Source organism: Rhipicephalus sanguineus, chromosome 1, assembly GCF_013339695.2.
Source record: "Rhipicephalus sanguineus isolate Rsan-2018 chromosome 1, BIME_Rsan_1.4, whole genome shotgun sequence".
Taxonomy (NCBI): domain Eukaryota; kingdom Metazoa; phylum Arthropoda; class Arachnida; order Ixodida; family Ixodidae; genus Rhipicephalus; species Rhipicephalus sanguineus.
The window spans coordinates 114,893,370-114,965,458 of NC_051176.1; the positions used below are offsets into that span (position 1 = coordinate 114,893,370).

The 72,089-nt window shown below is 47.0% G+C and overlaps 1 protein-coding gene across 1 annotated transcript; it reads right to left on the bottom strand.

Moving 5' to 3' along the window:
- Positions 1–3,897: 3,897 nt before the first annotated feature.
- On the bottom strand, positions 3,898–32,430 carry LOC119379005 (uncharacterized; the record flags this gene model as incomplete). Its single annotated transcript, XM_037648134.1, is given in 3 exon segments — positions 3,898–4,105; positions 19,789–20,252; positions 32,196–32,430. Coding segments are annotated over 3 exon segments (907 nt in total), but the record flags the coding sequence as incomplete, so codon positions are not given.
- Positions 32,431–72,089: the final 39,659 nt, after the last annotated feature.

Consider the following 72,089-nt stretch of genomic DNA (forward strand, 5'->3'; position numbering starts at 1 on the left):
GTCAGCTGCTTTCCTTCATTTGACAATTCTGTATAGCGATTCAACCTTTTTTTTAAAGGCTGAAGCTGTGTGAGACTATAGCTCGACCGGTTCAAAGAAGCTGAATAGAACAATTGCAATTGCTCGAACTGGGACCCCGTGCTCGTTTTCTTAAATTTTATTTCAAAGCATGGTTTAATTCCTATGTAAATAAAAATACAACCCCTACGTATAAAAACAAAATGGCCGCGCATGGTCTGATGTGTGTCCCCCTTGTGATTTTTCTGATTTACGCCACTTAGCGCAGAGGTTGGTTGGTTGGTAACACGGGAGAGGCCCTGCAGTGGGTATAGTCAGGCTGGTGATGACTTATGGTCACCGAGCACAGAAGGAGCAGCAGCGGCAGAAGGCTTGCATGCTGACTGTGGAATCCCGGCTCAGACCCACGCAGCCATCACTTGTCTGTACCCAAGTCCACAGGCAACCACCTGCTAGCGTCTTTTGCTCGGTACCTGCAGACTATGTAAAGGCCACGCTGGCGAAGAAGCTCCGTCATCGTCACCCAAGAGATAAGGGGTCACGCTCCATTAGGAAACAGACCGACAGTAGACGTTCCGTGAACAACAGAGGACCAACAGAGAGGACAGCGCCAGTCTATGTCGTTTGTGTGTCTTCTCTTGTCTTCGTACCATGCGCTGCACATACCAGTCATTTTCAAGACCAATTCCCAGGCAGCCGGTCCAATTGCTAATCGTAGCTAAGTAAGCAAGTAGGCAAAGGGGTGAATGAGGAGACGGAGGCTTTCTTAGTAACCACTCGTTTCATGTGGAATACATCAAAAGGAGGGAAAACGTTGGCGCTGATTTTCTTTATAGTTTTCTAAACGAGCAGGCATGGTGGACTGCTTACGGGCTATAAGATATAGAGTAAGTGTCATGTGCTGGGAAAGTTGCTTTTGTGAGAGCGTGCTTACACGGATATTGATGTTATGTGAACACTTGGTGAACTCAGTGTGACAGTTTCTGTTGGTGTGAGCAGTCTTTTTCATATAAAAGAACTCTTCAAAACAAGGGGGTGAGTAATCAAGAAGAGAAAAATACTCTGTTGGAGACACGTGATGAGAAAGAGACGGAAGTTGAACAAAGTGCGAGCATAGAAGGAGCAGCAGCGGCGGGAGGACGAACAGTGGACTTGGCTGACGTGAGCCAGGCGGGCGCTTCTCCAGCAATTCAATTGATTTTTATTCAAGTGTACAAAATTACACTTAGGAAGAGAGGACAAAAGGCATTAACGCATTTGTGACCTGGAGACATGCATGCTGATTGTGGAATCCCAGTTCAGACCACGCAGCCATCACCTGTCTGCACCCAAGTCCACGGGCAACCACCTGCTAGCGTCTTTTTGCTCAGTACGCTGCAGACTGCGTCAACTGCCACGCTGGCAAAGAAGCTTCGTCATCACCACGGAAGACACAGCTGACCACGTTGACACTGCAGTGACCGACCGTCTAATGCCATGTCGGGGGAACGAACACCGCAACAGTGGACAATCAAGACTTGACAATTTTCGTTTTTGAACAGTGCCTAACTAATATTCAGAATAGGCGTTAATGCTTGATAGTTATTCTTTGCGTGCATACAGGGTGCAGTGCCCATGGGTGCAGTGTTTCCGAGTGTTTTGTTGTTTGTTCAATTTTCGTTTTTTCTTCGAATCTCTTAGATAAATGGCTTGTGTCATTCAGAGTAGTCCTGCCTGTGACACACTCACAGCTTTCACTTCTCGTCAGTTGAAACCTTCAGTTACCATGGCAAAGTTGCCGCAAGGTGCTCAGAAAGTCAATTGGGGCCTGTTTTAGTACATGGTCAGTACTCAGCTCATTCAAAACTCACCAGCTAACTCAGTGCCTCGAGTCACTGATGTTTAATGAACAAGTTTTGAAGAGTACGATGAGAGCATAACATAATCAAGTATGCTCACACTTTACACGCCAATATGGTGTGTAACATGTTACTGAATTATCTTCAAATAACAGTGCAAATCTCTATGTGTTGTTTGATATCTGTTATAAACTGCAAGAGCTGTCACAGATATAGTTAGGCTTCAATTGGAGCTGTGCTTAGACTGCCCCATTTCAATGTATTGTCCTACTTGTGCCCTCTTTTGTTTAAGGTGCCCAGTTATCTTGATAGCACTGGTTCCTTCAAGTGCCGCTCTTGCCTCAGTAAATGCACCGCTGCTGAAAGGCCCTTAAGGCTATTTAGAGTGACTCTTCTAAACACTGATGCTACCCAACTGTTAATTCAACGAATAGACAGTCAATACAATGGCTTTGACAATAGGGATGTGGAGTCCTGCTTGTCAGAGCTGTCAAGGTCGAGGTTGCCGTGTGCTGTTGAGGTTAGAAAATTATCATCATCATGAATCGGCACACGTCACCTCTTCTGCTTCGCTACCAGAAGGCGTGCGCCAATTGGTCCGGCAGGGACGCAATAACTTGACGGACGAGAGAAGAGTACGGAGAGAGAGAGCAAGAGAGAACTTCCTGATGAAAAATATTTTTTGCCGAGGCGACATTCAAACTTTCGTACCCACTACCTGAATGCGAGAATCCTAACCACTCGGCTATCCAGGCACGCGGGCAGAGCAGAGGATAGCCTATAGTACAGCAAGGTGGTGGCAAATGAAAGTGAGGGAGAGGAGGAGGGCAGAACGAGTACAGAGAGAGAGAAAAAACACAAGTTGAAAGAGATAACAAATGGAAGATAAAAAAGTATGCTTCAAAATAATTAATTGATGGGCTAGTTGGTTCAACATATCTGGGTTGGAAGGAAGGACATCTGTGTGGTCTGTCCTTCCTTCCAAGCCTTCGCTCTCCCAACCCAGATAAAAAGTACAAGGCAAGAGAGAGAAACAAAGAGACAGAAAAAGAGAAGGAAGGAGAGAAAGAAATATAAAGCAACATACACAAAAAAAAGATAGGAAAAAAAAGAGATAAAACATAGCCGCAGTATAGCAAGTATATTCTTCGTGAACCGGCATGCACTCTCTTCTGCTGCTAGTCCACCAGCTTGAATGTGACCCAGCCTTGTGCGACTTCGTGCAAGCTGCGCTAGTTTTTTTTTAATACTGCCTCGGAGCATGTCTGCTACTTGTTCATGGACTCCCTAAAAGCTGCACTATAAAATTTGAACCCCTTGCTCTTATATTTCTATTGGCTCTGCAAATTTCTTACAGGTCACGCCTCCCCTAGAGAATCTGATGAACTTTCCAGCAAGTTAAGCTCACTTAACAAGGCACGACACCAACAGGCCCTAGCCCCCTGCCCCATGCAAATTTTGCCTTCAAGTGGTGCTTCACGGGAGCACACCTTTATGGAAGGACCCAAAACCAGCTTGGCTTTCCTGGGACGCACACGACACACGTTGCAGTAGGTCCTAGAATACAGTAAGTGTGGCCTGCAAAATGACCAAACCGCTACCACATTTGGTCTTGCCAATAGGCACCATGTGGTCATGGAAGCTGCTACCAGTGTCACGAATTGCCACTGTTCATCACGCAATACACGCTGCTAATGCATAGATGCTTCAGCTCTGTTCTCATTTCCAAAAATGGCGTTGTAAGGACATGGTCAAGTGTGCAAAATATCCCTTGCAGCCACTAACATGGACTGCCATCCAGATGCACATTTCATCACACCCGTGCATGGCAAACATGCACGGCACGAAAGAAAATGGGGCCACAATCACGATGAGCGTCACTCACAGTGGCAATCTGTAAAGACAGCATGTGGGTGACAGGTTTCCCGTAATCTAGGCCCACAGCAGATGCGGCCATAATCGACAAGACTCAGTCCTACAGCCTAGTTTAGACATCCTCACTAGAGAGTGCACAAAAGGGGTCAGCTCCCAGATCCCCCCCCCTGGGCAAGTGGTGCTGGAAGCGTCGGAGGCGGCGGAAGCTGCTGCAGTAAGTCCACGCCCGTCACCTGCACATCACTGGGGAACAGGCGCTTGTCGCGCGATGGTGGAGGTCGCAACAGGGGCACGCCACACACTGTGGCACTTTTGGTCGTTCCCATGGAGCTCGGTGGCAATCTGCTGTACAACGACACGTGCTTCGGGGAGACCTGCACAAAGGACAGTGGGGGGTTTGCCAAATGAGTTCCACAACACTACACAAAAAGGGGCTCTACTACTTTTGCACGTAGGCAGCATTAATACCAAAATGGCACATTCGCTGCAGCAATGCGAAAAAGTAATTTTTGCTGAGATCTGTTATCCTTATGGCAGAATGCCACTTCTCTTTCTTTTGTTTCTGTGTAGCCACGGCAGCAGACGGTCAAGTACTTCAAGCTCATTCCAGTACAAACAAGGAAGTACATAAAGAAATGCAAAGGTAAGGACCCCAACAAACACTTCTAAGCTGTGACACAAAGCTATGACAAAAGCTGAAGCCGCCGGTAGAATGCCACACCAATATGCGCCTTGCTGCTAACATCTGTATGTATCAAGTAAGGGTGTGTCCAGATGAGAACCAACACGAGATCCAGGTCACTGTTCCCGATTTTGATTATATTTACTCTAGGCAGAGGTTTTAGACCCAGAACAATGACAAGGAAGTTAGTTTCGTGAAAAAAAATTGTTCGCCTAAAATGTACAGTCAAACCTCACTAATTCGAACTCGGTTCATTCAAAATCCCACTTAATTCGAAGGATTTCTACGGCCCAGTATTTTTCAAAGTAAATTTGAGTGGATAATTTGAAGCACCGGACAGCACCAGCCCGGTTAATTCAAAAGCTTTGGGTGCCAGTGTGCCGAACTCCCAATCCGATTTCCCCGCAAATTCGCGGAAACAACGGCCCTTAGGAGCCACAGGGTAATGCAATGTAGTTCGGGGGGGGGGGGCTCACGTTGCAGCGCGACCTTCTCATTGAATTTTTCGAACGACTAAGTATATGAATAACATGTGTTACCGGTGACAATTGTATTGGATGCTGCAAATCACTTCTTGAATACTGCGCACTGTCAAGAACAAGTAAAAAATGTGTTTTTTTATAAAAATATTATGTTATCATGCACCGCAACAATATTTTCAGGAATAACTGTCTTCAATCTTTTTGAATTTTTCATTTTTTTGTGTGTAAGAGGTGCAGGAAATATCACGTAAACTTTGGAACTGCATCAGTTTTAAACTGAAGAAACACCTGATAACAAAAAAATGAAGTCCACAAAATAACCAGGACGAGATCAAATATTTTTAATGCAGATTGTTTACGCAAAATGCCTCATTTTTTTGGCACAAATGATGCGGCCAGGGAAAAACAAGAATGGGGAAGTACACCTCGAATACGGGCAAAACATAAGTCACCGGAAACAGTGACCAGTATGCTTACACAAACCATCACAAATGTACATTTAAATATGCAATAAAAATGCGGAACTAAGCAATGATCACTATGCATAATGCCCAAAATAAGGCAAAAGAACATGCTGCACGCACACTCACAGAAAACTGATATGTCCTTGGGCCAAGCTGCTCTCTCGGACGCACCATGTGGAGAGAACTATGAAGGAAGAGCGCAGAAATAACGAAGGAAACTATTTCAAAACTGTTTTAAAAGTGCGAACCACTATTGTGCACTGAATATAAAAGGAGGGTTGTCGCTTCTAGTTCAGAAAGCAATGAAGAACAATAACGACAAATGAAAGTAACAAACAATGCTGCTAGTACGGCTTCCCAATACCCGAGTTTGGTAACGGCCGCCTGTACCGACCTCTCAGTGAACAAGGTGAAGCTGTCGAATCGCTGTTAATGTCCACCTGATGCCCGAATTCGTATGTTTATATTAGGTCACGATGTTAACTGCTAAAAGGTACAAAATCCTCAAGCCTTTAAAAGTTGGTGAACAATAATATTACGTCACAATTACGGGCTCATTGACCTGACTCTGGAACAGCAGCGTCTTTTCCTTTCGTTTGCGCTGATTTTTGTCCTGCTCGGTATCAAGGACAAAGTTGACCCGGCGAGGAAGCTTAGCGAAGTGGTCAATGACTTCCGACACGCTGATATCGACATTTCTGAGGGCGTACAGAAGTACCAGGCCTACCATGCATTCCTCAGACATCGTGGAGCGTAAGTAGTTCTTAAGTAACCTCATGCTTGAAAACGTTCTCTCTGCGCTGGCAGTGGTTACTGGAAGGGTGGCTGGAATATGGAGTAGCTTGTACACATTTGGATAGAACCTGCTGTCGAGAGGGCATCGGTTTCTGTACTGGGGCGATGGTTTGCTGCTTTGTTCGCCCACTTTGTCCACCATAGTTGCAGTTCTCCCAAAACTAGCCCTCGTTTCGACGTCATGCGCAAAAACGGTCAGGAGATTTCTGCTCCTTTCTCCCATCATCTTGTATTGGTGGTAGTGAGGATGGTACAATTACTGAAAAGTACTTTAGAAGTGCCCTGTGCTTTTTCAAACCGTTGGTTTAACTGGGCTAGTACGTGGTACATGAACGTAATGAACAGGGTTCTGCGAAAATATTCTTCCGCGCTTTCGAATGCATTGCTCCCAAGGTTTTGCTTCCGGACACCGGCTCAACGGCTGGTGATCTCCACATTCCGTTTTTCTGCCAATACCTGCACTTGTGCAAATATTTTTGAGAAAGGAAGCATTCCGCGTTCTTGCGGTCATTTCAGTTGTATGCTGTACCGCTTCTATGTCCTCAATGGAAGCGCTCATGTCGATACTCCTCGTCTGCAGCTTCTTTGACAGTGGCAAAGTCAGTGCTAACACGTGTTCCCCCACATGCAGGCTTAAAGGAACGCTGATGACAAGAGTGCCAACATTAGACTGTTTGCCTGCACTGGTCTTTAGCCATTTCCGTTAAACTTAATCTCCTCTAGTGCTGCGATCAACGGCTCAAAGAGGCTCACAAATGAAAGCACTGCATCGTGCTTCTCGACCCAGCGCGTTTCGCATAGTCCCAAGAGGTGCTGCCTTGTAGACTCAGTACAGTGCAAGCTTGTCATTGTTGGCAAAAACGTGCGAGCGGCTAGAAGATTTACGGAAAAATACTGACGTCGCCTTTAGTGTCCCAGAACAGTTTCGGATGTCTGTGATGGAGCATGCCGCACACAGAAGTAGATTAAGGCAGTGACTAGTGCAGTGAGTGTACAGTGCGGCTAGATGTGTCCTCACGAACAGCAGCTTGAACACCTTCATTTTGTATTTAGTATTGCCACGTACGTTTCTGATCACTTTTGCTGCATTCGCCCACAAAGGCTGTCGGCAACGCTCAGCGCAACCCGCGCCTCATTCTTCGAGAAGCTTCACGATTGTTGTAGATGATTTTGTTAAGATTGCGCGCAAGACCGCGAAACGCTCGAGCTCATTCTAGAGATTGCGCAACCACCAGCGATATCGCTGGAAAGTTCGATAGCGCCTGTATATAAGCCGACGCGCTTGACCGCTTGTCAGTTGATCGACGGACGACGCCCTGTTCGCCGCTATCATTGTACAGCCTGTATTGCTGTAGTGCTAGTTCTGATTTTCCGGCCACAAGTTCGGCCAAATAAACAGTTTCATCCTGCAAACGCCGACTGCTGTCTTCGTCGACGTCACGACCACGTGACATCTGGTGGAGGTGCTGCTTCTTCAATGATCCGGACGCCCCCGCGAAGCGCTGACCCAAGCCCAAGCCGCGAAGAGGACGGCAGCAAAGAAAACCCGGATCGTCGAACAAGCCGCAGGCAGAAGGGACTGCAGCCAGAGCACGGGCTCCTTCCCGAACAAACCAGGCAGCCCCAGGTCACAACACCCACCGCAGCGACAATGACCGACCTCGTGCAGCCTGCGCCGATCCTGCTCCGGCAGCCCAAGGCGCCGCCAACCTTCCGCGGGTCGTCATTCGAAGACCCGGACACCTGGCTCGAGACTTTCGAAAGGGTCTCAACATTCAACAACTGGGACTCCGAGGACAAGCTGCGTCACGTTTACTTTTACCTTGAAGACGCAGCAAGGACCTGGTTCGAGAATCGGGAGTCCACTCTTCAAACTTGGGACGCCTTTCGAAGCGCTTTCCTGCAGACGTTTGCAAGCGTCGTTCGAAAGGAAAGGGCCGCAACCTTGCTGGAGACACGGGTTCAGCTCCCGAACGAAAGCGTGACCATCTTCGCGGAAGAAATGACCCGGCTGTTCCGCCACGCTGACCCCAATATGCCTGAAGAGAAGGTTCGTTTCCTCATGGCGAGGAAAAAAGGAACAGCTCTTCGCTGGACTTATGAGGAATCCACCGAATACCGTCCAGGAATTCGTCTCAGAAGCCACGACCATCGAGAAGACGCTCGAAATGCGCACCCGCCAATATAATCGCCGATCAATCCAAGACAGCCCGCTGTTCATGCGCTCGGCTCCGACGACCTGCGCGAAACAATCCGAGCGATCGTGCGAGAGGAACTGCGCAAGCTGTTGCCCTCACCCCAGCCTCAAGTGGACTCCATCGCAGACGTCGTTCGAGAAGAAATCCAGCAATCGCTGGGCACCCTTGAACCGCCACAGCCTCAGCCGCAAGCCTTGAGCTACGCCGCTGCCGCCCGACGCTACGCTCCCCCGCCGCGCCCGCGTCAAGACACCGCATCGACGCAGTTCCGTCGCCAGACAACCGCCGCAATCATCGACGCCCTACCGCCCACCTGGCGGCCAGCACTACACCCCGAGGAAGACCGACGTTTGGCGCGCCCCTGACAACCGCCCGCTCTGCTACCACTGCGGGGAGGCCGGCCACACGTACCGCCGCTGCCAGTACCGACAGATGGGACTACGCGGATTCGCTATCAACGCGCCGCGCCCGCAGCCAGGCGAACGGCCGCGCGACATCAACGACTACCTCACCGGAACACAGTGGCAAGAACGACGACCTTCCCGCTCGCCGTCGCCCGGCCGCTACATGTCACCGCACCGCCGGCAGTACACTGGCCCAAACCGGGGTCGGTCGCCTAGCCCGTATCCGGAAAACTAAGGGCAGCAACCGATGGAGGTGCGGTTGCTGAACGACGAAACGTTGAAGATCCTCCGCCGTCGACGACGACGCCGCGACGAAGTTCCGAGCCCCCGCCGCACGCCGAACGACGTCCTGACGAGGGAAACTTTGCGACCCGTGGAAGCAGACCTGACGACGCAACGCGGAAGCAGCGGTGCAAACCGACGTAGCCGTGACCCGACGCCGCGACGTACACGCAACGCAAGACGGCGGACTAGCGACCTCGACGTACTATTCGACGGACACAACGTTACCGCTCTCGTCGACACTGGGGCCGACTATTCCGTCGTCAGTGGGTCATTCGCCGCGAAGTTGAAGAAAGTTAGGACTGCTTGGAAGGTCCTGAAATCCGCACCGCTGGAGGTCATTTGATAACGCCGGCTGGAGTCTGCACAGCAAGAGTCAGCATCAGTGACCGAACCTATCCTGCGAGCTTTCTTATCCTGCAGCACTGTTCAGGGACGTGATACTTGGGATGGACTTCCTAAGTGAACACGGTGCCGTAATAGACCTGAGATCTGAGTCAATAACACTAACCTCAGAAAAAGCGCTGCCGCCACACACGACGCCAGGAAAGCCCGTATTGAATGTGATAGAAGAGCACGTCACCATTCCGCCTCTCTCCAGCGTCATTATTTCCGTCGGCACCGAAGAACACGCAGACCTTGAAGGTGTCATCGAGGGCGATCAGCACCTACTTCTCAACCGTCAGATTTGCGTCGCAAGAGGCATAGCCGAGCTGCGTGATGGCAAAGCAAAGGTAGTGCTGACAAATTTCAGCCACGAATATAGGCACCTCAACATTGGTACGACGGTCGCCTACATCCACGAATTCGTGGAATCCAGCAATGCTCTCGCCCTCTTCGATGCTACCGAACCTGCTTCGACGAATCGACGAAACCAACCAGATTTCGACGTCAACCCGAGCATCCCGAAGCACGAGCAAGACCAGCTAAAAACCCTGCTCCTGCAATTCAAGGACTGCTTCTCGTCGTCGTCAAGAATTCGACAGACCCCAGTCGCGAAACATCGCATCATAACAGAAGAAAGTGCCCGACCAATCCGTCAGAGCCCGTACCGAGTTTCGACGCGAGAACGCGAGGCCGTCAAGAAACAGGTCGACGAAATTGCTACGCGACGACATCATCCAGCCGTCCAAGAGTCCGTGGGCGTCACCTGTGGTGTTAGTGAGGAAGAAGGATGGAACCCTACGTTTTTGCGTCGACTATCGTCGCCTGAACAAGGTCACGAAGAAGGACGTGTACCCTCTCCACGAATAGACGACGCCCTAGATCGACTCCACAACGCCAAGTACTTTTCGTCGATGGACCTCAAGACCGGCTACTGGCAAATCGAAGTCGACGAGAGAGACCGAGAAAAGACTGCCTTCATCACACCAGACGGCCTGTTCGAGTTCAAGGTCATGCCCTTTGGTCTTTGCTCGGCGCCCGCGACTTTCCAACGCGTTATGGATACAGTACTGGCTGGCTTGAAGTGGCAGACGTGCCTTGTGTACTTGGACGACGTCGTTGTGTTTTCCTCAAATTTCGACGAACACCTTCGACGCCTTGAAGCTGTACTTCAAGCAATCAAGACCTCCGGACTCACCCTGAAGCCTGAAAAGTGCCGCTTCGCGTACGAGGAGCTCTTGTTTTGGGTCACGTGATCAGCAAGAATGGTGTTCGCCCGGACCCGCGGAAAACAGCTGCCATCGCTGCCTTCCCGCCACCCACCGATAAGAAGGCCGTACGCCGTTTTCTCGGCTTGTGCGCCTACTACAGACGCTTCGTCAAGGAATTTTCACGAATAGCCCAGCCACTAACGCACCTGACGAAGACCGACGTGCCATTCAAGTGGGAAACGGCGCAAATCGAGGCATTTGAAGAACTTAAACGACGCTTCAGATGCCCTCCAATACTAGCGCATTTCGACGAAGACGCCGATACGGAAATCCACACCGACGCAAGCAGCCTAGGACTCGGCGCCGTCCTCGTGCAGAAGACTGACGGGCTGGAGAGGGTCATCAAGTTATGCTAGCCGGTCGCTATCAAAGGCAGAAATCAACTATTCCACAACGGAAAAGGAGTGCCTGGCCATCATCTGGGCTACATCGAAGTTTCGCCCCTACCTCTACGGCCGGCCCTTCAAAGTTGTGAGCGACCACCACGCCTTGTGTTGGCTAGCTAACTTGAAGGACCCTTCCGGTCGCCTCGCACGGTGAAGCCTACGACTGCAAGAATTCGACATTCACGTCGTTTACAAGTCCGGAAGAAAACACTCTGACGCCGACTGCCTGTCTCGTTGCCCCCGTGGACCCGCCGCCGCAAGACGACCAGGATGATGACTGCTTCTTGGGAACCATAAGTGCCGACGACTTCGCTGAACAACAGCGATCCGACCCGGAACTCAGAGGCCTCATGGAATACCTCGAGGGCAAGAACGCCGTCGTTCCGAAAGTGTTCAAGCGAGCACTGGCGTCGTTTTTCTTACGCAACGGCGTTCTCCAAAAGAAGAACTTCTCGCCACGTCGAGCCAAGTACCTTCTCGTGGTGCCTCAAGAATTGCGACCAGAAGTCCTCGAGGCCCTGCACGACGACCCGACAGCAGGACACCTCGGTGTTTCCCGAACGCTGGCAAGAGTACAGGAAAAGTACTACTGGCCGCGCCTTGCCGCCGACGTCACTCGCTACGTAAGGACATGCCGAAACTGCCAGCGACGCAAGACACCGCCAACAAGACCAGCGGGCTTCCTTCAGCCGATCGAGCCACCTCGGCGGACCGTTCCAGCAGATCGGATGAACCTCCTGGGGCCGTTCCCAACGTCGACTAGCGGTAATAAGTGGATCGTCGTAGCTACCGACTACCTGACCCGCTACGCCGAAACAAGGGCCCTACCTAGAGGCAGTGCTGCCGAGGTAGCGAAGTTCTTTGTTGAAGATATCGTTCTGCGTCATGGCGCCCCAGAGGTCCTCATCACCGACAGAGGTACGGCGTTTACAGCGGAGCTAACTCAGGCGATCTTGAGGTACAGCCAGACAAGCCACCGCCGGACCACTTCCTACCACCCTCAAACCAATGGCCTCACCAAGCGGCTAAATAAGACCATCGCCGACATGCTGGCCATGTACGTTGACGTCGAGCACAAGACGTGGGATGCCATCCTTCCGTACGTGACCTTCGCATACAACATTCGCCTCATTCTTCGAGAAGCTTCACGATTGTTGTAGATGATTTTGTTAAGATTGCGCGCAAGACGCGAACGCTCGAGCTCATTCTAGAGATTGCGCAACCACCAGCGATATCGCTGAAAGTTCGATAGCGCCTGTATATAAGCCGACGCGCTTGACCGCTTGTCAGTGATCGACGGACGACGCCCTGTTCGCCGCTATCATTGTACAGCCTGTATTGCTGTAGTGCTAGTTCTGATTTTCCGGCCACAAGTTCGGCCAAATAAACAGTTTCATCCTGCAAACGCCGACTGCTGTCTTCGTCGACGTCACGACCACGTGACAGTATTTTGTATTTAGTTGTCGCATTGACAGCGAAAACAGTGAGGCACGGAACGCTAAATATTTTTTTGTCGTGTTCTTTTCCATGCAATTTTTTGTAACCACGGAAAACAACACGTGAAAAAAAGTATTCGCGCCTTGGGCTAAATAAATGTGAAAAATAATCCCTGGGGATTAACAGCTCATCTGAACTGGGGATAAAAAGATCATTCGCAATGCAGTGTGTGAGCGGACTGACTATTCGTCTGGTGAGGGATCTGTGAGGACCAAAAGCTGCCTTGTAGAAGTACTGCTAAAAAGAACGGATCCCGGAGGTTTCTTGGACCTGAGGCTCAGACCTTTTCGAGTAGCCATGTATGCTGGAGATATGAGCCTCGTGCAAAAAAACCTGTGTTGCCTTTTGCCTCCTGCACACAGCAAGCTGGTCCAGCGCGGAATGCTCGTGCCCTGTTTACACAATGCATTGACCAAGTCTTGTTACCATTCGATGCAAGAAAGCTTCTGCGGGCAAATTGCTCGTTTGAAGGCAGCTGGATATCCACGCCGCCTGCTGGTATCTGTTTCGGAGAAGTTGCGCAAGTTTTCGAAGATCAGTGACACGTGCACTGATTCGTGGGCAATAGTTCGTAAGAAGGGGCTGTGATTCCATACCTGCATGGTATATCACACAATATCAAAAAGATTGGTCTAGGAGCGGGGATTTCAGTTGTTTTTTTTCTGCGCCTAATAAGTTGTCGCAGTTATGTGCCAGAACCAGCCCGGTAGAAAGGCCTTCCAACAGCTGTAAAATTAGGCACCGAAATGAATTTGTTGAATGTATGAAGGGCGCAGTGTTTAACATACCTTTGTCCTGTGGTCAAAGTTACGCCGGACAGACAGGCACATGCCTGAATGTGAGATTGCTCGAACACAATCAGACAGTGAAAAAAGGTTGTGATGGTTTCTTGGTGGCTCATTGTGCAGAATGCAAATGCGTGCCTTTATTTGACAGTACAACAGTGTTGGCAACTCGCCCTAAGGATAGCACCAGGATCATTGAGGCGGCAGCGATTGCTAATGGAAGCTGCGTCAGCAAGCCATGCATCGCACTAACAAACAAGGAACTAGATTACTTAAATTCACCTGCACGTGTTGGTCCCATGTAGTTTTACTGTTTTTTGTTTAGGTTTCCCCCTTGTGCGTTGACTGATATCGTTGTAATCGCATGTGACAGGTATATGTCGGTGTGTTGCTTTAATAAACGATAGTTGGAAATTAGCGCTTGTACTCGTCGTTTCTTTGTCCGTTGTGCACTTTTTGCGCTTAAGTTTTAGCGGTATGGAATACCAACTAGCCCGCTCCCACACCTTGCTTTGTAGAAGTAACTGCATGGAGAGTAACTATTAGACCCGGGGACGTTAGTCCTTAAAAAAATAATGTACTTAAACGTGCGTCGCCTTGTAGACCTTCTAGGTTCGGAAGAACACAATGGCAGACGCCGGCTGCGTGAAAGTAAGGTAAAAATAGGAACAGTCCTACCAGAGTCAATTTTATTTTATTGTTCAAAAAAGAAATAAGAGCGATACCGTTTCACAAACTGCATGGTTGGAAAAAATCTTACAGAAAAGCCACCTTCCTGAACCTTTCAACTGTCCACGGCATTGTCGTGCTCGAAAAAAAAAAACACATTTTAGACGACATCCTGTGTGGTTTTCGGTGAAAGTGGTTATTTCGGACGGCGGTGTATAATAGAATGAAAAAAAAAAATTTTTTTAATTTCAAGGGGTGGAGGTGGCGAGGAGGCTGAAGCCCAATAAATCCCACCTCCCGGGTGACGCCCCTGGTCGGTGGTTCATGAGAGCACGAAAAATTTCGGGGGTAGCTGAAGCCCCCTAAGCCCCCCCCCCCTGGCTACGCCCCTGCAATGTAGCGATACTAGTGAGCATAGGTCGGCAAACTCACTCATGAGTAGACTCACACAGACTCACTTAGACTCAGATCAAGCCATGAGTCTGAGTCAGAGTGAGTCCGGGTGAGTAATATTTCGGTGAGCTTGAGTCCGAGTGAGTCCGGCTGAGAAAATCTTAGTGAGTCTGAGTGAGTCCGGTTGAGGAAACTTTTGGTGAGTCTTAGTCCGAGTGAGCCCTAAGTGCAAAATATATTCCCTGAGTGAGTCTGAGTGAGCTCCACACATTTTTGCCGATCTATGGTTCTATCTACACAACTTCAGCGTTACTATCAGCCTTATTTCGGCTCACGTTTATACTCCCGTGGACTCACATATACTTCAAAGCACCAGCGTTCATATGCCAGCTCAATATTTATTAATAAGGGCGTGAGTTACGGTGAGGGGGGAGGAGCACGTTGCCCCCCCCCCCCCCCCCGCAAACTCTTTCACAGGAAGTTTTTGATAAAAATATCTCGTGTAAGGTACCTCTTTCAATAAAATTGTCCTTACTGGGTTGCAAACACTGATAACTAATATTTGAAGGTACGAGGTCAAAAGGCGCCAAGTAGAGCACCAATTATGCAAGATATTGGTGTTAAAGAGCATTGACACCATGTTTGAAAAAGCCAATTATACGCTAACGGACTCATGAGTCAATTCACTCAGACTCACTCAGACTCCGATAGATCCGTAAGTCTGAGTCCGAGTGAATATTATTTTGGCGAGTTTCAGTTCGAGTGAGTCCGGTTGAAGAAAATTTTGGTGAGTCTGAGTCCGAGTGAGCTCTAAGGACAAAATATATTGCATGAGTGAGTGAGCTATGCTAGTGAGTGACAGGTGAAGCACCCCAGCTTCACTGCTGCCAAAGTCAGTTTCACCGCAAAGGCCAAGCTAAACAAAGTGAGGCTGGCAGCTAACTCTTTTGGATTCAATCTCACGTAACTACAAAACGGTGGAGTAAGAGAATATGGCCGCTCTAGCGAGAGATGCTTGTTCCACAGTCTCTTCACACATTAAGAGCGCAGCACATAGAAGGGTATAGAGCCGAACGCTGATGGTTGCCGAGATAGCGCACACGCCGGCGATCGTGACCGCGCCCTTAGAATCAGAGTTCAAAGTTGCTGCTCGAGCGACCACCCCTCGCGTTTTTGCATGTTCGTTCAAGACGGGTGCGGCATTTCTTCTCTGCTTCGACGGAAGGCCTCCCGAGCGGGCTGATGTTATCACATGCACTCTCCGAACGACAGAGATGGGCTGGCTCATTTGATCTCTGCTTCAGCCACGTTCGTCACACCCGCTCGCGCACTTTTACTCGCGGTAGAACATACGATGCACGGGGGGATGTTATCAATTAGGACTTGATACGGGACACGAGGGCAACAGCAAAAACCCATCGAATGTGTCCATATAATTGCTATCGCAACAACAGAAAAAGTGGTTTTGTCGTCAGCTGAAATGTGCACCTGCGGAAGACGTGCTTCACTCAAACCGCAGGTCGGCAAACTCACTGATGAGTTGACTCACTCAGACTAAGATCGAGCCGTGAGTCTGAGTTTGAGTGAGTCTGGGTGAGTAATATTTTGGTGAGTTTGAGTCCGAGTGAGTCCAGCTGAGAAAATTTTAGTGAGTCTGAGTCGGAGTGAGCCCGGTTGAGGAAAATTTTAGTGAGTCTGAGTCGGAGTGAGCCCTAAGCGCAAAATATATTTCTTGAGTTAGTCTGAGTGAGCTCCACACTTTTTTGCCGACCTATGGTTCTATCTAAACAACTTCAGCATTACTATCCACCCTATGTCAGCTGATGTTTATACTCCCACCAACTCACACGTACTTCAAAGCACTGGCATTCATATGCCAGTTCAATGTTTATTAATCCGACGCGTAATTTACGTGGGGGGGGGGGGCAGGTTGACTTCCCTCCCGCAAACTCTTTTACAGGAAGTTCTTGATAAAAGTATCTCGTGTGAGTCATCTCTTTCAATAAAAATGCCCTTATTGGATTGCAACTACTGATAACTCGTATCTGAAGGCACGAGATCAAAAGGCGCCAAGTGGAGCACCAATTATGCGAGGCATTGGTGTTCAAGAGCATTGACACCGTGGTCGAAAAAGCCAATTACACGCTAACGGACTCAGAGTCGACTCACTCAGACTCAAATAAAACCATGAGTCTGAGTGAGTCCGAGTCAGTAATAAGTAGAATTGAAAACTGGGCAAGTTGGTAACGATTCATAGCTGGTCGAGGTAAACAGCGCAAAAGACGAAGACAGAGCAAAGGAGGGACACAACACGAGCGCTGACTTTCAACTGAAAATTTAATGAAGAAACATGTTTTGCGCATGCTCTCTCAAGGCAAGGAAAAAAGGAAAAAGAAAACACTTCTCTGTGGCACGAGGCAACTTATCTTAACAACGTTAGTGGTTACTATAATCTAAAAAAGATATTTCATTGTCATGGAGGGCTATTGACTGCTGGCTGACACAATTTCGCCCTGCCTTTTGAATTCTGTGGGCCTCGAATATTTCCCTTGTCAGGTGGTCCCGGTGGCGGAAAAGAACACTCGTTCTGGAAAATTCTGGCGTGCACCCGCATTCCCGGCAGTGTATGGACAAGTGTGTCACGGGCACTGTACTTCCGAGGGAATTTTGGTGCTCCCTCAGTCTCGTATTTACACAGCGCCCCGTCTGACCAATATAAATGTTTACGCACACGAAGGGTATGTTGTATATACAACTCCTATGGCACATGGTACAAACAAATTCTTGTGCTTAATGGGGCATGCACTGTTCACCAACGGGCCTTTTTCCACGTGTTTCCGTACTGCCGCGCAAGCATTGCCGACCTTATTCATGGCCGCGAAAACTATTTCAATACCATGACGTAAAGCCACCTTCTTAAGCCTATGTGACAGTTGGTGAATGTAAGGTAAAACGACAAATTTCTTCTTTTCCTTTTCTTTGGCTGGTGCTGAGTTACCTTTCAGGTCACTCTTCAAATTTCGCATAAGCTTATCGCAAGCTAGCAAAACAACATCTTCCGGATAATTAGCTTCTTTTAGCCTCAGGATTTGTGATTGTACGCTCACGTGCATCTTATGATCAGCGTACGAGCGTACAATCGGCGGCTGCTCGAGCAATTTGAGCACTTGCACTGCTGGCAGAGTTCTTGCCTGCAACGTCTACTTCGAAAACCCAGTTCTAACACTTCAACGATCACGTTTCCCAGCCACAACACATCGCCAAATCTGTCACACAGGCCATTATTAAATTCTTTACTTTACCAGAAAGAATGGGCGAATGATTGCATCATGAAGCGCTGACGCTGCAAGGAGCAGGTGACATGCTGCACGCATGCCATCACTGTGTTGCAGTGAAGCATGTCTTCTTTTCCACAGGCGCGCATTTCAGCTGACCACGAGACTGTGTTTTACTTTTTTTTCTTTTCTTTTGCGCAGGCAGCAGCGAGGCCCGCCGTGTTCCCGGGTTTGCAGCCAGATTGGGACTAGGTATTGCTGGAAAACACAACCCTTAGGGCCTCAAACTAGCAGAAACAGCAAATGACCAACTCTGATTACTTTCGGTAATTCAACAAAGTTCTTTGCATCCCACTTTTTGTATGTTTCGTTAATTCGAAAACCCACTTAATCCGAAGATTTTTCACAGTCCCATGAGTTCAAGTTAAAGAGGTTTTACTGTATACAAATTTCAACCACAAGAACACTTTTTCCGCCAATTTCGCAATCTCTGCACTTTGAGCGCACCAAGCGAAAAAAGAAAGATTGTACTTCTTGGTCACAATACTCATTCCCATAAAAAAAGCGACGAAATGCAATGCTATGACTAGTTTGATGTCGACAGACCTCTGAGAAAAAAAATCACAAACATGGTAAATGACACAAAATATCTGTATTTCAAGAATTTATTACTGTACATAAGGTAAACTGAGGATGATAAAACTCGATACACATTGACTTTCATATTAACTTTCTTTTAAAATAATTGTTGTGGTTATTGCACTGACTGTTATACTTTGAAATTATGCCAATTACATTGCCCGAATGATTACAGTGTGTCAAACCGAACAAATTTGTCAAGGCATCACATCGTGCAACCCTGTAACGCAGGCAAGTGGTTTGGCCCAGTCAATGTGCATTTTACTTTGGAAGTGCAGTAAAAGCTTGTTAATTTGAACTCAAAGGGGACTATAAAATTATTCGAATTAAGCAGAGTTCTGATTAGCGGGCACGTTCTAGAATGGACGCATATTGTGCCACACTGCGTGGACAGAACTCAAAAAGCTCCCTCTGCACTCGTTATCGCAAATTAGGCAGTACTACATGTTTGTGGCAAGTGATTTCACGGAGCTCTAACAGCAAACAGAATTAATCGATCAGACAGTGATACGCCAGAAACAATCAGCGACATGCATTCATGTGAGCAATTGAGACTTAATGTCGAAGTATATGACGCTATTTAGCTCCAAAACACGTTTATTTACGTGGCAGAGTTAATGCAGTCAAAATTAAAAATAATCAGCAATTTGCATTTGCTTGCGTTTCTTCTGTTGCGACTCCATGAGCATTGCTTGCAACTTGCCCAAGAGCTCCAGCGCAGCATCCAAATTCTCATCTGCTGAGAAATGCTGCCGTTTCGTTGTTCTGCAACACATTGTGATCACTGTGGACCGACTTCTGCGAGGAGCAATGAAAACCAGCGGCTTCCAGTTTGAATTAACTGTTGCCGATACTGGAACCATTAGAGTTATTGGGAGTTTTGGCCCATAAAAATACACAGGACTGTGCCGGGATTAGAGTGTCAGTTCGAATTAACCGACTTGGAATTCACGAGCTTTTACTGTATATATATGTGCTGCTCTGACGGGAGTGACTGTCAATGTGCACACACATGATGCCCAGCAACGTGACGATGAATGGTCATGTGACCTGTTGGTGCAATGCCCTTGACACGTCACCTGAACTATAGTGCGTGTGAGAGAGTGCAAAGTGGCCCACGTATTGGACAGACCACGCACGCATATTTTAAATACCGAGGCAAGGGACAGCACACGCTGGTGCTGCCCACGTCATGATGGCCAGTGCTCAGTCATCCTTTGATATCTCTACTAGTGCTTCGCTTTTCAAGGAATACTGCACAATCAATTGTTTAGAGAATTTGGATTGTCCCAGATAGTACGCTTCTTTTGATTTTGCTTTCTTTTTTTCCAGAAACATGTCTAATTGAAATCCAGTAATAAAGTGAACAAAAAGTGGGGACCGAAGGCAAGTTGCCCTAGGAACAGTGTCTCAAGCCACACAGAATAAGATTCTTTTGTTAGCAGTGTCACCTGAGCTTTGCGTACGGCCTCCATCTTGGCATCAAGCCAGTCAAAGGCATCCACCTGCGAAGGCAGCCCTTGAGACTGGCCACTATTGTTGGGCGTTGACAGCAGGTCATCGACACTCAGCGATGGGCAACTGCTGACACGAGACAGCGGGGCTGCACTCTCAGCCGTCACGCACGAGTAGTATCGGTCAGAGCTGTCCAGGTTGGAGTAAGTGGGCCGAGCGTCGTTCAGCCTTGCGACGTTGTAGTAAGAACGCTCCACATTCGGTGGCGAGGCATTGTAGTAGGTCGCAATGGACTCCCCGACAGTGGGGAACGTCAGCCCACCAGCTGGCACCGATTTGCGGATGGGGGCAACCTGGAGAGTGGTGTCGATTTCACTGCACAGGTCAATCAGGACTCCCTCTTTGACAGGGCTGGGCTTGGATTCGGGCTCTGGAGGGGAATCACTCGACCCGCAGGCACCTGCGACGCAAGCCCAAATAGGTCACGTTTCACCAACTCTACCTTACAAAAGGATGTCCGCTACACTACCACTACGCAAAGAATGAGTGGTCCACTTGTGCATTTCAGATGGCTTGCAATTTCTCCTGAACAGTTCAATATGGTGGTATGCTGGGCCAGTTTGTGTAACAGACTGTAGATTGCATGAGCGGAAAACCGCAGGAATAGAAGGAAAGAATTTGACAGGACAGAACTGCAACTGAGGTTGCACGACGTGCACGTCGCAACGCCGTGCTATTTTCTTGAGGTTATGTGAAACGCCATGTTGGCGCATCCAGGACGGGGCAGAGACACACACACAGCGCTAACTTTCAACAATGCCGGTGCGTGACAAGCCACATGATCAAACAACCAACCGTACATTTAATGCAAATCATCATGTCACACCCAAATATTCTATTTCTTTAGCTGATAATGATACAGAGGGTTTACTAATGCACGTACTACCAAACATGGCGATGAATTGCGATTCGATTATAAGCCTTGTCATTTCGTCACTGCTCTTCCCAATGACGCTCGTGTGATTGAAGGGGGTTTGGCATGCGCACTCCTTGCAGCAAATTGCGCGAAACCCCTCTGGCTGCACCACTTTATTCCTGTGCTCGTTGAGCCTCTCATTAACGCATCGACCGGTGTGTCCCACATAGCATGCACCGCACGTTAATGGGATCTGATAGATGACTCCTGTGTTGCACGCAAGAAGCCCGTTACGGTGGTTCTTATCACATTCACCTTTTTCCGTGCACTCCGGTTTCGTCTTTTGGCAAAGACTGCTTAGCTTGTTCGGCGCCGAGAAAACGACGTGCACGTCGCAACGCCGTGCTATTTTCTTGAGGTTATGTGAAACGCCATGAATGTACGGGATCACAGCTATCACAGAAGAGATCACAGAATATACGGGATCACAGCTGGATTAGGACCAAAGTTCGCCGTGGAAGCTAGGAGGAACAAGTGTGAGCTTTTATCTATTGTACGTCGGGTCCCTCACCCATCACCTGAGGACGAAGCAGCTAGAATGAACTCTGAGGGCGTAGATGTGCTATCACGATGTAAGCCCTCTGGTTCTAAGCTTCCTGTGAAGCGCACAGTCTCTTTTTTACATGAGAATTTGTTATGCATTGTTCCCGCGGACAAGGAAGGCAGTTTTACCGTCCTTTCGCACCGATCATTTGACAAAAGGCAGGCGACGCCATTAGATCAGCTTTAGTGAACATCAATGTGTTTCACTTAATGCGGGCCAAAACCTGTGTGTTTCTGCCATTGCATTCAAGAAGGAAGCATAATACCCGAATGCAGTTCACTCTGGGAATCGCTTGCCCGTCCCTTGTGGTTAATAAGATTTGTGCAAAGGCTATCAAGTTATGCAAACAGATGAACCTAACAGGTTCGCAAAAGAGCATTGAAAAGAATAAGGAGCTTAGCCTCGACGTGTTTTTTAGCGCGAAGAGACATAAAGACAACGTCCTGTTAAGGGTTATCATATCAGAAAAGGACACCTGGCAAAAATGCATGGCGTCATTTTTAATGGATAAGCTTAACATTCTGGATATCAAATGACCCGTTTCTTGTTTTAAACTCTGAGCAGATATTAGAGTTTGTCGAACAGCATGCCAAGAAAGGAATGAAAGCGTTCTCGGCAGATATAAAGGACCTTTATTATTCACTGCCACACACCTAAGTAATGACTTGCATTCACGATTGCATTCAAGAATTTTGAGTTGTCAAATTTCAGAATGAAGCAGGTGTGTCTGTAAAAAGCTTCAAAGAGCTTCTATCTGTCGTCAGCTTTCATTACTTGGAAGGGATATCTGCAGAATAATGGTGTGTGTATTGGATCCTATCTTGCTCCAGTTTTCAGTAATTTGTACTTAGCTAAGTTACACAGAGAACTCAATGAAGCATTACAAGGGTCGCATGTCCTTGAAGCTTTCCGTTTTGTAGACGATTTCCCACTATTTATTGACAATGCCTCCGAACAGTTCGAGCATGTGTGTTCCAGCATCCAAATCCTCGTTCAAAAGTGTCTAGAGCCACTCCAAGTGCCTTTTGAAATGCCTTGTGATGGTGTCATTTGGTTTTTAGATGTGCAATTTATTTTCAATGATAACCAGACATGCTGGTATTATCACCCTCGTGCAAACAAGCCATTACTGCCATATAATTCAGCTCACTCCAAAGTTGTCAAGCGAGGCATAATTAAGATGTGCCTTACTAACACTTTGAAGAAGTCATGTGATCACTGTTTACCCCTTAGAGTCAGAGAGCAAACAAAACGTTTAGGTGACTCGGGGTACCCACAACACGTTATGGACTCAGTCGCAGAAAGCCTGCTTAGGCAACTCCGCTCCACCGGAGCCACGCAAGCACGCCCAGCAAGGAAAAGTGTAGCTCTGACATTCATAGCGTTTCACATTACCTGAAGAAAATAGCACGGCCTTGCGACGGGCACGTCGTTTTCTCAGCGCCGAACAAGCTAAGCAGTCTTTACCAAAAGACAAAACCGGAGTGCACAGAAAAAGGTGAATGTGATAAGAATCCCGTATCAGGCTTCTTGCGTGCAACACAGGAGTCATCTACCGGATCCCATTAACGTGTGGTGCATGCTGTGGGACAAACCGGTCGATGCGTTAATGAGAGGCTCAATGAGCACAGGAATAAAGTTGCCAAGGTGCAGCCAGAGGGGTTTCTCGCAATTCACTGCAAGAAGGGCGCATGCCAACCCCTTTTTAAAGGGACACTAAATGCGAATATTAAGTCGACATTGATTGTTGAAATAGCGGTACAGAAACCTCGTAGTGCTACTTTTATGCCAAGGAAGTGCTTATTTTGAAATAAAATCACGTTTTAGTGGTCCGCATCGTGTTAACACACTTCAAGTCACCCGTCTGAAAGAGGTATTTTGCACGTCACTGTTGCCGTGCCCAACGTTGCCCGCCTTTACTGCGCGGCAGCGTGCACTGGCAGCGTGCACCATTCGGGCATCCCGCAACAACACATGCATGCGGCATTTCGTCGAACTTTCTTTCAGAGCGACGTTCACGACCGTGCAAAACACACGCGGCAGTACGCGATACCGAAACTACCACTGCAGCGCGACCACATGAGCGAAGCAGGGCGCCGGGCGAAGCGCAGTTCGGCAAAAACGGAACTTCTGAACCACAGTTCCCCATGGCAACGCCAAGGAGGTTCTTTTTTTCCATGAATCAAACAGAAACGAACAAGCAGCATTTTATTACGTCTCTTGATGCACGGAAGGTTCTTTTTTTATTGCAGCTAGTTTGATTCCTGGTGATTAATTGTATTCAGACTCTCCCACATCATCGGGATCACTTCCAAATGTCCCACTCGTGGCGGTCACCGTGTGATACATTTAGCTTAATTTCTCGGTAAGTAGGGCACTGCTGTTGATAATACTGCCGTTTTAGACGTCATACATTGAGCTTTCACTATGACATAAATTGTTATTTGCATTTGGTGTCCCTTTAATCACACGAGCATCATTGGAAAGCGCAGCGACAAAATGACAAGACTTATAATCGAATCGCAATTCATCGCCATGTTTGGTAGTACGTGCATTAGTAAACCCTCTGTATCATTATCAGCTAAAGAAATAGAATATTTGGGTGTGACATGATGATTTGCATTAAATGTACGATTGGTTGTTTGATCATGCGGCTTGTCACGCACCGGGTTAGGGTACACATGTACTGTTGATTCTCGGAATAAACGGCATTGTTGAAAGTTAGCGCTGTGTGTGTGTCTCTTGCTCTGCCCCGTCCTGGATGCGCTATACATCGGATGTTACGTTACAACTGCAGTTTATTGGAAATTTTTTTCCCACACGAGAGCACAGAATCGTGCATGTGCAGCCACCTTATCACAAGAAAGACAAGGCCCACAGGAAGGTTACTTATCCAAAATGATATTTACCTATGTAAAAAGCCTATTTCGTTATCATTCAATGCTACCGAGCGAACACCGATGCATGCGGTTAAGTTTGCTTTACGTGATCTTGCTGGCCAGTCTGTGTTTTGATTTGCAATGAACATCAGTGCTCGTAAACTGCGGATCACACCCGCAACATTTGCAGTGCAGAGAGAGGTGCGTGCCACCTGCAAGAGCCTTCAATGACGACACACGAGTCTGTCGCCGGCCCGTCTAGCCGACGTACACTTTTCCGCAGCTCAACGGAATTCTGTACGCCACCTCAATGATACACAGAACAAAATGCATGGCATGTTTTTTTGTGCCACCTTCCTTGTTTACGTTTCCCTTCCCATGATTTTTAACCATGGAGCACGGCTTGGCCAGTTTGCAGGGGGCTGTAAGCAGGACGTCAACCCCGTGCTTGCGACCAGTCTTCTTCGAGTTGTGCGACACAGAATGCACATACGGCATGACCACAATCTTTTCTGTTTTACTTTTACCCTGGCTGTTGGTAGCATTTGTCCTCTTTAACTTCTTTAATGACGTGCGACCACTGCAACTTTCCTTCTATTCCTGCTGTTTTCCGCTCACACAATCTACAATTTTTCTCGACAGATTCGGCTGCAATGCACCTTTTTTCAAGTTTGTCACGGCAAGTTTTGGTCTGACGTACCACAGTGGTCGCATTTACTGCACGTTCGGCATGCCCAGTTTTGATATCACCTCGATTGGATCCTGAATATCGGTGTTTTACTATCTCAAATTACATGTGTTATTTGGGATTTCTAAATAAAATGGTTCTGCCATAAATAGTCACGTGCAACAACTTTTCCAGACACACAACTGCCCTCAAGTTAATAACGAAATAGTTTACTTAATGAGTTCTTTGTTAATTAATAATACTATAACTTTAGGTGTGGCAAAGTATTGCCTCTTCAACAACAGTCCACAGATGACAGGTGCCTGACTGTCATAGCACTTTTATAAATATTCATACTGCCTGAAAAAGGGGGTCCAACAACAAAAACTTTGGGAGTGAAAAAAAAAATTGGGGGACCTTAGCTTCGCCTTTAAGAGTTGACGCGATAGCGAAATCCGGCCCCTAGTGCGCACTTCAACCACTAAGTGCATACTTATTAATGTGTATTGTAGTACACACACACACGCACGCGCGCGCGCGAATTTTACAGGCTTTCGATCAAGGAGGTTTAAAACAAAATTCTGGAGTGGAAGCTCTCGAAACGCCTTGCCATTGAAAGTGAAGCCAGCTTTTGGCCCACCAAAGAGTTCGCAAACATGCTCTTTTCTGGTGGTGCATACTTAGAGATCAAATGGCTTTGATCTGTTATTGTAAATGCTACGTCAATTATAAAATAAAAGATCCTTGTTGCCGACAAAGTAACCCCGTCGAGTGCAGTATTGACGATTGATGTCCAATAAAATTTGCCATGACTTTGAAGCTACTTACGAAAACTAGTAACACAAAGACACATTACAGCAGGTATCTGACCCATAAAAGTTACCATAATTAAACTTCTCTGGCGTGCGTGGAAAACGTTCGCCTTTCCTTCGCCAAACGCTGATGGTTATCGTGCCCTAGAAAGATGGCGGGTGCAGCCGCCATCTTTTGGTGGGCACGGCTTCACTATTGCGCAATAATCGCCACTCCAGCAATTTTTTTTAACCTCCTTGCTTTCGATCTAAAGCAAGAGTCGCATGGCCTCCAAGATATACGCCGCGCGCCGGCCCTCTCGGATGCAATGAAAAGTCGAGACATATTTCTCACAATGCCTCACAGATGGCAGCACATTATCTAGCGTTTTGCTGCGTGGCTTGATATGTTTTCCTCTAGATGGACATAGTTGTCCCATTTTTAGAGCTGTTTGAAAGTTCGTGTGTGTATTTAGCGGCGATGGCTGCACTATCCCGGCGTTTTTCGACGTAGTTTGATTGCCTCGCGGAATGCGCCTACCGTATGGGCTCGTTTTCGTCGTGACACCTGCCGAACAAAATGCGTCGAGATCCTTTCACTACATGACATTTATGTAGTGTTTTTGTCCGAAGCAGCTGCAAGCAACATCGTGGCTTTGTGGTAAGACACCTGCTTGCCACGCGAACGGCCCGGGTTCGATCCTCATTGGGGCGAAGATTTTATCGTTTATTTTATTTGCTACTTTCTCGATTTTTCGCTCAAGGATGAATTTTCCGCTCACAACCAACGGTGCCGACGCCGACAGCGGAATTTCTGCGACACGAGCTCTCTAACGCTACCGCGTTAAAATGAAACACACAGTAGTGTTCCTGTGGAGCACTGACAGGAACAATAAACCACCGCCACCCGTAGCACACTCTGGTACGTAACAGCGGGACACTTGAATCCACTGTTCCATGCAGGGCTGGGCAAAGATACTTTGAAATTGTATCACGATACGATACAAGATACTCAAGCAAGAGTGTTTGAGATACAATACAAGATACTGCCGCAATAATTGTATCCGATACGATACTTGCAATTGTATCTTAAGATACTTTGATACATTCGCAAATTGTTATTATAGATCCATATTATGTAGCAGCAACGCCTATACACGAAAAGTCTGCTTGAAAATTTCTTAACTGTGACCTATGTTCTTTCATTTGAATGAGATGTCTGTTAGTATCTCAAAAGTTTTCCCCTTCTTGCTCAAAGTACATTAGTTTGCTTCCAAAACAACTTATTGGGGCTTCTTTTACCTTCTTCACAGGACAACTCTTTATACACTTCGCTGACAGCGGTTCCTGCTTGTCATTTTTGCAACTGATGGGAGTCGCTGCTCAGCTTGCTGACCAGCTATAGCGGGTTGCCATATAATCAGAATAACGTCAATAAGAAGCCTTCGCACGACGGTGCAAATACCGGTGTTGACTTTTACCTTGTCCGTAAAAGACAATTTGCACAATACCGTATATCCGGACACGTGTACAGCTGCAACATCGCTGGTAGCGACATTCTTTTTGGGGGGACGGGGGGGGGGGGGGGGAGACTCATGGTGTATATGGGGTTTGAGACCATTCGCTAACGGCCCAGCCGGCACACATGACCGCCTTCGTCCCACTTGTTTTTATTTTCTAAATAAGTATGTTTGTGAGCTACACAGACATGACTGGTCTCAAGCATTCTTTTCGTGAGGACATGTGGTCACCATGTGTTGAAACCTAACCATGGAACAAAAACTCGGTTCGATCCTGGCCGCGGCAGTCGCATTTCGATGGAGGCGAAATGCTAGAGGCTCGTGTACTGCGCGATGTGGATGCACGCTAAAGAACACTAGATAGTCGAACTTTCCAGAGCACTCCGCTACAGCGTCCCTCGTAATCGTAACGTGGTTTGGGACGTCAAACCCCCAGAGATTATTATTATTAACAAAAACTCGATATTTCAGACGGTATGTTTCTCTAATCCTGACTCCAAGTTACTTTCAGAAATGACCTATATATGAGATATGGGAAAGGTTTCCCTTTAATTGGCGGTGTTAGCTGCCATCTTGTTCAAGCCGCTTCTCTGAAGCCGCATCTTGTTCGAGCCGCTTCCTGAAACGGCTCGTTAGGACGCTAATCAGAAAAACAGAGCATTCGGTATAACGACGTTTCTCGAGCCCCCTTCCTAACATCTTTAAGATGGCTCCTAATAATTTCCATTGTTATAACGCAAACTCAATTTCGCTATTTTACTGAGCGGTAAGCAGCAGGGGCGTAGCCAGAAATTTTTTTCGGGGGGGGGGTTCAACCATACTTTATGTATGTTCGTGCGTGCATTTGTATGTGTGCGTGCCTATATACGCAAGCCAAATTGAAAAATTTCGGGGGGGGTTTGAACCCCCCCAACCCCCCCCCCCCCCCTTGGCTACGCCCCTGGTAAGCAGGATGTTTTGTACTGTACACTCAAGGCGTGCTCACATAATTATATATCTGTTTTCAAAGTCGCCTTGGCAACATGTAAACATGTAAACAGTATTAGACAGTCAAAAGAATAAAGCAGACATCGTATTTAGGTAGCCCGTTACAAAAGACATACTGCAGTGACCAGACCGTAAAAAATAGTAGAGAGACCTAGGTAATGTACGGGATGCAAAAGGACACCTAAGAAAGCACTTGTGCTAGCATTCAAAATATGTTTTCATAAATTCTTTTAATATAATAGCAGAAAGAAAAGATACGGTAGGCCAAGATATCTTCTGTTAGATAAACGCTCGCTCTATTATATCTAGCATCAGTACCAGTGGTGGTAAAGTTGTTAGAATCTGATTTGCATACAAGTTAATTCACTGCATGCAAGTCAAAACTTACATCCACGAGATCCTTCAAATCGCTTATATGTAAAAGCCACGAGACGCCAAGCAACACCATCCTTGCACGCATCAGATTTCCGTTACGAAGCAAGACGCAAGATAATCTTCAATAACAACATAATAGCCACATCAGAATTTGTGCAATAGACGCCGCACGCATTAGAGTACGCGGCGCAGGACAGTGGTTAAGAGCAAGTGTCGTGGCATTGGCGCTACTAAAAAGAAAAGAAATCGAGAAAACAAAAGGTATACGTGGGCTGGGTATAGACGTCCGCACGCTTGTTTCTGTCGGGACTGCGGGAGCGCTGCCACATGACTCTGCTCCACCAATAGGGACGCGCAGACCTCATCTTCTGCCCTCACTGGAGGGCACTGGCGGAAAGATAAAATTTCATCACTGCCTTTAGTTTATTCAGATAGCTTAGTGGCGCCAGTACCAGCTTGAGGAGCGGAGTTCGGCCAGCGATTATTGTTCCGCACGGTTGTGTCGTGATAGCAGTATCTTGTATCTTAAGATACACGATACATTATCGAATGTATCGGAAATACAGATACAGATACGTGTTTTGCTAAACGTATCAGGATACAGATACAAGATACCAAAGAGTATCTAAGATACATGTATCTTCAATACTGCCCAGCATTGGTTCCGTGCATGTGGGTGGTGTGTAGCCTTGTCAAAATAAAGCCAGGCTCGTGACTATGGGTGACAGATGTTTTAACGCAATAGCGTTAGTGCCTGCACATGAAGAAAAAGCCATCTGTGTAAACAATAGAAAAAAAATTACCGCTTCTTTTTACTAATTTATTTCAGAAAAAACTTTGTTAAATTGGTTTTCGTTCCAAGTTAGTTTCGTTAGCCTGGGTTGATAACAACGTTGAATCTCATGAGTACCTGCCAGGGATTGCAAATTTCTTTCTTAGATTGGGAACTACGTAATATCTGGTTTTGTTAGATTGAGTTTTAACCATACTATTAAACTGCAGAAAAGTCTAGCCTTGATGCCACCTAAGTAGTTCCCAACACACAAGAAATGTTTAGGACAGGTGCTGAGACTTCTCTAGTATTAGCAAGGCTTGACATCGTCACAGTGTACTAACCACATGCACCACTCGCTTGACAAGGAAATAAAGCAGCATAAACGCAGGCTTGGCATGCTTCTTGCTACAGAGGCCAGCGCGCTCCTCACTGCACGAAATTCATGATCACAACCGCAAGAGCTTCTTAGGTGCAGAAACGACATGCTGACTCTGCCAGTGGTGGATGCTGCTGAAGCCGGTGGTGCAATGTGATGTGGGAGTAGTTTACGAGATTCCACTTTCTGCGGCAAATCTCATGTGGGACAGACAGGCCACTGCAATAAACGACCACACACGTGAACTCCAGCTCAAAAAAAAGAAAGAAATGGCTAATTTGCTCGATCACTGCGCAGCCTGTGGATCAGAGGCCCGATTTCATCCGGTCACGATACTGGGGCACAGCAAGAACACGTGTGCTCGGGAAGTTTTGGAAGCCTTCATCATCAAAAAAAAAAAGGTAATAGTGGGTAAGTGAGGCCTCAAAATCGCTTTACAGTGCAGAAATGTCTTTTTTGATGGATAAGGTGCGTTAGCACTTTGTGTGTTTGTATGCGTCTGCGCAGTTCTGTTCGGATGGCCTATTAAGTGACGCTCTGCGTTCAATAAAGCAGTTGGTAGTTGCACTCGATCTGCTCGTGTGTCTCCTTTGTGATGTCCCTTTCAAGTGTTGCACAATTATTTTTCTCCATCAATTAGAATGTTCTAAATAAAAGCACTGCCAATTGAGAGCCTGCAGTTCTTTCCTTGGGAGAGTGGTTCGTTTACGTTGGTCTTAATGTGTGGACACTGTTCAAAACAGTGGAAAACACTTGGTGTGGTTGACCATTGCATCCAAGATTTGCAGCTGCAGCACTGGCCACATGTAACAATCGGGTGCTACATGCCATGATGGCGCATTGCTTAGGGCACCATCTACACAACAGGCGTTCCTTAGGAGGTGATATGGCTCCAGCCAAGTTTAAGAGAGCCCGACGTTTCGGGACCGATTCGGTTCCTTCCTCAGGGGTTGACTGGTTTGGTCATGGAAGCTTCTCCCAGACTTGTTCCACCGCGGCTCCGGATTTCCCTTTCCCTCACGTTTTGAAGGCCGTGAACGTAAACCGAGGGCATTGTTCCCAGGGACCGGTTCACATTTGTCGGCGTATTTTGAATGTGCCACGACTCGAGCAAGAGCCTCCGTCCCAGATTCCTTTGTGTTTCCAGAACAGAAGCGCCGTCGAAGTCGATCTTATGGTCGTGCTTTTCACAGTGCTTTGCAAGAGCGCTGCGTTGCCATTTCCAATCTTCCTGACGTCGTTCTTATGTTGGCGCATTCTTTCTGGGAAGCACTTGCTCTCGCCTATGTAGCTAGCTGGGCATTGTGAACACGGCACCCTGTAAACTACGCCCTGGTGTTGTTCCCTCGGGGGTCGATCCTTCGGGCCGCGGTAGCAGGCGGGTGAGCGTCGACGCTGGCTTGTGTATCACCGTGACCCCCTCTTTTCTGAGAATCCTGGCGAGCTCTTCGCTGATGCCGGCCCAATGGTATGACAATGCGCTGGGCTGGCTTCTTGGATTCCGTTGTGGCGGTGGGGTTGCAGGGGAGGGGGGAGGGGGGTCGCGTAGCGTGTCTTTCGGCACACGACGCGACACTCGGCGAATGAAAGCTTTGGTGTATCCGTTCTTTAGCAGCTCGGCGACGACCCTCTCCTCTTCTCTCTTTCTCTCCCCCTCCGACGGGCAGATTGTTTCTTGCACGTGAAAGGAGCGCCGAAACTACCGAAGCTTTGTGGGCGGTCGGATGACAGGACGTGAAATGCAAATACCTGCCGGTGTGCGTTGGCTTTCTGTACACCGAGAAGGTCATGCGCTCGCCCTGCCGCCCGACTGCCACATCGAGAAACGGAAGCGTCCCGTATCGCTCTCGCTCCACCGTGAACTGTATCGCCTGGTCGACGGAATTCAGATGTTGGAGGAAGCTGTCTACGGCTAACTTCTTTATGACGCAGAAGCAGTCATCCACGTACCTCACAAACACTTTCGGCTTGTCAATAAAGGAGCCTAGTGCCGTTTCTTCAATGTGCTCCTTTGTGAGGTTCGCAGCTGTAACGGAGATCGCCGCCCCCATCGCGGTCCCGCTGGCTTGTCTGTAGAAGATCCTGTCGACGCTGAAGTATGTCCCCTTGAGGCAATACTCCAGTAGACGACACAGTTCGTCGATGCTTAGGCAGCTTCTTTCGCTCAAGAGTTTATCTTCCTCCAAAGCTGCTCGTGCGCAGGACACTGCTAGCGCTATGGGCACACTGGCGAACAGAGACACGACGTCGAACGAAACGATGCACTCATCACTGCTCACTGTCACATCTTTCATGCGCTCCACGAAGTGGCTGGCGTTGCGTATGTGGGCTGGTGTTTTTCCCACGAGCGGCGCCAGAGTCCGGTGGAGATACTTGGACAGCGCACGGAGTGGAGAAGATGTAAAATCCACGATAGGACGGAGCGGGACAGTGGGCTTGTGGATCTTGGGAAGCCCGTAAAATCCTGGTGCAGAGCCGTTCCGGCAGATAAGCTGGAGGTAGGTGGTTCTTGCCTCCGGGTGGCCTCTTAAAGATATCCGCCAGGAGCTTGTTCAGTTCCCTTTGGACTCTTGGTGTGGGGTCTTTCGCCAGCGTTTCATAGGCCGGGCTGTGAAGGAGATCACGCACTTTGTCGCTGTACGCCTCCCTATCGAGCACGACCATTGCGCTGCCCTTGTCGGCTGGGAGGATGACAATGTTCTCATCATTCCAGAGTGAACGGATCGCATTATTCTCCTCCCTCGACATGTTGTGCTCACGACGCTTTCCTATTTTTGAAAGTACACCGATGGCCTTGAGACGTACTGTGATAGGAATTTAGAATATTTGAAGTGCGCGGCCGATTGCGCGTATGTGCCGTCTGATCGGGAGAAGAAGAGGACGATGAACATGTCTCGCGCGGGAGAGGTCGGCTGAGCGCTAGCCTGAGCTGCATAGGCGGGACCCGCGTTGCCGACTAAGTGTGCGGCCACTAAAGACTTGTGCCTGGGTCTTGTGTACCACGGGCGTCAACGGAATCCTGTGCGGTCAAGCCGTATCCTGGGCCACTACTGTTCTGGGCGACGTTCCAGACCAACCGGCGCCGGGCCTTCGTTCTGACGCATGCCTGGACCGTCGGTGACAGCATCGCCGCGCGGTCGACGTGCCGTGAGTGTGTGAGTGTGCCGTCGCCGCGCCGATAAACGCTTCTCACTAAACGTATAGACCAAAGTGTGTGTTATGTGTATGTGCTTGTTCAACGTGCTCGTCAGTTCCGTCCCGCGTCCACATTAAAGCCTCGACGTTTCTGTGAGACCTTCTTTGTGTGCAAGAGGCCTGAGCCCACTAACAACATCACACGTACATTTTCTCGAATGCCGTTGTCGAGTCGTCTTATGCCTTCCTCCGTGGCCGCAATGATCCTTGGTAGTGACGGATGCGCCGTGTTCACGTTGAAGTTGTGTCCCTTGGCCAGCACGCTATGCTCGGTAGGGGAGAGTTGTCTGGAGGACAGGTTGACGACGAAATTATTGTTGTCATGTCCGCGGTGGGGTTTTTCTCCTTGAAGTGTCGTGAGCTTGCTTTTGTGGGCCGCTTGCTGCTTCCGAGCTGTTGTTGGAGCCACATTTCGAGCGAATTCCTCCAAAGACGGAAAGACGTCGGGCAGTCGATGTTGAAGCTGCCGTCGGAGGAAAAACAGGTCTAATTCCTTCTTCTTGATCACGCTGTGGCATTCATGGATTCGGGCGTTTAGCAGGCGCTGTTCGGCTTATGCGATGATCTTGTGGCCCTCCGCCGTGTGCACCAAGCGTTTAAGCTGAAGGCTTCGTGGCACTACGTTCATCTCCCGGCAGGTCTTCGTGAAGTCGAGATGAGTCTGGTAGGTCGTGATGCCTCTTGCTACGCTCACGCACCGCTTTGCGTGGAGTGCCGCTTCCTGACCGAAGTCAATGCGTAATGACTTAAATGTAAACATTTCGACAGAAATCTGTCTGGCTGGGTGGAACAATTTAGGAGGTTAATATGGCTCCAGCCAAGTTTAAGAGAGCCCGACGTTTCGGGACCGATTCGGTCCCTTCCTCAGGGGTTGACTGGTTTGGTCATGGAAGCTTCTGCCCGACTTGTTCCACCGCGGCTCCGGATTTCCATTTCCCTCACGTCTCGGAGGCCGTGAACGTAAACCGAGGGCATTGTTCCCAGGGACCGGTTCACATTTGCCGGTGTGTTTTGAATGTGCCACGACTCGAGCAAGAGCCTCCTTCCCAGATTCCTTTCTGTTTCCAGAACAGAAGCGCCGTCGAAGTCGATCTTATGGTCGTGCTTTTCACAGTGCTCTGCAAGAGCGCTGCGTTGCATTTCCATCTTCCTGACGTCGTTCTTATGTTGGCGCATTCTTTCTGGGAAGCACTTGCTCTCGCCTATGTAGCTAGCTGGGCATTGTGAACACGGCACCCTTGTAAACTACGCCCTGGTGTTGTTCCCTCGGGGGTCGATCCTTCGGCCGCGGTAGCAGGCGGGTGAGCGTCGACGCTGGCTTGTGTATCACTGTTCAAGCATTATTTTTGTGAGGCAACCCATGTGGTCACCATGCGTTCAAACATAACCGTGAAAAAAAAAAAAGAAATGTTCCAGAACCGGCCTCCAGATTTCTGCAGGTCGGTATCGATGTTTCTCGAATGCTGACTCCAAATACCCTTCATAAATGACCCTAACGTTTTCATTTCAAATGGCAACGTTCGCTGACATCGTTTTCAAACCCTCCCCCCCTCCCCCTTTAAACCTGCTTCACTGCCCCGGCCTTTGCGGGACTGCACTTATTGACTGTGGCTCACTGGCTGGGCTGAGTTTGAGACCCCTGCTATAATAGAATACAGTGAATTAAGGAAGCTTAGCCGAAGCGGCGCACGATAACGACAAGTCATCGTGAGCGGAAGTGAGTTTAATTAAAGGTCGCTTAAATGAGCTTGCAACTTCCGGGTATGAAAAATATAACAGGAACTCAGCGCATTTTTGTGGCCTTTCAGCTTTCGTGCTTCGCTAACGAGTTGGGCTGTCAGATGCTCGTGTAGGCTGCGTGAAGCTTTCCTGCTCCATTAACGTCAGTCTGTTTAAATTCTACCGCAAAACACCGGTATCTGCCAAAGCCCCCGAATTATCTGTGTCCTGTAAGTTAATCGAGCTTGCCCTACACCGGCAAATTTCCTAGTGTAATCACTCTATCGAATACTCTGTCGCCTTAGGCTGCGTTTACCTCCCTGTGGAGTGAGGGACATTGGTTACCACAAGCGCCGCGATTTCACTTCCTTGTCTATCCCTACGCGTGCTTTATCTCTACTCCGTATACGTCAGCCGGGCTCTTATTCTCGCTAAGTCCGATGACAACCCTTATATAGTGGCGGCATTGCGTCGAGGCCCGGATATACTCACTGTCTTTGTTACACCGCAGATTGGTCTACCGCACAGCAGTAAAGACGAAGAATGGTGAATTCATGCGCAAGGCAGAACAACTTCTGCATTTATGAGCTTTATAGGGGAATACGAGGGAAGTATAATATCTCTCAGGAGTGGAGGAGCTGTGTGCAGCAGTAGCGTGTGTTTTTGCCCTCTAGTGGAGGCCATGGTGTCGCGCGAATTTTCAGCAAGCGGTGACGGGCGACCGCTACTCACGCTGCTTGGCAGTCGCTGTATATATATATATATATATATATATATATATATATATATATATATATATATATATATATATATATATATATATATATATATATATATATATATATGCAGAATGTGAGCGCTAGGTTCGGCGGAGTGCATGGGGCATCTTGATGATTGCTGAAGCTCGCCTGCACTGTAGGGGCGAGTAGCGTAGACCTGCAGACACATGCTGAGTGATTGTTGTTTCGAACCGCCGTCGTCCTCACAGCCGTCGAGCCCTCCTTGACGTCATACCGCAGTCGAAACCACCGTGTCACCACCATGCTGCTGTGGCAGTTGTTATCGTCGTTCGATACGATTCGGATACTATGCACATAGTTGCGCAGTTTTTTGCACAATGTTATAGGGTCGGTCTTTGGGAATTGGGGGAGGAACTTTTGTCGCCGCAAATAAGTGCGCAGCTGTAGCAATCGTTGGCGTCTGCTTTTCTTTCGATGTTTATACGGGGATTAAACCACGATAGATTCATCAATGCCTATTTTTTCCCTGAAAACACGCGCTTGTTATAATATATATCTTTTTAACCCTGGCGCAGGATTGATATCGAACGGGGCGATATTGTTTACGCGTACACAGAGTACCCGAAAGTCATATAATGGTACATGTGCACCTAAGCTCTAAAGGAACGCATGAAAGACATTGAATTCAAATGAGAAAGAAAGAAGAAATGTAATCATCGACCATACCATGTTGAATGCACCGGTTCTCCTAGAAAATAAATGTAGAATAGACTTTCGCGGCCCTGTACGGCTTTTAGAAGAGCTTGGTTTTTTTCTCGCAAATTTTTCATGTTGCAACTATAGGTAACGTTCCGTTCTATTGCTTCTGAACACTTGCTTAGATAATATCGACATCTGTATTACTGAGTCAATCAAGATAACGTTTCCGATGCTTTACTCTTTGTTAGCTTTTCGTGACTCGCACTCTTTGAATTAGCGGTCCCATTCAGTTTCCGTATTGTGACATGAATTAGCCTCTCTTTTTTTTTTTTTTCGTTACTCTTCCGTATTGTTACGTTGCATGACGGCGACGCTGCATCATAGACAAGGCATCGTACGTCGACGGCGGTTATACGTTAACTGCGCTGAATTCCCGCCCTGAGAACGGTCACCTCGCTGAACATGCCGAGCTGCGCGTAAGGATCGCCATCGCCATGCTGAGATCGGTGACCAGTGAATAGCTTTCACAGATGGTACGTCGTCACACACGAACGCCTTCTCGTGATCTTCGATACCTTGCGCGGTTGCTGCGACATTCAAGGGTGCGCGGAAATTGAAAAAGGGCTGTGCGTGTTCAAAAAGCCCCGTATTGCTAAAGATTCCTCCCATGCGCAAGATGAAAATCACAGTCTTCATGTACTCTGATTCATATGTACTACGACCGCTTCAAAAATATTTGACATTGAATATCCACTTGCCAGGCAGCGATCTTGAAGGGCCCCTCACCAGCCTCTGAAAATACAAAAAAAAAAAAAAACGAGCGCATTGTTCTCTCCTGGCGTTTCTCGTCTTTCTGGCGCACTTCGTGACGCAGTAAAGTCATTCCCGTGACGTCAATATAGTGCATACTCTCGATTGGTCCATATAGGCGAAATATCAGATGTGAATTGTCTCCTGCACTGCTTTGCCATGCAGCCACCCATCCATTCTTCCTTGCCTCGCATGACTCTCGTGCGCGATCAACTGATTTCACTTCAATTTCTGTGTTTGCGACTGCGCAAACGAAGATAACAGCGTGTAGCTGGCAAGCGCGAAATCTTGATAGGGTAAACGCTTAGTGCTGACATGTTACACATGCTTTTAAGAAATAAGAGGGCGAGGGGGAGATATGACCTGTAGGAAGGGTATATAGCGAAGGCGAGGATGAAGCCACTCCCTCGTCTTTGAACGTGGGGTGGTGAGGGGCCTTTTGAGGGACAACTTATCGAAATTTTATCTATTTCTTATTTATGTTTTATGTAAGAGTATCATTTTGCTTGATTTTAATCAAGCAAAATGGCCTCAAGCGCTAACGGCTTCAAGCGCTATTGCATGTCGCGTTTTCCTGGATCGTACGTTTATTTTTGTGTATGGCCCTTAGTTGAAAATATTGCTGTGAGAAGGAAACAGGCACGAAACCTGTTTATAAATGCCGACGCAAACAATATAGGAAGCACCTGATGGCCCCTTAACAACACGGCTGTGGGAGTGATAGCAGAAACTACACAACTTAGAACTTTTTCTTCATCGTCCGTATAGTCAACAACAGTTAGCCTTATCAGCGCTGGCCTTATTCGTTGTGACACAGCCTGCCGGCAATGGAGCGCCCCAGGAAGGGTGGCCGCATGGCTTCAATGAGGTAACAAAAACGACATCAGGTCTTTGCGGTACCGATGATGGGACCTGCTCTTCGGCAGTGATCTCGCCACCATAACCACCATAGGTGACATGAGAGATATATGATTCGGTAGGGACCAGAATAACGCGACAATTTTTTTGACAGGCCAACACGACGAGATGATGAGATAGATAGATAGATAGATAGATAGATAGATAGATAGATAGATAGATAGATAGATAGATAGATAGATAGATAGATAGATAGATAGATAGATAGATAGATAGGTAGATAGATAGATAGATAGATAGATAGATAGATAGGACTGATGGCCGTGCGCATCGTTACAGTTTTTCAGCATTCACATAAAACGCTCAGTCAAATCAGTAAAAGACGACTTTACTTCCGTGGCAAGTCTTCGTCCGGTCACGATATCAGAACATGCTAGCGCGACACCAATGTGGACTGTGTGTGGCTAACAATGTCGACTGTCTAACATCGGGAAAGCGTGTTGCCCTCTATACCTATCTTGCGCATAGGGAAAGCTGTGTCGTCGATCTCATTTCGGCTGGGCTTTCTATTACACCCTTTCATTATCTTGCCAGCGTTAAGCTTTATCTGTGACTGCGTCTTTCTTCATCAACTCGCACCACGGCTCCCGAACACGTTGGCCAAACCGTTATCACGCCTACGCGCTCCCACGCTCCATGTCGCGGTAACAAAGCGAAACGTGTTTCCAAAAGCCTAGTTCAGTCCGCTGAATCGCCAAGCCACAGTAAACAAGAATGCAACTGGCGTGGAGTGGGTGAGTAACAATTTTATCAACTGGCGTGGACGTGTCCTAGTCCTGCGTACATATATAGATTCCCCTGCCCTTTAGATGCAGGGCCAATGGTTCCGCGATTTCTGGAGTCTCATTTGAAAGTGACTTCTCTTTGGTCAAGCCCGTCATTTAGCGATGCGAGGCGGTTGGTTCCGCATGACACTCGATTGGATGCTCTTGCGCGCTTGCTCGCAGTGCGCAAGATATTTGCCTGATAATTGAGGGGGCCAATGTTAAGCACCCGCCGAAGTTGCTGCGAAGGCCATACTGAGTCGCAGCTTCCTGTGGCGGCTCCATAAAAGGGGAGTGCGGATCTGGACGCGGGCCCAATTACTTCCGGCCATGGGAGACAGAGCTTTTTATAGAGATGCGTCCTTGCGAGCTGGGCCCTCTTGTCATCAAAGAAGCGGCTGCGCCTCTGCTTTTCTCTGTTGTTTATCTACTCTCCTTTATTATTTCCAGCTACTGGCTCTCCTTGCATCCTTTATAGGAGACTGCACCGCCGCTGATAACTCGTCCTCCGGTCCTTTGTCGCGCGTCCGAGAGCGTACTTGTGGCCACACATTCATGGAACGACCACCTACGCTTTTCTAGCAACCGTACCGAACTTGCAAGTGCGTATAAACCTATCTCTTTATGACTAGCGCATCAAATCAGAGCGACGCACTGTTATCAGACACTGCGCTAGATGAGCGTAGAGCTTATCTATACGGTGCGCGAACCACAGGCGAAATATTTTTACCAGCTCCGTTTACCTCCCGGGGCCGAACTCACTAAACCCTTTACTAGTGAGAGTTGTTAGCGACTGGCGTTCGTAAATAATGTCTGGCATCGTGATTTGTGGGCGGCGCCTGCTCTAACGGACACTCCTAGTGTAAGAGCTATTAGTGAATAAGCGGACCGTGGCGTGAAAATTAGCAGAGCTTTTCGTTCGTAAGCGCTGTTCGCCATCAGCTGGTCCGCCTTCGTGAATCACATGTGACACGCACAGAGCGAAAGAGGGGGAACTGACGCCAGCTGGCAACAAAAGAGCGCTCCACACTCGCCGTAATGGCTGCGAGCTGCGCTGGCTAACGCTCCCAGCATTACACAAAAACATAAATACCTAATAAAGTGGGTGGGAAAGCGACCGCCGCTGTAGCTCAATTGGTAGAGCATCGGACGCGTTATCCGAAGGTTGTATGTTCGGGCCCTACCTGCGGCAAGCTAATTTTTGTCATAATTACTATATTACTACAATTAAAACATGCAAGTAACGTCCCCTATACGTTCCTTGGGTTCATTGTCTGTTGGTTTCATTGAGTTGTGGCTGACAAGTATACAGGGGCGATGAAAAGAAATGCGAACAGAGCGGCGCCTGAGTGTTCCGCTGTTCGCATATTTGTTTTCATCGCGCTCTTACCTCGGTCACAATAAAGAGACACCAGAGTCGTCCTTAAGGTAGGTCACCACCTTAAAAAATGCATTTTTTGAAAAAGAAAAAAATAAGATTTTCAAGCTCCCTGTCTAGTCAAGAATATTTAACAAACCGAATAATTTTGAGCCGTTCGAATGTTATGACCATTTTCCCGATCCCTCCTAGACACATCAGAAACCGAAGTTGAATGAAGGTTTCTGATTCTACAACACCTGCCATCTCGTCACAAATGTCTTTTCGTATACATATTGCGCAATGCTAAGTTGTCTAAGTGCGTTCTAAAGCTCGTGGAACATGATGTTTTCGATTTATTTTAAACTTTCCTCTGCACGGCTGCGGTTCTCTGTTTAAGTTGCGCGCGTTTTCGCTCTGTTGTCGGTGCGTTTTCGTATGCCATTTCGAGCTCTTGGACTTAGTTCTGGCCTTTCAAGGAGAAAGTTATAGTCCCTGTCGAAGTATAGGACAAAAAAGAAGTCAAGTTAGGAAAGAATATTTCACGCCAAGGCGCCAAATGCGCGCCGTCCGAATGGCGAAAATCTTTTTGAGCCGTTCGAAGCCTGTTTTGCTGAGTTTCTTTAGCTGTTTTGTTTGATCGTCGCTGCCCATTCGTCGCTGTTGAACCGTTCAGCCCGATTCGCCCGTGCGACCAAGAATTAGCTCCTCAGCGAAGAGTGCTTCGTCGTCACATAGCAGCCAGCAGTACCAGGTCGAACGGCGAAGTTGAATGAAGGTTTCTGATTCTACAACACCTCGCGGCCAGTTTGTCTCGTAAACACCGCACATCCTTCTTCAAATGTCTTTCACACCGACGACGTCGTCGAGGAGATAGTGGCCATACCGCGAGCGAACATTGTTTATATCTCGCAATGCTAAGTTCGCGCAGTCTAAGTGCGTTGGCGCACTGCGAAGGAAAAAGCTGCTGGTGAAGGGGAATGTGGACACCGCCGCAAGCCGTCAACAGTAGGCCCCATCGCGCGTGGGTTTCCGCGAGGCCGTCCGCTGAAGTACGGCGCGCGCAGGCTGCACATGCGTAACCGGGCAAGGCGAAGTTTGCAGCCGTGTCGGCCGCTGTGTTATGGACGATATGAAGTGTGAATCCGCAACATTCTCACGAGTAGGTGAGTCATCAGTGGCTTGCGTACCTTTCTTTCCTATCTAGGATGCTGCTTGGGAACGTTGTTCTCGTCGTTTTTCTTGCCGCCAACGAAATACCGGGAACAGAGGCGTGACCAGGGCGACACGCGCAAGTTCTTACTATTTAGTGAAGCCGCCCACTGCTGCCGCAATTTAGGCGACGAAGGAAAACGAATGCAGCGCGAACATGCCACGCTTGCACTCATCGCGTGGCGTATACATGCATTGCGGACACACGATTGCACCTTAAATATTTCTCTTCCGCTGCTTGTTCGTTCACCCGTACACGACACAGTGATGACCAGATGACTTGCTATGCGAATGCAGTAAATTTTCTGCCGTGGTAGTCACTTCGTATCGGACACAGGCGCATAACACAGTCACACAAACGCGTACCGAAGCAACACACACACAGTACTGGCGCAGCCCAAAGCACGGAAGTTTTTCCGATTTACCGACGCCAACCCATTTCTTCTGCAATTCCGGCGACGACGGAAAGTATACAGCGAGAACAGTCACACTTATCCTCGCGCGGCGTGCTGTGCTGCGGGCACACATCACGCCTAAAATGTTCCTTTTCCGCATTGTTCGTGCACCCGGCGACAAGTATGGCCAGGATCGGTTCGATAACCATTTCCGGCCAGACAATCGCTTTTTAGCAAAGAAGGGCCTAATTCACACACAACATCAACAAGCAAGTTAGCGCGGGAATGAAAACAGACCCCTGCAGCGCACATACATGGGTGCATGCGTGGAAAAGGTGTTCCCGCTCTGGAGCACGTGTCAGTTGGAGACGCAAAACGAGCTAGATAAAAAAAAAACACGTGCTTCAGCTCGCTCAAAAAGAGATTGTGCCGCTTCCAAAGTAGGTCCCAAGCTGTAAGCTGTGTGAATTTCAGACATATTGAATGTTTCTTTATTACATGGAAATTTGGTCCAAATCTTTAAAGCCTTTTTTCTCAAAACACGTTTTTTTTTGTATCCTACGGTTACGCAAACATTTCCTTCTAATAAATATTTTCACATAAAGTTTTGCGTGCGATTTCTTTATAGGCGGAACTGTGCATTCAAGCTGAATGATTGAAAACGAGCAGTAACTTTTTGTACTATGGCCAATTTTGTGCAAAACAAACATGCCAAATATCAAATTTATCAGTCTTTTTACGATAACGCGCCTCAGATTAGAGACGTGGTGATCGCGGAGGTTAGACGCACAGGATATTGTCGTCACTATGTACCTGCCAAGTCGCGTTTGAATCGCACCAACCATTTTTTAGTCATGACTGTTGGCGCAAAATGCATATTTTGGCACATTTCGAGTTTTACAAACTTTATTTTTTACACTTTTAGCAATTTCATCATTTTAAAGTATAGATTTACCTAAGCCATACAATCCAAACCATAATTATAACATTTGGACAACAACAGTAAAAATTTTTCTCGAAGGTGGTGAAGTACCTTAACTGTATCATGGAATACTCTAGTGATCTTTTTATTACCAGCAAAATTAGAATCGCTGGAAATGATGCGAACAGCGGAGCGCGCAGATGCCGCACTGTTCGCACATCTCTTTAATACAATAATTGTTGAGGTTTTACGTCTCAATACCACGATATGATTATGAGAGATGCCGCAGTGGAGGGCTCCAGAATTTTCGACCACCTGGGGTTCTTTAACGAGCATCTATATCTAAGCACACGGACCTCTAGCATATTGCCTCTATCGAAATGCAGCCTCCGCGGCTGGGATTTGATCCCGCGACCTTAGCGTCAACAGCCAAGCACCATAACCACTAGACAACTATAGAGAACCGCGGCTGGTTTGTTAACGCTTCTTTTTATCGCGACGGTACGTCGCGAGATTAACATGCATTCGCTATACCATGCAGCTCTTTCTAAATGAGCAGATGTCTTGTATTTACTCTATCCGCGTCTGACCTTATATACCTCCATTATTTAAGTGCGAAATAATTTCAGCCCACGCGACAGAAAGTTATTAACGGGGGTAAATTTCTCAGTAAACGAAAACAAAATTGTGATAACGTTGAATTGTGTTACAAAACAAAATACGTGGAACTGTTTTCTTGCAGGGTATAGACTGCTACCGGGGACTTAATCAGTGACTAAGGCTCATCATTATTTCCCCCCCTTTTTCTATCATCCGCGCAATGTCTCCACATGCATCGAGCCGTATAACGAGGGAAATGAAAGTATCGATTCCACTTCGATCTCGGCCACTTTTCAGTGTGTAATATGCCATGCATTAACAAGTGGATATGTGTCTTCGTTTCTGTGACGACGAAATAAGTGAGAATCCTCATTCTTCTTCTTCTTCTTCTTCTTCTTCTTCTTCTTCTTCTTATTATTATTATTATTATTATTATTATAGTTATTATTATTATTATTATTATTATTATTATTATTATTATTATTATTATTATTATTATTATTATTATTATTTGTACTGTAAAATTTTATGTGACAAGATTGGCCCGAGTCCTGTCCAAATGCTCATTTCCTGCTTGTCCATCCATCCGTTGTAGTGCTGACATCGGCTTCGTTACTGAGACAAGCGTCATGCGCCAGATGGTGCGCCGTATATCACAGAGTGTGCGTTATTACAGCGTTATCAGCGAGTATTACTGGAATCCTGGTGTTTGTGCTGCACCGACACCTCGCACGTAAAAAACGCGAACGAACAGGCCACAGAAAAAAAAAAAAAAAAAAAAAACGAGATCGTGGTGTTTTTTTGTGCGCTCCTCTGGACACCTTCCGTGCAATACGAGTTCGTACGCTATACGTTAGATGTGAACTACTTGTCCTATACTACGTATGAACAGGTTCGTGTGCTACACTGCTACACACACACACATACACACACTGTATCTGATTGTTGATCCATTCCTGTAATGACCCTTCTAGGGTTAACACGATTAATAAACAAACACACGTGCACAGACACAACCCACGTAGCACATTGATTTTAAAGAATTCAGAAGTCCCGTCATGACATGCAGTGACGCAGCAGTAAACAGTATAAAAAAAGGTACTCGCCCTCGAACTATCAATTGCTTCATCGCGTGTACGCAGAAAGGAAAGCGCTATGTGTCAGCTTTATCTGCACAACCTGCCTGTCCTGTCCACCTGTCCTGTCACGTTTCCTAATTTTGCATGCTCTCTAAATACCTTCGAAATGGATCCTTACCAACTCGCCCAAGCTTCAACCCTTGCAAGCTACATTTTAACGCGATAGCGTTAGAGAGCTCGTGTCGCAGAAATTCCGCCGTCGGCGTCGGCACCATTGGTTGTGAGCGAAAAATCAACCGTGAGCGACAAATCGAGAGAAAAGCAAATAAAATAAAGAATAAAAATTTCGGTCCCACTGAGGATCGAACACGGGCCGTTCGCGTGGCAAGCAGGTGTCCTACCACAAAGCCACGATGTTTTTTTCTTTCTTTATTGCCTATGTACATACCAACGTTTATAGATACTATTTCAGTTCCGTATCTCCTCGCGGCGCGCGTAGGGAGGAGGCGGCCTGTCGCCGCACCCGCCACCACAGCGCTGCAGTCGCGCTTTGCGCTAGGAGAGCGAGGGTCGTCTGCTAGCACGAAGGGCTTCTTCGCATGAGCTATTGCACACGGCCGAATGAGAACTGCGCGAACACTGTACTTGGTCTTTACTCTCCTTCATTAACATTAATTGGACATTTACACCAATTTGTGCGCGTTATATTGCTCACAAACTTGAAAAGACCTGTACAGACACGCTTCGCAGGCGTCAGTTTTGAGCAATGACAACGTGCTCGCTTCGCTCTGCGCCTTTCCATGTCTGTTTCGTTAAGACCACACTAGTTTGGCTATTGAGCATGCTCCAAAAATACGAATTTCAAACGTAGAAAACTAAGGGTTACATAACATCTCTCAAACGCGGGGAAATTCACAACATTTTGTAGTACGAATGAAACATTGCTCTATCAATATACTCGAATTATTCGCCGAGAATTTTTCGCGGTTGGCAAGCGTGTCCCGGATTTCGCGAGAACTGACGGACACGTATCATTTCAGTAATTCTAGTGCGTTCATTAACATGAAAAAATGTGGTCTAGCCAAGAGCACACGATGTTCTGTGCGTAATAATTTTGCAACTTCGCGTTATGTGACGTTTTTGAAAGCCTTGCATTGTACAAAATGATTATGCGCATTTGTATTGTTTCAAAACGACAAGCAACATGCATTTTGGTCAATTAATTCGAACATGGTGGCATCGCAAGAAATATTACATTGTGAAAGCAAACCGAGATCCTTGGTGTGCAAAATGAACGTGGAAATTTTTTACACGCGTAGATACTGCACAGCATTGTTGGCAGGCAGTAGCATAACCAGGCATTATATTCGGGGAGAGGGGGGGCAGGCCCGTAGCCAGGGGAGGTGGGGCCTAGGGTCCCCCCGCCTCAAAAATTTTGAAGTATGTGTTTTTACCAAAAATAAATAATGAAAATAGGTGTTTTTCTCAAATAGTCAAGGTTTTCAGCAAGTACCCCCCACCCCCGAAAAAAATTCCAGGCTACGGACCTGGGGGGGGGGGGGGTCAATCACATTTTTTGTGTGTTCGTGCGTGTGTTTGTATGAGTGCGTGGATATATACACATGCAAAATCGAAAAATATCGGACGAGGAAGTTTGACCCCACCCTCTTCCTGGCTACGCTTGTGTTGGCAGGTTTGCTGCCAGCTAATTTTTAAAACTTGCTTTCTTGCGCTCTCGCTATGCCCTAATGGTACTGCTGTTTTCCAAGCATTTGGCTTGCGCAAAGAAGTGCATGGGAGTAAATAAAAGTGAAGCCAACAGTGTTTGTGCTTCTCGTTATAAGAGCATTAAGCACACCCCAAAACAGGTAACCAGAAAATGTGTCCTTGCTAGCATGCTTGATAGCACGCTCTACCGTACGTGCTTACGTGCAAGCAGTTTCTCTGAAAGGCTACCACTGACACATTCGCGCACAGTGACCAGCATGGACTCAAGCGGCAGGGAATCCCGCCTACCAAGGGCATCGTATTTGCAGACCTCGCAACGCGTTGTTTTCTTCAATTTGAAAGCCACGTAGCGTGCCAGGTAACAAAAGGCCGTTGCTTCTGGTAATGGTGCACAGTACCCACGGTCGTCAGACGCACCTGAGAGGTCACGGAATGGCATGGACATAAGCTGTTGGCACACTTTCTCTTTCATCGCATGTTTCTGGACGAGGACCTCACGACGCTTTTTTTTTTTTTTTCCACAGATGCTTTCAAATGCACTAAGCAAGGTACAAGTGGCTAAACTTGGTCGCTATGGTATATGGTCTTGCATGTTTTGCTCCGCGGTTTATCGGCGTGAGAAATAGCTCGCACCCAGCTTTCAAGATGCTGCGGATCGGGCGGCGGCGCAAAAAAGTGCCGCCTTTCTACCCGCTGGCACAGCCGGGCACAAAACAAGTTGGCATCGCAAAGGTTGAAAACTGCTTGACTTCCTGTGGCAAGGAATACTCGGTTGCCTGAATTTACCGAAGTCGTCGAGAGTAACCTCGCGCATGCACAGCCAACACACCCAGGAAAAACATTCCATGACAGTCCCACACGCGGCGAAGCAACTACGGGAAAGAACACGTGTGCCATGGTAAAAGTGGCGGCCGCCTTCGGCGGAGGAGTTACGGAACTGAAAAAGTATCTATAAACGTTGGTACATACTACAAAGCCACGATGTTACTTGCAGCTGCTTCAGAAAAAAACACTACATAAATTTCATGTGCCGTTGTCAGATGGGAGGAGACGCGGCGCCCGGAGGCACTTTGTCCCAGAGTTCTACGATACTCATCAACCCATCATCATCCATACGTCTATCCCGGCACGACCTCCCCCCCGGGTTGAGGAGGGGAAGATTTGTTTCGGAAAGACGGTCCCTGCCCGGACAAGGGGGCTACCGCTCGGCGCAAAGCGCCAAACAGACGTAGCCAGTCTCACGGCCCCACGCCAGAGAGACTCGGCCATGGGGCTACAGTTTGGTGCGGCAACTTCAGTCGCCACACACAAAGCAGACGTACCCAGGAAATACCGCGCGGCTGGAAGCCGGCGGGGTCCTACCCGGACGGGGGGGCCACAGTTCGGCTCGACGAGTCCAATCGTCGCGCACTGAACTGCAACCACATTGGGGCTACCGTTTGGCGCGGCAACCTTGGTCGCCGCACCCAAACTAGACGTACCCAGGGAGTACCGCGTGGCCGAAGGCCAGCGGTGTCCTACCCGGACAAGGGGGCCGCCGTTCGTCGCGGCGAACAGAGTCACCGAGCACAGAACAGAAACGACCGACGTGGACCTCGTGGGTGGAGCCCAACAAGGCGACTGGATTACCCGGGCGCATGCAAAGGACGGGTAAGCAACAGCGGAGACCTCGACCGTCATCACCGCGGTGTAGCAACCGAAGTCGCATGCACCCAGACCGGCTCGGGCTGTTGGTTCCGCAAACACAAGTGACTGGCACGCTAGGCCAGTTCGGTGTACCTTAAAGGGAGCCATCATTAAAAGGTGATGGTGATCTGCCCTCCTGACTCACTAAAGATGACTGCTGGACGGTGCCAGGTTTCGAGAAACTTCTTAACGCCAAGGCGCTGCCGCTCCCGGTGGAGGACAAACCAGATCTCCTTCCGCACTTTTGCAAGTACTTCGTGAAGACCCGGCCGCCTCCCATCGAAAACGGCAGCGCACCGTGCCACCCAAACTTGGTAAGAGCACTCGACGAGAAGTAGCACGTACTGGTTAACCGCCTGCGCAGGCAGGGGATTCAAGAACCGAACGGTTTCGAATGGAACTCCGGGGTGGCCATACAAGCATTTTGTTCGACAGGTGTCACGACGAAAACGAGCCCATTCGGCGACTTGTAGGCGCATTTGGGAGGCCATCAAACCATATCGAAAAAGGCCGGGATAGTGCAGCCATCGCCGCTAAGAACACACACTAACTTTCAAACAGCTCTAAAAATGGAGAACTATGTCCATCTACCGGAAAACATATCAACAAGCAAACAGCAAACGCTAGAATGTGCTGCCATCTGTGAGGCATTGTGAGACTCTTCATGGCCTCCGAGATGGCGAGCGCGCGGCGTGTATCTTGGAAGCCATGCGACTCATGCTTTAGATCAAAAACCTGTAGGTACCATTCGCGCGCGCGCGCCTGTGTGTGTCTGTGTGCGTGCGTGTGTGTGTAACACTACACATTAATAAGGATGCATTTAGTGGTGGAAGTGCGCACTAGGGGCCGGATTTCGCTATTGCGTTCAACTCTTAAAGGCGAAGCTTAAGGGTCCCTCAATTTTTTCGTCCATACAGACTTGTTTTTTTTTTTTTTACTTTAACGTGCCTGCACGTGTCCAGTGTAATTTTCGCATCACTCTGCTGCTACGATGAGTACCGCCAAAAGTTTCGGAAGGCAGGAGCTCTCAGCTTTTCTAAGAAATGTAACGGGAGTCCCCCCATTCATAAGAAGTACTTGCGCTTGATATGCATGTGCTCCAGGGTAAATTCCAGCCAAGCCTGACGTCAGATTTACTATAGCAATGGTGGGTGGTCAATGGCAAGGGACACCTGCAAAGAAAAAGCTCCCTGAATTAGGCCATTCGCCTCGTACCCGCAGAAACCTCTTAGGCTATAACTGCTAGTAAGCGACAGCCTAAAGCAATTCTGATGCATCACATGCCATTAGCACAGGTCAATGGTATATAGCGCTTACGACCGAACGAAGAGTTTCGCGAATTCGGCCCTTGGTCTTCGTCGGTTTGGTGACGCTCCGATGCTTCAAGTCGAGTCTGGCGGCTGTTTCGGCCAATCGGGTACTAAGCAGTCTGAGGCAATAATTATTGCCGATTCGCTTCGTGTCTGTGCCCATTTAAACTCTACTATACGTCGTATACACTGGGGCCAAACTCACAAAGCTTCTTGTTCGTCGTAAATCAGGATAGGCTTAAATTTTAAGAACATTTTCTCACGTAAACGATTTTTGCGAATATACGCGGCCCTCGTGTACAGATCGGCAGCACTTTTTTAATGTGTTTAAATGGTTTCGGATCACTTTGGCATCAATTTCACATTCAGTGAAAATGGAGGTCATGTCGGCGGTCACGCCGACATGACCTCCATTCCGTTCGGTACATTCCGTTCGGACATGCCGTTCGGTACGTAAATATGTTTTCTCTGAATTGCCAGGCGCTGTATGCGAAGCCGCGCGTTTGGCGGTTCACCTCGGTTATACGGCGGCCTCATTACATTCGGTCGACTTTTGGAGACTCATTACATCTAATGTTCGCGCGACGTTTAATGGGCACTCAGAGGAAACCAACTATAGGTATACGTGTGTTAACGTCACATTTCGTGTAACGAAATGTGACATTAACGAAATGAGACGGCGAGTTTTCTGAAAACCTATATCGTGAGTCGCACTCGGATTGTATTATTTTGGTGTGTGTTTTAAGTGCTGGCATTTGAAATTTCGAGTGAAACTGTTTGTAAGAAACAGTTTTACTGGAAATAGAGAAAAAGGTTGCACAAGCTCCGCTGTTCTTTTTTTTATTTCTTTCGTTGTGCGGCTTTATCTCCTTAGCATTTGTCCGATACCGCTCGTTGTCGAGCACAGGCGTATATAACGGGGGGGGGGGGAGGGGCAAGGGGGGCGCTAGCCCCCCCATTGAGAAAGCTTGGGGGGGCAGAGCCCCCCACCCCCCCTCACCCCACTTTCGACAGCAGTCATTGTCGGCTGTAGACTGGGAAACTAACAAGTGAGGCAAAGTTTTACTTGAACGCAGCAATCGCGTAATCATATATTTAAATTACTCCTGTACGATTCTCTGAAGACTATCATCCGTGTCTCATGACCATGCACTGTACGGCTCTCTGGGGTGCGGGCTGCCTATGCGACGCTCTCGCGCTTTGCGCTCCAGCATTGCAGAGGAGACTACAACTCCGCAGGGTCTCTATAACATTAGAGCAATCTGCCTTGATTTGCTTTTTTCTGCCTGGCCTGTAATTTACGTAATCGGTGACGCAAATACGTGTGGGAACCAGCAAACGTTTTATGAACCGATTAAACGCTCTTCCTGTTTCAGGAAATTTAGTTTCTTTCTTTGAAAACGAATCGCACCGCCGCTGCTCCATATCCAAGCTGCTGTGAGTTGATGAGTGTGCAGAAGTGTCGAGTGTTTTAGTTGCGCCGAGCCAGGAGAGCTGAAAAAGGTTCCCGATTTAATATCTGATTAAACTGCTTCACCTTGCTTATCATATGGCAGCCTACAGCGATCGCGGCGGCTTGTAACAAGGCGATAAATAAGGCAGTTAACTCGAGCACATTGGGCAGCCCAGCTTTCAAGATTGCCCCGTAACTTGATCTACCTGACCGGAGAGATGATCAGTGTCTGCAGTTTTCTGGACTAAGAAGACTGCCCACCTGCAAAGGCTTGTGTCTTTTCCTAATAATGTTTATTTCCCTCTCTCCCTCTCTCTCAGCATGGATGAGTTCACAGAGAGTTGTATACGCGCAAAAACAGCTCAACATCGTTATACTGCGACTGAAAGTATCTATTATGCGCATATGAATTCATCTCATCAGCTGCTATAAGTAGCCTCTGCCAATGTGAATAGCGGGAAGCCTTGTTGAACTTACGCTCAAAATGAGGCACTGTCCGGCTATTCCAAAAAAAAAAAAGTTATTGTTCAGCTTTTAATCCGCTTATGACGTCGCGTAACAAGGACGCGATTTTATGGCGCACCGAACATTTTTCACGAATAGCGAAGAACCAATGATCAACAATATGCCGCATTGAAAATAGTTTATTATCTTTTTTTTACGTAGTCGTGCATAAGTGGTCAGCGCGCGACGGATCACTTACGCGTCGTTTGTTGCATCGTGTTACAAGCAGGTGCTGTGAGCATGACCCAGAAAATTTCGACCAATCATAAACAGCCAACGAGCTATACGAAAAGAAGCAATGCGGGATAGTTTCACTACAGTTTCACGCTATAATGGCCCACACCGTTTCAAAGAAAATTTGAGCTTACACAGTTTACGTGGGCGTATTTACTTGGAGGGGCCAGAGGGGAGTAGTAAAGGGCCACTTCACCTCTTTTCCTCCCCCACCCGGCCAAGCTGTGAAAAGTAGGAGGGAAAGGAACGACACCTAGTATATAAATTTGTAATCATTCATAATCTTATATATACAACCAGCCCAATGTGGTTTCCATAAAAATTAATCGACTGAACTTGATCTTCTTCAGAAAGACTGTTACAGTAAAAAAAGTTGGCACTTGGCTTATTTTGAAGACTCCTGCGAACTACCTAGCTTTGTCATGCACATGCTTTAGTGAGCATTTAAAGTGTTAAGAGTCATAGCAGGTCCTTCATACTCATCGTATTTACAACGCCAAACTGAGACTGCGAAGTTTGCAGATGGAATGTTCAGATGAAGAACAGGTTAAATGCGACTGTAATTTTTAAGATTGACGGTAGTTTTCCATAAGGCTATTAAACGCTACTGAGTTGTCCAGCCTGCACAATCTGTTTGTGCACCTTGTTCCTTGATTTCAGGCAGCAGTTTTGAAAAGCAAATTATCTCTCTGTCTATAAAAAAATCACGTCAAATTGAGAGCAAATGTAGTTCTCTCTCTCTCTCTCTCTCTCTCTCTCTCTCTCTCTCTATATATATATATATATATATATATATATATATATATATATATATATATATATATATATATTTATTTATTTATTATATACACACGGATAGGTGAGCGACGCTTGCCCCCCCCCCCCTCCTTCCCCCAGTCGCGAACAAGTTGGTACGCCACTGTTGTCGAGTAAAGTTTATGAAACAGTGAGGGAAAGAGAAGTGAAATGATAGCGAGGCCACGCAAAAAAAGAGAGAGAGAGACTCAACAAAACATTTACGCTCATCGTGGAATAACGAAGAGCCCAACAATGTTAGACAGTAAGAGCCCAACAATACGGACAGTAAGAAGAAAGAACATATACAGCTAACAATGAGTCACCAAAACTGCGCGCGCAAAACAACAAGAATCATCTTGTCTAACAGATCATTGTACTCTTCATCTAGCAGAGTGATTGATGGATGACTTATACAACTTTTGCTGAATCTTATAAAAAGGGCTTTGGATATTTCGCGCGTGCGCTGATCAACATGTGTGCGTTTTGATAATGGTTTTCTTAAGGTAGGGCACGCAACCACATGATCTGCAATGGGCTATCAAATGAAACGGGACAGTAGCACTCGAAAGAGACAGCTCATGCTCTCGTAGGCGTCCGTTAGGCAACGCCCCGTTTGGCTCATGTATTCGCTGTCGCATGATTGGGAAATGACATAAACCACGCCTGTAGCGCAAGGTACTTATTTGTGCACGTGACTGCAGGCACATTTGTTGCCTTTCCCTGCCTTCCGACGCAACGCTCTATCTAACAACGTTCTATCTACTGAGCTGAAACGCTGGAACGCGTCATATACGGGGTGTTTCAAGAAATGTGTCCAAAATCCTCAAAAATCAGGGAAAGGCGATATTTGTTTTTGCGTTCACAATTGCTTTTTTTCTGTAGCCGCAGACATATTACGATCGCCAAAGACATCATTTGGTTCAGTAATTGAGAAAGGTAAATGAATTAACTTTTAATTAACCGAGAAAGAATTAACTTTCTAATTAGTGGAGTTAGGTGGTTATGTCAAACGGGAGAATTGAAGTCCTTCATGCGGAGAACCCGTTGCAGGTTTGCGATTTTGAATAAGCGGCATCTAGCAAATAATTGCCAAGTAATGAAATTCACCAAATTCAGCGGCGAAACCGAAACCGAAATGCGGAAGAGGGCTACTGCCATATTGTTCTCAGACGTTCAGAATGAGTGAGCGTCCTACACCTCTGTAATCGTTGTCTTGGACAGTGACGTCATTCTGGTCGTCTGCTTGTTGCGCTCATCGGTGCTTCGATTTCGGTTTCACCGTTGAATTTGGTTGAATTTAATAACTTCACAATTATTACTAGAGGCCATTTTTTCTATACTTCAAAGCTGCGATGGGTTCTTCGCATGAAGTACTTCAATTCTTCCATTTGACATAACCGCCTAGCTCCACTAATTAAAACGTTAATTATTTGAACTTTCTTAATTACTGTGCCAAATGATGTCTTTCACCGTCTTAAGATGCCTGCCACTACAGAAAAAGCATGAAGGCAGCGAACAAATATAGCATTTTCCCGATTTTTGAGGATTTTGGACACATTTCTTGAAACACCCAGTATGTAGGAGCGAAAATGGACGTTACCCATAGAATCAGTTTGAGTTTTTCGCTATGCTACCCACGAAAATGTGGTCACGAGTGCCGATTAACGGCTCTGGTCAGCAGAATGCGCCACATTCTTCTTTAGAAACATGATTGTGCCCTATCGTCTATTCGTATACAGATGACCAACCCCTTCGCGCACATCGTGATTTGTTCTTATATTTATAGCGTCTCTTGAACGATGGAATCACAGAAGTATGGATGGAAAGTCACCATCTGACTCCGTCTGAATTTGTAAATCTTCGTTAATTGGGCGGCTGACAGCGATAAATATTGTCTCACTTTGTGTCGCCTGAATACATAACTTATCTGCAAAGGTGGTTCCCACGTACCTACCAGTGCTGAATTTTAAGAAAACTCTAAAACCCAATTTCGAACACCCGGTATATGTTTAGAATACTACAGAGGTTCTTTTTACAAATCTAAGTTTACGGTACCTTAGCAGATACGGCGTTTTCCTTGGCTGTATTCTATGGCTCAGGCCATTATTCTGCTACTTCTCTCCCAAGGAAGATGGTACATCTGTCCCATCTTCGGATATATATTAGCCAAAGTTCAATACCTATAAGTGTATATGTACCCGCGGTAACTGAAAAAAAAAGAAAAAAGAAGGTTGCTCTTGCTTAACCAATTCTTAAGCTTCGCATGGTCTCCCCGAGACGTTTCTATGCATTTAGTTTTTTCAATTGTATTTCGCGCAATAAGCGGCGAGTTCTTGCCCCACAGGAGTTGTACACTAGAGACACTGTTGTAAATGCTAGGTTTCAGTACAATACCTTTCTTGCATTCCGCCTCTGTTTAAGGTTCGACTGACGGGGCTAGAAATAAAACCCACGACGTCGTGATCAACAGCAAAATGCCATGACTACTATGGCGTGGTAGCGTGTAGGTCAGTCTACATACACTATTGCAATTACACTGTACTAGGTAGCAAAAACGCTGCACACAAGCGGGGATCGGTATAGTAAACAGTGGTTTTATGATACCCTGGTTCAACGTTGAAAATTACCGTAGTTACCTCGTAGTTACAAACAGAACTGCTTTCGGTAATAAAACAGAAAGAGGTGTGCATATACTGTGAAAAGTCTCGCAGTGGGCTAGTAGGTTAGACGTGCTATGGGCACTTCCTTTCTTCTTGTATTTTCAGTACCTTACTTGTATTAACGCTTGGTGCACTATGTCTGTGCGTACTCGCTCCAGTCGGATCTTTTCTTTGTTTTGTAGATTAACCTGGGGCTACTCAAAGCAGACCCCATACCTGACATACACAAAGAACACACACGTTGGAGCCGTGGGAGGCGCGACTGTCCAGCTCTGACCTGGCCGACCAGCAAGCGCTCATCGACCAGGTTGAACGGGCGGCTAAAGCCAGTGGGGCCCTCGACAATGGCTCAAGAATAATTTATGCTTCACTAAAGTTTTCGTCTTCTGTTCTGCACGTTAGCCATAGTGCGTATATCCTGAAAGAACAGGAAAGGCGTTCGCCTAGTAGCTGTCGCAGCTTTTGGCATGACGCCCACCTATCTACTGTATACTAAGAGCATACGTACTACATGCGGTAAGGGGAACAACAACAACGAAAGGCTCTGAACTAAGTAAGAGCTAGAGAGAAATGTAAGGACGCTGAGGGCGAACAGATTCGATCAGCCGTTGACGTCAGAGGTTATCAAGAGGGAGTGCCAAGCATATCGGAAAGCCGTGCACGCCAAGCGTTGGCAAACACTAATCTTCGCTCGCGTAAACAGAACATGTTTTATGCTGGTTCTGTCAGCTTATGCATGACAGTTGGTAGTGCAAGCGGACGAAGCACTTCACTTTGAGGGAGTTGTAAAGAAGAGAGACCGAGGCAGGCATGTTTGCAGCATTCATCGAGTTATGCAAGAGTGCTGTTGCCGCAAATAACATCAGCACTTTTGCACGCTGTTGATCCCAGGAGCAGAAGCGCACAGCGTCTCCTTCGTGTTTATTCTCTAAGCGTATTCATGCCGACTCGACGAGAAAACTGTCCATCTGTCCGTCCCTCTGTCAGGTAAGATGGTCACCGCCATAAAGTAATAAATGAAGAAAGTCACAAGGACCTTTATGCATTCGCCTAAGACGACTGGAAGGCGGAAGCCATAGATGCCGCACGAAAGCTTTCCGCACCCAACATGGTTTTGCACTGCCTCCGGGATCGGAGGAATCGGAAGCTTTCTGTACCTTACGTGGTTTAGCAGGGCCTCCGTGATCGGCCCACGTTTGACCAAGCGAAGATGTCATGTGATGACGTCATCATGTGACGTCACATGAGTTGACGTCATAGTGATATCATGATGATATCATAGAGTGACGTCATCACATGATTTTTTTTGATCATTCGTGTTGCCGACGCCGACGCTCACTCTTCGTGTTTGATGAGGCATCTAAGGTTTTCGCATTAATGAAACAGAACAATTTTTTAAGGGACACGGTTAAAACCAGGGCCCCCATGATCGAAAGGCGAGCGTCTTAACCACTTCGCTACACATCCACACTTAGAGAATGTTAATATATCTGAAACATGGAATGCGTTGTAACCGCGGTGCAAAATATAAAAAGAGAACACTTTTTTATGAAGGATTCGTTAAATTTCGGGGTATTGGAATGAAAATCTTCGCTAGGGCAACGTTTAAAGCCGACATCGAGAACTCTACACATCAGCAAAATTTACACATTGCTAAAATTAAATGCCAATCTCATGTATCGGTGTTCGTGAGATGCACCTTCTGACGATGCGTTCCAGACAGTAACGAACGCTGGAAATAATATCGAAGACGACTTGCCGATGCCACCCGAAAATAGCGTTCTAGGGATGGTCGCAGCCAGCAATAAAACTGTGACAACTCCCGAAGGAGCTGCTGCGTGGATTTCTTTTTCTTTGCAGCTGCTGCCATGCACACGTACTTACGTACATGCACTCCTGTAGTGAGAATGACTGCCTCCCTGCCTTCACGCTTTGATAAACGCTCTCAAGTATCAAAGGAATGCAGCACCTGCTGCTGCAAGCTACGCCAGCTTCTCCGAGTGTGAAACAACATTCTTATTGAGGACGGACGTGCTTCGAAAAAGGCGCCACTTCGCTTTGTTGTGAGGTTGTGGAGCCGTCTATCACGTTTGCCATTGGACGCGAAGTGATGGCAGCCCGGCAGGTGAAAAGCATCTGTGCGTGCATACGCGTGTGACGAAACTTTGCCTCAACGTCGCGCTTTTAAATCGGCATCTCGCCTATTTCACGCGAAAAGTTTTCTTCTCTGCGGACAGCAAGATCAAAGGCGTGCTCTGAGATCAAAGCTCTTGGTTAGTGATAGTTCCTGCGTTTGGGTCCTCGAAGCTTTGAAGCAGTGTGGAATAGGAAAGTCTACAAGATGGTCGAGACGACTGCATTGGTGACGTAAGATAATTTGTGCAGGTTACATTCCGAATAAAGTTGATCTTCAATTTGGCACTCTCAAATAGTCTCGTCTGCCCTTTTTATCTTTATTTAGCTACCTGTGTACTTGCTTTCGTAGGTGTCGTCTGGTGGTGAAAGTGTGCGATTTTTAAATTCGAACTAGAAGCACTGCTGGTCGAGGGGGCCACATTTTGTTGCCGTGCGCTTTTATCTTGTTTTGCATCTGCAATATCAAAGATTTTTGTGGCACACCACCGGTATAAAAAAGCATTCGTAGTGTGATTTATGTGCCAGCAACATACATGCATCATACATGAATGGAAAGACATGTGCATTTTCTTGCTTTGTGTAGTACGCGATATACGCTAGCGCTGTAGCATTGTAGACAGTGCTAGACAGATCGCATATTTTTTCTGTGTTTTTTGCTGTGGTGCGCAGGTACTGATCGGCCACGGAATAACTTGGAAGCATAGGCGTACACATGATGGGGGCAGGGGGGGGGGGGCAAAATCTGCCTCATACTTTGACTTAGTAGGGCGGGGTTCTGCGATGAAACCCCCACCCTGCACACGCCTATGCTTGGAAGTAGTTATGCTTGCTTGAACCAGATACACACTGATCGCTGGTGCGGTATAGAGACTGCACTAAGCCTTTGATGGCATAGGAACAAATTATTTCATGAGACGTATATCAGTATCCTACAAGAAGTGGTGTACAAGAAACTGACTAGCTCATACAGTACGGTGTCGTACAAGGTTGCCGCCGGGAAGGTTTTAAAAGAAGCCAGAAAAAGCTAAAAGTAGCCAAAATAACCAGTTGCTTAATTTTAGCGCCATATTTGTAGCGCCCAATTCGATATTATGAAAGATACTTTATCATTAAACAATAAATAATATAATTTTTGATCAGCGCAAACATAGAATAAAGAGTACAATTTCACCCCTCTTGCCTGGCCTTCAAGCTACAGGTAAGTTGTAAATAAATAAGTAAATTCTTACGAGTTCTGTGCGCCTGCACACAGCTTGTCTCTAATGGAGTTCTTGCATGCCAGACAAATTTTGCATGCCAGTGAAATTAAGTGTAATTAAGTCAAACATAATTAAGTCTAGTTAATCCAAGCAATCGAAGTCGACTTCCCAGTGAGGCTAGTGGAGCCAATCTCAGAAAGATACTAATTATGACTCATCAAGTTAAGCCTAATTAATCCCAATTAAGTATAATGAGGCTAATTAAGACTATGTCTAATTAAGACTAATTATGGTGCGTGGTGGAACCAAGCCCACCCGAGATACGTGAGTTTCATATGGCCGAATTATGATGATTAAGTCTAATTAAGTCTAATTGAGATTGAGCCAAGTTTGGACTAGCTAGGAGACCACCAGCTCCACCGTGACTCAGCCTTGCGCCTCTAGTGCAAGCTGCCCAGATTTTTCTCTTTGAAGAATTATACCGAACTCGACTGGAATAGCCAAAGGCCAGGGGCCATGTTCTGAGACGATCACTTTTGGAGATGTCGCCTTAATGTCGCTTTCAGAGCCCGCTGATTGGCTATTTGGGGAAAGGGGGGCATGCAGTCGCTTCACTTATTGGGACGCGAGATTCCACGTCGCGCAAAGCGATAATACGACCCCGTGCAATCCATCTTCGTTTGCTAGTGAAATATGGTTTAAGACTAACAGCCCAGCCTCATTTTATTGCGGATCTCTGTTTTCGTCATGTTCACGCAAGCGAAAACGCGCTCACCGTCAGCATATATAGATGGCGAGCAGCGTCAGCAGTCTGCTGTTTACCCGCGGCTTCTTCACTCGGTATTTGCAGCATGGCCAAGGTAGGGGCGTAGGGGCGCCTCGACGCCCACGAGTCCGCTGCCGGCGGGACAACGTGCGCGCACATCGGGCAACACGACAGATAAACTAAGAAACGATGGGTCGTCTTTATGGTTTCTTGCTACTGTATGTGCAGATCATTAAAAAAGCGCTAGTAAATGAGCCAGAGTAGAACTGAAAAGTCGCCAAGAAGTAACCAATCTTAAATATCCGTCGCCAGATGGGGTCGATAAATGCCGTCATCGGGCGCAAAGTAGCTGCCAACGGCAACCTTCTTGTCGCACGTGCAACGATTAGGAAAACATGCTTAGCAGAAACCATTCGGCAGTCTCGCTAAGATTCCTATGCCTTTAGAACACATAAAAAAATAAAAGATTAAAAAATTATGTTAGCTTCACACTAGTGCTGCGAAGCCTGATGGAAGAGCACAGCTGAGTGGCCTTACTTGTTTCTCTTTATTTTTTCTTCTTTCTTTCTCTTTCTTTTATATGTTTCATGTATCTCTCTTTGTCTCGGTGTCCTTATATTTCTTTCTTTCTCCCTCTATCTCTATCTATTTTGTTCTCTTTCTCGCTCTTTCTATCTTTATTTCTCTTTTTTCCCTTCCGTTCTCTCTCTTTCTTTGTTTTTCTTTATTTCTATCTTTCTGTCTTGCTCTCTGCTTTTTTGTATCTCTTATTCATGTCTATTTCTTTCTATATCTTTCTCTCTCTTTCTATGTCTTTCTAACTTTCTTTCTCTCTCTATGCAGCTTCCTCTCTCTTTCTTTGTTTCTCTTTATTTCTCTCTTTCTTGCTCTTTCTGTTTTGGCCTCTGTTTTTTAAATGCGAAGCATTTCTTAGCGAACCCAAGGCGCTTTATCTATCTATCTATCTATCTATCTATCTATCTATCTATCTATCTATCTATCTATCTATCTATCTATCTATCTATCTATCTATCTATCTATCTATCTATCTATCTATCTATCTATCTATCTATCTATCTATCTATCTATCTATCTATCTATCTATCTATCTATCTATCTATCTATCTATCTATCTATCTATCTATCTATCTATCTATCTATCTATCTATCTATCTATCTATCTATCTATCTATCTATCTATCTATCTATCTATCTATCTATCTATCTATCTATCTATCTATCTATCTATCTATCTAGCCGCCTACGTCTGGGTGCTCTCGTGATCACCTCCTTAGCTTGGTGTAGACCAAAATTGGCATGGGAGGGTAAGAGGGTTTGACGAATATGTCTGTCTAGTCATGACATGATTAACGTGAAAATCCTGTCGCGTACGTCGTGAAACCCTTTCCTTTAGACACGTGTGGCACATACCCGTATACCACGAGCGACGGTAAGCAGGTATGTGCCGCCACAGGTGACTGAAAGTTTATATCTTTCCAGGAACGGCGAGAACAGACATTGGTAATTTAAATGCGACAGTGTAAAGAAAAACCGACATCGGCAGCGCTGACACGACGAATGCACAGAATAAAAATCAGGGTCCCAGCAGGAAGCGAACCCAAGCATTCTGCGTGGCAGTCAGGTATTCTAGCACAGAGCCCGCCACGCCTCTAAACTGCTTTGGAAAAAGACCCTATGCAGGCGTAATGTCGGTGCAACGTCAATTGTGGTTGCAGTGCTGGCTATCTAATTTTATCGCAAAGCAATAAAAATTAAATATGTACTCCTATGATACAGGCGTCGTGACGGGTTAACGTCAATTGTGGTTCCAGTGTTGTCTCCGCTTTTATAGCAATCTAATAAACATACATTTGTATGCCTATCATTCAGCAAGCTACACTCAAGCGTTGCTCGACCCCGGATAAATATGCTAACGAAAGTTACATATGATATTCACATCATCACATCGTAAAGGTTCACTTCGTTTCGATAATACTGATGTGCGTGCTCTAAAGTTAGAGTGCAGAGGTTACGTCAGACCATAAATTACCCTTTAAACTGGCTAGTGTAGACCACGTGCCTGGTAAGGCCACGATGTTCACGCAGCTACTACGCTTACAAAAATACGTCGATCCACCTCGTAACGCTTGGCTCAAAGCCAAAAAATGCAGCATAGACAACTACTCGCTGATTGCTTCGCATGAAACCGATTCCCACAAAGCGTGGGATCTGCCGAGTTTTTCTATCTCTTTTTCGCGTCTGTTTCTTTCTATCTATTTCTCTCTCTTTTTATCTTTTTATGTCTTTATTTCCTTTATTTCTCTCTATTTTTCTCATTCTGTTTCTTTCTCTCGTTTTCATTCTCTCTCTCTCTCTCTCTCGCGTGTTTCGCGTGCTCCACTTCGCCGAGCAGAGTTTTCGTTTAACGCTCCCACCTGCTCTACTCGGCAGTGGGGCTTGCCCGATTACTGTGGCGCATACCCACGTGTGGAGAGTTTTGCACGACGGAGCATAAGTTACCGATAGCTTAAACAGCTTCGCTGTTAAAAAGATTATAATCTTACGCCTAAAGCAATGCAGTTGTATAAAGAATGCGTGTTTGTCCGCTAAAAATGTTAGAAAAACTATATTAAGCTAATCGCTAAAACACCCGGTCGCACAAATCATTGTTCACAGTGATAAAGCCTGCAGTAAGCAGTGACGAAGGCGAATATAAAATGCTAGCCTGTAAAGAAACCCTATCATGAGTCGCTATTTGCTGGTACACTGTGGTAAAGCTTCTCGCGTCTGTTTTCAGAACCTGGCATGTCCTCTATTGAGAGAAAGGATAAACTGATCCGTTTTGCAGGCTGTGTTACTTGGCTGCGTCACGATGACGTTGACATAGGAGTCACAGTCAGTCTGTTTATAAGGTGGGTACAGCTATGGCAGCAGGAAAACCTAGGCAGTCCTTATTGTGCAGTAAGGCGCTGTCCTCAGCCAGCTTCATGTGTCTGCAGGGCAGTTGGCGTAAGTTCGCACTGGATGAACGGCACGAGCTCAGGCAAGGACTTAAAGGGAGACACGGTAAAAGAGGAAGAATATTTGTTGCGCATCAGGTTTTTTATTGTCCCCTATAAGCTCCATCTTAAAGAGCGTGCCGAAAAAAAAAAGAAACCATATTACACCAATCTTAGTCTGATTTCGCCCTGCTCGTCCAGACCACATAGTTTCCTACAGCAAATTACTGGAAAGAACTCTGGCGCTGATATCGTTTAACCACCATGGTAATGATGGATAGTACACGGATTTGCTTAGTCTTTGTGCTTGCAGCTTTGTTTATCGTTCTGTTTTGACTTTTGTTTCAGTAAAAGAATGGCTCGTCGTGAACCTCGTGAGCTGAATTGAATTATTGAGCCCAAAAAGGGTCAAGATGATGAAGCGGGACTGCATGCTGAACTTTGCATTAATTACCTGTTTTAAAAGCCAAAGAACAGAAATCCATGTACTACCTGCAATGCTCGCCGAGGCACCATGCATTGCAGCTCCCATGAACACTAGCGCCACATTTCCCTCTAGTGCATTATTATGAAATTCGATGGTCCTGAGAGTTGCACCTCGCTTTCTTTGTCCGTATTCTTTGCCATGCATTTTTCTTTAAAAAAATCATTTGGTACCATGGGCGCTGTTTCGAATAAAAGGCCCGTGTTGAAGTGACCTCAAAATAGCACAGGCTCCTAGCATGTGCGACGTTGTAAGTCGCGAACTTTCAACAGACAGTGCAATCCTGTGATACCTTTTTTTCCGCTCGTACTTGTTTCTGTGCATGATTTATTTCTTTAAAGTTCTTTTCTATATTTTGCTGCTCTTGCTCACCGTCGTCTCACCTGCGTTGCGCTTCGCTTACCTCCACTAGGCTTATTTATTTTGAAGCTAAAATTTCGTGGGCTTTGGCAGGCAACAGCTCTTCAAACTGTTGGTTAGAAAAACACGACTCTGGAGTTCCCTTTCAGTGCCAGGTGTTGTTGACACGTTCGCCTATAGAAGTCTGAGATTGAATTTTCGCCCCTGCACCTAAGAGAGGGGACATTTTTTTAAAACATAGTATTCCTTGCTTTTTAGTGGAGCCATACGTTGAACACGGTGCTGCTCTTTTAACACCGCTGGCTGTTTGCGCCTCCGGCTTCTCCGCTATTGGAACTCCCGAGAACGTTCGCTTTCTTGAAAAAAAAAAGAAAGAAATGAAGTTAATAATTCGCGGCGAAGCAGGGGTCATGCTTTTTCTTCCTCTGATACTGCGGTGAGGTGTTGAATTGCTTGCCTTTCTTATTTCACAACATTAGTTATTTTGCTTCTTCGAGATCGATGTGTTCGGTTTCGTTCGGCTATTAACTGCTAGATAACGGTACGCGTTCTATATCTAAATAAAGTTTTTAGAGCGTCATTCGCTTTCTTGCATTCGTTGTCAAGTTTTAGGTGTCTTAGTGTCCAGGGCCGTATCCAGGGGGGGGCGGGGGTGTCACACCGGGCCCGTGCCCCCCCCCCCCCCCCTGAATTTTTTTTCTGCCATGGTATACAGATCACAGAATGACGCTCAACCGCAGTTACCTGGCCGGACCCCACGTCGGCTCAAGGGCGTGCCCTCCCCGAAAAAAGTTTCTGCTTACGCCACTGTTAGCGTCCAAATATGCGCAGCGGTTCTCTTTGTGTACTGCGCGACTCTGTGGCCTTTATAGAAGTCCGCGGTGAATTTCATCTATATATAAGTCGCATCATTGTTTCTTCTCGGAAATAAAGTGAAGAACTCCTGGAAACGCAACAAGCGGGCAACTTCGATGAAACTCGCGGCATTCAGGTGCTCTCCGTTTAACGTTTACTTTTTACAGAGGCGTTATCAAGACGCCCCTATACCCTGCACTTTGCATCCCGTGTTTTGCTGATCTTGCCGGCCGTCGCAAGAACCGTCGGAGGATAACAGACACCGTGCAAACGCCCCGTAGAACTTCCCTGAAGTGAAGAAAAAGAGCTCTTGCGAAATTTCATGCGCGATACGTTATTATGTACAGTTTCCGGTCCTTTACCAATCGTCGCAACTGCAATATTTTTCGCCGGCAACTGCGTAGCAAATGCGCAAGATTGACTTCGTACAGCGTGCCGGTTGAAACGTGTTTCAACAGTCATGTCGAAATCGCAGCGCGCTGGAATGACACGGACACAGTGGAGACGGCAGACAAGCGCTGGCTCGCGACTCGTCTGTTTGTTAACTTCATTGTGTCCTTTCCCTTAGCGCGTGTTGAGATTCGAAACTGAACGTAGTTGCCGACTCGCCCGCAGACTGTCAGCTCTACTGTAATAGGTTACGATAGCGTGTAACAAAAAACGGCCAGGCTCGGGCCGGCCGTGAAATTCAGGCCTACCGAGCTGCTGGCTCAACGTCCAAAGAGTTCATCGATATAGCCGAACGGCGCCCACAGTTCGCTGCGAGCAGGTTAATTGATCACCGCTAACATGCGGAGACCCAATTAGCGACAGGTCAGGTCGCATTGCGTACTTGTGCAAGCGTTGCTGCTTAAGAGATGAAACAGAAAAAAGTGAGTGTGTAACTATAGCTTTTCCCACCGGATATGTTATTCTGATCTGGATGTCGAGAAATGTATTCGTTATACACATCTTCTGGGTACATATTATCGCTATTAATAACACTTTCAAGGTCCAAGTACCCGCCACGGTGGTCTAGCAGTTATGGTGCTCGACTGCTGACCCGAAGGTAGCGGGATCGAATACCGGCCGCGGCGCCCGCATTTTCGATGGAGGCTGAAATGATTGAGGACATGTACTTAGCTTTAGGTGCACGTTAAAGAACACCAGGTGGTCGGAATTTCCGGAGCCCTCCACTACGGCGTCCCACATAATCAAATCGTGGTTTTGGGACATTAAACCCCAACAATTATTATATTAAAGGGGCCCTGCAACACCTTTCTTAGTTATATTGGAATAGTCTCATTATTGACGTATGACTCTTCACGAGTCATATGCTGCAAAAATTTTTCGAATCCCTCAAGTCTAAGTGGTGTTACCAAATTATAGAGATCACGTTCCGCAGCTTTCTCCCTCAACTGAACGCAGCGAGCGCGCGGAGAGCTAGGCAGCGAGTCGAGGGAGGGAGCGCAGACGAGCGAGGCTCCGCCCAAGAGCGCCGGCGGAAATTTTTTCTTCATTTTTTTCTCTGTGACGTCTGGGCGCAACCACGTGGTCTGTGCCGCCACTTCCGGTCGGCTTGCGTCGTTCTCGTCGAGCGGAGCCGTATCGCGCGTGCTTGAAAACTGCGCGTCGGTTTGGTAATGTTGGGTGTGCACCTCGAACGCCGTAGTGTTTTCATCGCTTTGCCAACCATGGAAGCAAACCTGCGCGCTCGTTTGGAATGAATGACAGCTGAGATCGGTTTCGGCCCATACTCCGATACACCGCCTCGTAAGACGGCACTGGCAGACTAGAGTCACTGTATATGCTACCTTTAGGTAGCAGAGTAGCGCATAGGCCCGGCTAGCAACCACAGCTATGCGGTGAAGTCGCACTCCATTTTTGCAGGCGACATGCCTACCGCATCGCCGATAAACATGTCTGGCGTGTCGAAGGCCGGCGATAAACATTGGCTGTCGATGACTAGTGTTAATTGAGTGAGCTGCAGCGGCGGCGTCGAGAAATACAAAAATTGGCCCGAGCGTCAGCTTCTCCGCAATGCATGGTTGCTAGCGGCGTTGGAAAACAGATGCGCAACTCTGCTACCTAAAGGTAGCATATACAGTAACTCTATGGCAGACGACCCCGAAGCGCCGCCATTACCGGACGCCAGCATTGTTATCGGATACATGCTGCACGGCTGCCTCGGTCGGTCGTGAGAACGTGCCGACGATGCAGTTCCCAGCTGACGAGGCAACACTCGAACGGCTGCCACTGTCAACAGCAACCGGCGATGGTCAAAAGCACAGAAATATTCGCGTTTTCGGCACTGCGCATGGCGAAGAAAACGGAACCACGCAACTACGAGCAGACGAGCTGTCGGTGAGATCGGAAGTGCTAATATTAATGTTTGTTCGGTGTTTTTAACGCGATAACAGAATATAAACATACATATTATCTACTTATTGAACTCAAAATTAACAATGAAAGTAATAATGAGGGTGTTATCGTGATTATAACATCAGCCAATGGTGCAACTGCCGACAATCGCGTCATATTTTGCGGACTAATACATCATTTGTCGAGAGAAGAGGGAGCGATTTTCAGCTGACTTTGAGAATTTATTGTAAATTCCAGGCCGTGCGCATCGCTATAATATTTGGCTCGCGTGTTCTCGGGAGCCTCGACTACCGATCGGCAGCGCTTTTTGAGCATGCTCGAAAAGTGTTGCAGGGCCCCTTTAAGGTCGAAGTACAGAGCTACCGAGCAAACATGTATGCATATTATTTCGGAGTCCATCTTCGACCAGCTATTTGCTCTATCATGACGTTTGTTATTTTATACCTGCCCAAAAGCGTTATACTTTGATATGGCTTGTCCACGTTTTCGTTAATATAATATATAATAAGCGCCACTAATGCCTAATTCAGGCTATTTGCCAACGATCGCATGTTAAGAAAAAAGAACAGATTAATGAAGACAGTTAACTTTCTCTATGAGCTTCGCAGTCTAGTAGGGTGTAGAATTAATTTAAGTGATCGTTAACCGGAAGCATATAGCACTAAATTCTTCGCTTTCAATAATTGAAATACAAATTAACGATTATATGACGCACGCCATTTCTATAAAGCTGTCCGGATCGCGAAACACTGGCGATTAATTTCCTTTGTTGCGTAGAGAACAGTGCAGGAACTATGCATAAAAATAAAAAAAACTTACAAAACAAATGTTTACTTGCGAAACAACTTCATTCGCTCGAATATTAGAAGCGTCCTGTGTAGGTGTCATTTCTCATGTCCATAATGGCATCTACGAAGGTAGTCGGGAGTCCTCTTAAAAACATTGTCATAAATGGTTTCATATAGCGGAAAGCTCGCATATCCATTTATTATTCTACAGTACAGAGCCATTTCACTACACAGTCTATAGGCACTCTGTCTACCCGAGCGCAACAAAATTTCCTGAAAGCTCGGTAGGCTGAGCCTCTGACTTCCTTAGAGGGCAATGCACTTAATTTTTACCTCTTGAGAACTATGCAGGCCCTAGTAGATGTCGTCGAAATCTATGACGTGCAGAAACTTCGAAGTGGCGTCACTAGCCTGCATTTTATTTTTGCACATGTTCTCACTTATTCAGCGTCTGCTCGCGCCAAAAGCTGGTGATTTTAGTGTTATGAATGGGTAATTTACTAATATGAGGAAAATCGTTCTTCTCTTTAGCGTCCCTTTTAGATATATGTCAAAGCCAGTGTGTAATCAGTCAAATGAACAACGAAAGGCACAGATCTGCATCAGTTTACACCTCAAATATATTCTTTATTAAAGCGATACGTCTCGTTCACTTATTCTCATTATTTTCATTGCTTATTTCAAGTATGAATAGTACAGAAGCGGGACGACGTGAATGGATATCGATCATTTTACGAAGAAAAAGATTTTTGTTCATTATGTGGGAAAATTGCTGCTGCACATCATCCTCTCATCAAAAGGAATGACTATGCCAGGGAGTACACTGCAAAAAAGAAAGATTACCTGTTACTCTTCTTCGAGAGTTCTGACTTTCCAGATATGTATGGGTCATTCCATGCCATGTGTCCCAGACGTGGCGCTCGCACATCGCAGATTTTGCTGATAAAATTTGTGCCTTTTTCCTGTGCCACATGGAGCATTGTGACAAAACATTTGTGCTTGAAAAAAATTTTGGACCATCGGGGCGCCCCCTCGAAGTCGCTTGTATTTGTTAAATCTTAATAACAGTAGGATTTTCAGGAAAGTGTATTTTAGTACAAAAACGTTTAAGGGTAAAATAGACTTCAAATCTTCCCGAAAGAAAATTCTGAAATTAGAGAAAATATGCGATTTGTCGCATGTTTGACCGTATTTTTCATACATGATGCGATCCAAGTAAAAATCCTCGTCATGCGGGGTTTGATAGAAGAGTTCATCGTTAAGTAATGAATAAAGTCTAATCAAATAATTTTTTTGCTTTAAGAAAGAAAACAATTTTTGAATTTGGCCCTCCGAACGCGCCCTGCATTTCTTTTTTTTTTTTGCCACTTCGCCGCAAATCACGTGGTCGCCCTTGCAGCTGACACTCGTCACAGGCAGCGGCAAGATGCGAGACGTATGTCAGTGGCTCGTGAGTGCTCGAAAGTGTTGTCGCGTTGATGTCAGGGCGACGAGTAACGAATTCGCGTTACAATGTGAGCTTGCTTGGCGGGCCCAATGGGAAGTATGGACGCCCGAGAGCAGCCAATAGCGTCGTTGGCACAGTGTGCTACAGGGCCGTCTGCACAACACGTATACCCAGAAAAAAAAAGTGTATATAAGTGAGCATTATTTCTTTCAGAACGTGTATGCTAGTTGTGCAGACGGCCCTGTAGCACATGATTTCGGAAGCCAATATTGTTCTCTTCTTGAGCATGAACGATGGGCTTGCAATGCAGATTTTGCATCAGAGAGTATTGTATATTTCTGTGGTGCTTGGTCGGATACGAATTGAACAGCTTCCCGTGTAGCAACCAATTCTGCTACTGTTGAAGATGACTTATAGTCTAACCTGTGCTGCCGGGAAATATCCGGTTGAGGGATCACAAAAGCGGCAGTCGAAACGCGCGGAGTCACAGACTAATCAGTGTATAGGTGTATAACTCTCTTTAAAGATACGCGCTAACTTTCTTTTGGAGAGTCGAGCCTCCCAAGACACTCCGAAAAGCGTAGAATTATCCCGGAAAGACAGTTGACGTGTATCATTAAAGAGAGCAATACATGTGGCAAGTCAGGGATCACCAAAAAGAATATTAGGTAACCTTTCTTTTGTAAGAGTGTACGGGCTTGTAATTAAACGTAATCATATACAGTCACACACGTCGTAAGAGCCTGCCGACCAACAACGGCGTCTTCGCAGACTCGCGGACCTCTACTAAATTTACGCTGACGCCTGCGGCCCCCTACATATCCTGGAAGCGGAACATTTCGGCTTTGTTTGGTTCGACGGTCGACTCGTGCGAGTGCACGCGAAGCAATGTTTAGGCAAGAGTGATATATTCAAAGGAAGACACCGATATTCTCTTTCGAAAGCATTTAATTAATGAAACAGCGGAAGACGTAATAAGCGAAGGAATAAAGAGGAAATACGCAATGGAAGCAACAAGACATGCAATAGGCTTAGGATACACACTACGCGAGATATTATGAAGGGAAGTAAACGAATGAGATGAAAAAGAAAACAAAGAGTCAGGTGTTCTTAAAATGCTGCACCACTTGACGTCCGGACCACGTGTGGATTAGCCGAACTAGGCCTATTAAGATGTCGTGCGGGGCCGCGCACTCTCGACTAATGCGCAGTAACACTTATAGATTGGAAATAAAATTAATTTAACAAGCGGAGCAAGTCCGACCAGTCGGTTCTTTCAGTGAGGGAGTCGACACAGTGTCGAAATAAGTTCTCGGAGACTTCGGTAGACGGCGACGGGCCGATGTCGTATGCATGGCTGCCCTAACGAGGCTAGAATCCCTTCACTCTCGTTTACTAAGCGTGCCCGCTACACCATCGACCGCAGTGTTTGCACGTCAACTGCTCCAGTAGGCAAAACTTCTTCGAGGCCGCCGGCCATCGCTCTCCCCTTCAACCCTCCCATCGCCGAACATTTGGCCTCGTTAGGAGGTTCAGTCCAATGACTTGGAGTAAGCGACATATGGATATGGCCAACGAAAACGAACGGCAAAAAAGAGGGGTGCGCTTTTGGAGACCACAGAAGAATGCGTGTCGGACGCCTTGCTGCAACTCCCCTCTCGCTGAGAGGCAGGTCGCGCGCAAATGCCGGTCCTTTGTGACACATAGCTTCCATAATGTAACAATAAAATATTTCATTGACTGCGTGATGACGGCTTTTTACATTGATAACGGCTATTATTTTTCGCTTGAAATTGTGTAGGAGAGAGAGAGAGAAGAGAAATAGATGAAAAGGAAACGCAGGGAGGTTAACCTGGCGCGAGTGACCGGTTTGCTACCCTGCACAGGGGTGGGGATATAGGGGTCGGAAAGAGGACAGAGAGAGAGAGTGAGATAAAATGAAAACGAAAAAAAAAACGCACGCATGCACACACACGCAAGACGTTCCAGTCAGAGCCGTTCTGAGAGACCAGTTGAACGCAGAAAGCCCAGTAGCGCTTGCACAGCCTTTTTCTGTGACGTTTGGTCCGGTCGATGGCGCAGGATTCTCTCTTCCGACAGAGTGAGGTCGTCCAGCTTATCGAGCGCGTTGCAAAGTGACTGTCTCTGTGAAGAGTACTGTGGGCAGTCGCACAGAATATGTTGAATTGTTTCATCACTGCCGCAGTGGCCACATGATGCGGTGTCGTCCATTCCTATGCGGCACACGTACGCGCGCGTAAATGCGACACCCAACCATAACCTGCACAGGAGGGTAGCGTCACGTCGGCGAAGGCCTGGAGGAATTTGAAGGCTGAGAGTTGGGTCCAGGGAATATAGTCGCGCATGCTTGAAGTGCGGCTCGTTCCATTGCGATGTGGTGCATTGACAAGCAAGAAATTGTGTAGGAATTAAGTGTCGTTATCAGGGTGGTGGCAGAACCGAATGCCAGAGTCGCATCCGGCTGTGTAACCACCTTTTGTCTGGCTCTGGCCGATTGGCTAAGTTCCGGGTTTTCACAGTGTATCATCTACTTAATATACGTATAGTGCCCCTTAGTTTAGACGATTTCAGCCTAGTCCGATGATGTGACAAGATCATTCCTTTGAGGATTTGCGCTCATTTCCTCGACTGCATTTCCCTGTGGCCTGCCCGCGAAGCACTGACGCAGAAAATTCAGCCGGAGAAATCTCGCCGGAACGCCCTCCGCTCCTCAAGGCCCCTTCGCCCAAGTGATGCTATTTCGGCTACTCTGTTGTTGAGAGAGATAGATAGATGCATATAAGGTCACGGCAGCGAGGTTAACCGGAGCTTAAACTTCTGGTTTTCTGCCCTACACTAAGGGGTAGGGAAAGGGCAAGGAAAGATAGAAAGAAGACCAGAGAGAAAAAGCAGGAACGCGAAAAAAATTAAAAAATAATTGATATGAGGAACGGGAGAATCACAGCCTCTCTAATGGGTCATTTCAACGTAAAAAAATCAACAAGGCCTTGATCGCCTTTCCATGCGACATTTACGTCAGCATCCTAACAGTCTGTATTCCTAAAGCTGCCTGTCTTCAAGGCGGGCCAACGCGGCCGCTAGCGACTGCCTGTGGGCGCTGTAGAAAGGACAGCGGCAAAAAACTATAACTGTGCAGTTGAGCTGTCTTGAACGCTTTCGACCTTTCAACCAAAGCTCGAACTGTCGCGGATCGCTCATATATTCACCTCTCACGAAAGGTGCGATGAACTCAAAACTTGGCGCTCAGTTCGTTCCTTCTCATTTCACCGTTGGCTGCTTTCGTTTACCACCACGGAACGGCCTCTTGTCACTTTCGGCCATTGCTTCAAGACCAGCAGATACTAAGATCGCGTTGCTTTGACGCGCGCATACGAGAGAGAGAGAGTCGTATGGCCGCGTGTTTCTGATATATGCGTCGGGTCACGTTGCCGCATGCGTCTCCGCCAATGAGAGAGCGCATAGCAAGTCTCTCGTGGTGGCAAATAAGTTCCTTCCAATGCCATCAGATGGTATCGCCGCATTATACGCACTATACGCATTTGGTGGAATCTCGGAGGGAACGCAAACAGGTCCGCGATAGAAATAAGTAAAAGACGCTTGGATGAATGGTGGCGAAAAAGTAGGCAGAAAGTACGAAATCAAATAGCGGGAAAAATAAGGTCACTGCAGTAAGGCGCAGAAAGTTGGACTGTGAATTTGCGGGCTTTTTTTTATGGTCTGTAGGAAGAAAGATTTAGGTAAGCAGGCGAATTAAAAGATAATAATAAAAACATGACTGATCCCTCTGTCATAAGAATCGGTATAACACGAAAGTGAAACGTGTCTTCACAGACGTATTTGAGCGTTTGTTGTGCACAGGGGCGTAGCCAGAAATCTTTTTCGGGGGGGGGGGGGGGGGGGCTTCAACCATATTTTATGTATATTCGTGCATGCTTGCTTTTGTATGTGTGCGGGTATATATACGCAAGCAAAAGTGAAAATTTTCGGGGGCCATGCCGGAACCAGACAGTTTTCGCACCGTGTGCTTGCAGACACAGACAAACCGCGGCTTCATGTACGAGCTTCAAGGCTGCATCGGGCTACTCGCGCATGCGTGCGCTGCTGTTGACACCATTACTTTGTATATTACATTGAGATAAAAATTACATGTTAGACAGGTCGGTCGAGTGCGTCATCGATTCTCAGCGAACGGACCGATTGCATGTGCT